Below are 72,089 nucleotides of genomic sequence, written 5' to 3'. Positions count from 1 at the left end.
GACCATGTCTGGGTTCATTATGCTCCCATTATGCCAAGATGTGCGAACTTGTATTTGTATCGCTTCTGCTACACCTCTGACTCGATGAACTTAGCAAGTGGCAATCTACAAACTTGGGCAAAATTTTGCCACAAAACGATGTTCTCAATCGTGGCCCCCTAAAGTAGCTTCTTGATTAGCCACCACTACCGTAGTAATGCCTTGAAATACTTGAGCAAAGTGGATGCCGTAGGACGGGGTAACTCTTGTATGCTCTGCAAAATCACCTGCTTCTCAATCTTGTTATTGCCTCACTAGATAGCTACCTTATCTTTTACTTGTTGCTGCTGATTGAACTCATGCATAGATTGGTCATAAAAAGATACTTCTGGTGGTAAATACTTTGGAGAGTGACCCGGGATGGTAGCTAATGCAAAACATGGGCTTGGGGGGGGAGGCTAGCAACTACCTCCATCGTACGGTATGTGACCCCAAAATCTTCCTTTTGCATCCACTCGAACAAAAAAGACCACTTCAAATGTCTTGAAGCAATTCTAATCAAATGTAGAGAGTATCGACCGGTGGGATAGAGCTGAAGCAATGACCAACGAGATAGAACTAAGGCAACAACCGATGGGATAGAGCTAAGGCACCAACTCGATGGGATAGAAGTGGTGAGATAGAGTTATATGGCACTGACGGCAAGATAGAGCTAAAGCAACGATCATTGAGATAGAGCTAAGGCAATGACCATCGGGATAGGGCTAAGGCACCAACCAAAGCACCGACCCAGCGGGATAGAGTTATGGCACCGATTCAACTTCTATTTGACCAGCAAGAGAGTTGCTTGATAGTAATTACTTAAGATGGCAAGTTAAGTACTGGCATGTGTTAGCAGAGACATAACTCATCCAGGTGGCCTTTTTATTTTTAAAAAAATGCGGGATTATACTATCAAGTAAAAATATAGACAATCATTTTTACATCAAAAGTTCTCTTCTCCATAACTGCGGGGAGTAGTACTGTGAACAGGAGCATCTATCAAAAGTGGTCATGCTGATCTAGGCCAAGTGACAGGTATATCAGTTCTCTTCCTTCAAAATGCCATGGGTAACAACCCTGATAACGACAGTGCCCAGGATATGCATGTAGGGGCACGAGCATCTGTGCTTCTATGCCTTCCCAATGAGTTCTCTAGGTTGTTGCTTGAAAGGACTATAGGAACTTTTCTCTTGACATGATCTCATTGCGCACTATAGCAGAGGCACTTGCAGGGTCAACATATGAGATTGGTCTCTTAAGGGGGGTGGGCATAGAGGGTATCTCTACGCTCGACGGTTCTAGGGGGGGTAGCAAACTTCTAGGCATCGAGGGGATCTTCGTGGTTCTGGGAGGGGTCGCAAACTTATGGGCATGTGTGGGTGGCACACATTGCATCGCATTACTCTCATTAGGAGAAGGAGAAGTAAAAATAGGTATAGTTGCAACATTGGAATAGAAAGGGGAAGGGGCACCATCCTAGGTGTGGGCGATAGTTTGCGTTCCTTGGGATTCCACATTGCTCTGCTCTTGGCACCGGCTCTACTCTCTTTCTTTCACCTCTCTCTCTATAAGCTTATGTAGTTGCTCCAGGAGTGTGCTCTCTTCTTTTGCCAAGCTATCCTCTTTCTAGACGAACACTTGTAGCTGTGTCTTGGTTTGAAGAATTTCCTATAGATTATCATTTTGTTCCTGGTTGCAAGCATAGATTTAGAAAAAAATTAGTAGCATCAACAATGGTATCGTTAAAAACTTTTGCACTCGAATAAACCAAATTGACCAAAGCACAAAAGCACGGATAGTATTCTAGTTGGGGGGAGCACTACTAGGAGTGTTGCCCAATAGTAGGTCGGCAAAGCTGAATGTGAGCCTAGCATTTGTAGCTGTGCATAAGACCACAGATCTGGAAAGTCTAAAGTTGAGGAAGAGGTGTGGAAAGTCTATAGTTTAGGAAGAGGTGTGGAATGTACTCCTCTGCACATCTACATCTCTTGCATATTCCATCGCCATGACCTATCCTCCATGCTCGTTTGGCTGTCCAAACTCCTATATGTAAGATTAACCAAAGAAGGCAAGATTGTTTCTCTGAGATGTTCTTATCCCACAGCTTTTCAAATCTCTTCTTCCAGATTCTGCTAGAGTCTCTTCTGTGCCATTTCAAGTTGAGGAGCCTTATTACCTCTTCCTGTCCTTCTAGCCAGATGGGGATAGGAGTCATTTGAGTTTGACCTGCCCATCTGAACTCCTTTAGGGATGGTTTAAGGCAGCCTCCCATCCATGGTAGGTTGTCTCTCGACGACAGTAGTTGTATCTCGTGTATCAGAACCTATTGATTCAAAACCTAGCTATCAGGATTTCATCATCCATCCACTTTATTTGCTCTCAGTTCCAGAGATCACCCCAAACTCTTACTCCCTTCTTGTTAAGTCTTAGAGATCCTTTCAGTTCTTCATCGCTCACCTGTGCATTCGGCCAGATTAGGGGAAACATATTGAGTCTTGGCTACAACAGGTGCTTGTCTTTCTTGAAAAGCTTTTTCAAGTCATGTATGTGTGCATTGATTCCATGCTTGCCACATTCCCTTCCATAGTTCTGACCCTTTTGCGATGCAAGGTTCTTTACCTAGAACTGCCACCTCAAGTAGAATTTGCTTCCAGTGTTTGCATCTTTTGAGTCTGACTTTTTTAAGTTACAAAGAATTAGAGTAGCCCAAGTTGAGTCAGGATCTAGAATGGATTTGATTATCAATTGGTTCATGAATCTTGCCACAGACTTCTTAATATCCACAATCCCCAATCCTCTTGGGTCTTTGGGCATCGTGTAGATTTTCCATTTTACTTTGGCCATTTTGTGGTGGTCTATGTCCCCACCCCACCAGAATGACCAAAAAAGGCTGTTAATTTTTCCCATACTCTTTTTGGTTGGTGTTGAACAGAAAGCGAAGTACATAAATTGAAGGATAGATGTAGTGATTTAGTACAAACTTTCTCCTTACTAGATTTGGTTGGAGGCCCTATTGATTTTATTCTTGATTTTGTTGTTTATCCGGTCCCAGCGATCGTTTAACAAGCATCTAAAGCCCATAAGGATACCTAGTAATATGAAAACCTCTCTTTCTCTTATGACTTTGCATCCTTTGTCTAATAGGAGCTGGGGAGGCAGACTCCTGGTACCGTATATGCCTGTTTTTTCGTGATTGATTCTAGAGCTTGAAGCTAGACAAAATACATTCAAGCAATCCAAAATGTCAACTACTGATTGCTCGTCATTGTTGTTAAGATATGGTGCCATGAGCACATGAATTAGAGGCAAAGGTATGTGCTAAGGAATGTATTAAAAAAGCCCCCTAGGATGTGGACTACATGATGTGGAGATGTGGATTGAGGATATCCACAAGGAGAGATGTGGATCAGAGGATCCCACAAGTGTTGACTATTCAAAGGGCACTCTCTATATAAGAGGCCTATCATGTATTGTTGTGATAAGAAGTGAGAAATGCACATACACTCAAGATTCTGTTTATGAGTCCAAGCTAATCTATCTTGGAACCTAATTGACTTGAGGTACATGTCATGAGAACTCTCTTCATTATGTTTTCACATAGGTTCCATCCACCTTAGAGCACTCCATAGATCCTAAGGCACTATAGTTTTAACATGGTATCAGAGCATGGTTTTTCCTTCTACTGAGGCACCATCCTTGTGAAAGAGATTGTGAGTGATGCTTTGAGAAGAAATATAGGGAGAATTTGAGAGTTATTCCCAGAGAATTCTAAGAATTCCTTCTTCTCCAATTGAGAAAGAGAGCCTGAGAATGTTTGAGAAAAGGGGAGACAGAGCTTGTTACTTCATCTACTCCAACTATGACTCTGAGCAACTACTATAGCTGCGACCTGGCCAACTATAATGACACTTGACTTCTACATGCAAGCAGGCTGTAGGAAGCACACACAACAACAAGGGCTGACCTCTCGGACTTCATCCTAGCACTCGAGCTACAAAAGCCAAAGAATGGAGGCTCTCTCTACCTGTGTGCTCCATCTCTTGGAGACCCGGCTCACCAACAACCCTAGTGCCTCCATATGCATCTCCTACATCAAACAATGCACAAAGCTAGCGACATAGCAACAATAGGCGCTACCTTCATCAACGACTAGCAGTGCCAAAGTGGCTCTCCAGACAGCTTGATGCATGCAATACCCACAACTTCCTAGCTCCATCGCCTCCTACGCTCAGTCGCCGTGACACAGAAGTCCTCGGTTGCTGATTTTGTGGGAAGACTTGATGCAAACATTCTAAGGTCAAGCTAGAGCACGGGAAGAAGGGATTAGGCCAGAGCAAGAGAGGGAGAACAGGCCATGGCTACTAGCAACGCGCTCCTCCCGTCGTCATCTCGTCATCAGATCTGCTGATCCACGTCGTCTCGCTGTCGTTCATCAACGCTTACAAAGCTTGCTTTCTTTCTTTCTTCTCCTAAGGTTAGACCTTATAAAATTGCCACATGGCAGATAATAACTAACCAGGGTTAGTTAGAAGCACCCTTGGTTGAGTTTGGAGTCACTAGGGTTAGTTCAACCTTGGTAAAGATTGACCATGGTTAGAGTTAGGGTTAGTTATGCCACATAAGCATGCACAGTTAGTAGTGCCACCTAAGCACAGAGGCCCTTGTTTAGCATGGTTTGAATTCTGCATGTGAATCCTTGTGCCACATCATCAAAAGCCCTCTTCTTCACAGAAACTTCAACAAGCCGTAACTTGCAATCTAGGAAGAATTTGGACATGCTCCAAAAAGAAAAAGTGATTGCCTTTTTGAGCTCTATGTCCTTGTTAGTTTAGAATCATTGTTAGCAATTAGAGACTGCCAATATTGAAAGAAATCAATTGGTAAGACCTTTGCAACAAATGACAAATCAAAGCATGAATGCACACATCGTTGTCATAAGCATGCCAAAAGCTCAAGTGCATGAGATGACCATAGTATAGAACATGGCATCCACACATAAAGCATTAAGACACAAGGAAGAAGATTGTAGATTGAAGAACTAGTAGGTCAACTACGTGGAGTCATCATCAAGCCATGAGCAGAATGACAAGAACAACATGTATTGAGAAGCAACATCCTTGCCACCTTCAGCCCATATATTTGTAAATCAAACTTGACCACCTAAGAATAGCCATGTAAGCATCCAAGGGAGGATTTGATCTTGTAATACCCACACTTGACCACCTTAAGTAGTAATGCATGCACTAAGGGGAGGTGATGGAATGTAACTGACATTTGACCACCTAGCAATAGCCAAAGGATCATGGCACCAAGGGGAGGCAAAGGTATGTGCTAAGGAATGTATTAAAGTAGCCACCCTAGGATGTGGACTACATGATGTGGAGATGTGGATTGAGGATATCCACAAGAAGAGATGTGGATCATAGGATCCCACAAGTGTTGACTATTCAAAGGGCACTCTCTATATAAGAGGCCTATCATGTATTGTTGTGATAAGAAGTGAGAAATGCACATACACTCAAGATTATGCTTATGAGTCCAAGCTAATCTATCTTGGAACCTAATTGACTTGAGGTACATGTCATGAGCACTCTCTTCATTATGTTTCCACATAGGTTCCATCCACCTTAGATCACTCCATAGATCCTGAGGCACTTTAGTTTTAGCAATTGTGTAGGGTCAGATTGGTATCATCAGCAAATTGTTAACGGATGATCTGTCTTCCTTCTTCAACTTGAATGCGTTTCAAAATTCCGATGTCAGCTTTGTCCTTGAATGCATCTATTGCTATTGCAAAAAGTAGGGGTGCTAGAGGGCATCCTTGTGTGATGGATCTCTTTAAAGCAAAGCAAGGTGAAGCCTTACCGTTAATCTCTATCTTTCCTCTGGCCTGGTAGAGAAGGATGTTCACGTGAGAGATGAAGTTGGGATTCCCCCAAGTTCTATAAAGAGGATAGGGTAAACACCCCATTCCATCCTATCGTAAGCCTTGTCAAAGTCTACTTTGAGGAAGCAAATATCTTGTTGGATTTCCTTTGCTAGCTCGAGACCTTCCCAAAGTGTAAGGATTGCCTCAAGGATGTGCCTCCCTTGAATAAAACCTTTTTTTCTCTTCCCTCATCCACTTTTGCATCTTAATCCTTAGCTTGATGGCTAGTGCTTTGGCAAAAATCTTATAGCTAGTGTTCAGCATGGTTAGAGGTCTCTAGCTTTTAATCTCCTCTTTAGGGCCTCCTTTCGGGATTAACTTTATCATTCCTGTGTTCATTCTTGGATCCAAGAATCTTTTTCTTTTGATTCTTGCCAAAGCTTCATTAAACAAGGGCCCGCCGTGTCCCAAAAAACTTGGTAAAATTCCATTGGGAGCCCATCCTCTCACTAGGTGTCTTATCTTTTGCCATAGCATCAACTTCTCCTTTTAATTCTTCAAGTATGAGGTCTCTGTCTAGGTATTGGCAACCAAAGGGGGATACTTGCTTGATTCTAGTCTATCGGCAACATTCTCTAGCTCTCATCTTTTCAGTCAAGAGTGTCTCAGCCTATCCAAGAATATTCTAGAAGTGGGACAAGACTAAATCCATGATCTCGTTCTCCTCCCTTCACCCTTTTCTAGGGAGATTAGAACTAGTTTTGTGGTCAGATAAGGGGAGTAACATAGGAGCATTGGCCCTATGGCAAAGAGCATCATTCAAGATTCTCCTAGATAGGTAAGCTCTGTCTAGCCGAGCTTTTCTGATCTGTCCTATCCGACTGTTTGGCTAGGTGAAAGAAGTGTCTTCTAAGGCGTCAATCAAAAAGGCTTGGTCCTTTAGGTTATTCCAAGTTGTCATCTCACTCCCTCTTAGTACATTACCTAACCTATTCCATCTATCTCTTCTGCTTTTGACCATGTTGAAGTCCACCAAGGGGATAGTGGTGTCTTGTAAAATTTTGCCATCCCACAGGAGTACTCTCTCTCTAATAGAATTAGGGGCATAGCCTGGGCATAGATTGAGAATATCTGGCAAGCTAGGTCGGTTGGGGTGATTGAAATCAACCCCTATTCCATTTCAACCAAAGGTAATTAGGACCCTTCCTATAGCTTGAGACAAGTGCTTGGCAACACCCAAAACTGCCCCTCCTCTACCCTCTTTGTGATCAGTATAGAACCACAATCTTTTGTAATCAATCTAGCTCAGTTGCCATCTTAACTTAGGTCCCTCGATTTTGTCTTTCTAGAGAGCTAAGAAGTCAGGGTTGAGCCCTCTAGCATGGATGCCATCTTTTGAGGATAACTGGTCTGAGGTCATTTGACATTCCTTGTAATTGAAACTTAGCAAAGAGAACTTTTCTTGTTTCTGCATCATTGGGTATTACTTTTGTTTCTTTTCTTCTTGAAATTAACCTACGGCAAGAGAGAAAAGCCTCTTGACAGCCTTCTCTTTTCTCTCTCTCTAGAGCTTGGGTCTTTGGACTTCTCACTCGAGGGACCCGATTGCATACTTTGTTTTTCTACATGTATAGTTTTTCTACCTGTATACTTCAAGGGTCATCCTTCTCCAAGGCTTCGTGTTCAGCTCATTCTAATTGAGCTTCAAAATCCTGAGTGTTCTCTACAAACTCTTCTTCCTCTGAACTTTCTGTTAACTTTTCTTCAAGGGACGCACTCATGTCTACTTAGTTTTCTTTTCTGACTTCTCTCCATTGGACATTCTCCTTTTCGTGAGTCTTGGTTTTGGGTTCTTCTGATGGAGCTTCTTCTTCTACAGCTTGCACATTCTGTGGGGGGTACTTGGTACCTCTGTATTTTCTTTTATATGGTTGTTCTGGCCGGACAGTATTTGATGAAGTGTCCAACCATGCCACATAGAAAGTAGGATTTGGGAATGTTCTTGTAAAAGACTTTTGAATCATTTTCACTCCATCTCACCATCTAAGACTTGAATGGCATTAGGTGGGTCTATCGCTAGATCTATCAAGAAACAAGCTTGAGGGTTACCTCTCAGTTTTATGAATCTCTCCATTTCTAGAGACAAGAACTGTCCTAGCAGGGTGCAGAGGGCCTCTACTTGTAGGAAGACAGAAAGAGGTAGGTCAAGGAACTCTACCCAAATTGGGGCCTTTGAGGGCAGTTGGCGAATTGGAATTAAAGGAAGGATCCCACATCTGAATAGACAGGGGTTGGCTTCTAATCGTCCATGAACCCTTCTGAACTACCTCTAAAGCCATTTCAGGATTTTCAAATAGGTAACCAATATATCCATTCTTGAGGAAGCGAACGCTAGTAACATTCAGACCTTTACGATACCAAAAATTTCTAATCCATGCTTTGAGGAGCGCGTAGGTGGTCAAGGGCCTTGAAGGTATTCTACCACCGCACACTAACACAACCATTTTGTGGTTTCATTTAGAATACCATTATGTACCTTTACTATAGGGATTTTACCTGCAGTGGCAAAGGCCATTTTGTGTCTATCCCCTAGGTCTATTTGGGCATGGTTATAGCTTGAGAGACTATATAGGAAGATTCAACATTCCTTTCTAGTCCATGCTCTAAAGGGTAGAGAGAATTAATATCTCTTAGTGATCTCTTATCCTTTACCCTTATTGTAAAGGGTAGAGGGTACTAACTCCCTTCCAGGCTAAGTTGACTTTTTTTAGATTTACACAATTTGGACTTCTTGAGTACCACAAGTATAGGTAATACCTAGTCTATACACTCAATCTCATATGTGAAGTCTAACTTTATAAGCTTTTGAAGTTCTTCCTTTACTAAGTTAGCATCCTATCCTTGAGTAGAGCTCTAATAAATTGGGCTATCTCTTCTAGGAGATCTTCTCCCACATACATGCTCAAGGGGGATGAGCTTTATCAATCTTTGTATCCATGAGTAAAGCACTAATCTTTTGGACTCTCTCCTCTAGTAGGGGATCTTCTCCCACATACATGAACAACCACCTCAAGGGGGACACCCTTTATCAATCCTTGTATCCATGAGTAGAGCTCTAATGTCTTAAACTCTCTTCTTTGAAAGACCTTCTTCCACATATTTGACTTACTGGTTTCACTAGGTAGAGGAAGATGAATCGTTATACCTTTGTCTAGTCCATGATAGATGCCATATTCTCCTTTTGGGTTTCTTCTAACTCATGGGAAATCAATATCAAATCTTTCTATTTCATATTTCTTGAAGTGCTTAAGAAGGAGGTCCAAGTGAGATATCTTGGCCTCTATGTTATTCAAATCTTTTGTAGACTCTTTGGATTCCTTTAAAGTTTTACACTCCCTTCAAGACTCCTCTTATTGCATGGGGTCAAGCTAAAGTTTGATATTCATCTAGGGTGTTACACTTCTAGATATAGCACTCCATGCTAGCTCATCTTCCTATATAGGAAACATCCACAAAAGGATTTCTATATCATTTTCAAGCTCTATGATATGAGGCTAAGATTGTTAAGAAAGATCATCACCATTATCCACTTGGTTGAGAAAGGTCATCACCATTATCCTCCTGGTTTCTCATCCTCTCTAGACTTATCTTTAAAATGGTGCTTAGGGGCATGAGAGGTTTGCATTGAGAGCCACCAATCCTTAATACAACTATTCCAATTGGCTGGATAGGCTTTTCACTAAATGGCCTTTTCATAAAAAGGGATTACCACATTGATCATGAGTTCCTCGGCCCTAGGGATCTATTGTGGCCTCTTCAATTAATACAATGGCACATTGGTGTTACTCTAAGAGTGGTAGAATCTCAAGTTCTTTTGGAGAAGAGTCCTATCAACTTCCAATGCATTTAACATTTGTACATGAAGAGAGGTCGTTTGATTTATTAGTTAGTCCAAGGTCATGGGATGGGAATTCAAAATCTTGACATTTCTCACAAATAGGGGATCGATGCATATTTGTTCTTCTATTCCCATTTTATCGATAAGGAAACCAAGAGCCTAATATTCAATGCTCCCAAAATCTTGACTCCAAGGGTGTACTAGGGGTAACTCTTCAAGATGAAAAGAGCCATGTACAATGCCTCCTTTTGTGCCTGGTCTTGCGAAGTTTCTTTTGTCAGGTGCCACCATTGTGAGCCATCTTGACTTCTTGAAGAGACATGTTTTGATGGCTACATTTGGATGCTTTGGGGTTGTCTTGCAAAGAGAAAGAACTAAGAAGATCTTGCAACCTTCGCAATTCTACTCCTTTATAAATGTACCATACCCATGCTTAAGTGGTGGAGGATCCATCACTTTTAGAAAACATGATCCAATTCGTCATTCCTCGTGGGACTGTCCACCTTGTCCCTCTGGTGATTTGCAGTGGGAACGACCATGGAAGGTTTACTTGACATCTCTTCAATTATCCCTCCCCCTCCAATTTATCGATGAGGAGCTTGGATAGTACACCTAGTTAAAGGAACAAGCTAGAGTTCTAGTGGATTTCAAATCCACTACTCCTATCCCCTTAACCAGTAGCCTCCCCTCTATCATTGTGATTTGGTTCTATTGTTAGGCAAGAACTACCCCTCTTCTTGGAGTTGCTTCCCAATCACATCGGCACTTTGTGACTCCTCCCTTTGGAATTCAAGCTTCTCCAAGCCTCTCAAGAAGGACTTGTAGTTTGTTACTTCCAGGTTTCCTCTCCTCCTCCCAAGCAAAGAGTCCTTTGTTGTTATTTTCTTCTTGGTTTTGTTTCTTCTTCTTTCTCTTTGAATTTCTTATTGGTTTTGTTTTTTGCTCTTTCATTTTTTCTTGGTTTTGTTTATTCTTTATTTTTCACTCTTTCTTTCATTTTAGTTTTTGTTATGCTTTTATTCAATCTCAACACTCCAAAGTTATAAGCAGCAAATCGATACCAGAACTCAGTAAAAGAATAGCCATCATTCCTTGACTATGGTGACAAAAGAGTCACTTACATAGTCAACGAGCCATTGTTATTGTTTTGCAAGAGTATTTTGACCAATGACATAAACTCTTCAATTGAATCTCTCTTCTCAATATCTTATAGCTCTCTCTAGTGTTGTCACCACTCAAAAGAGTCGCTTACATAGTCAATGAGCCTTTGTTATTGTTTTGCAGGAGTATTTTGACCAATGAGATAAACTCTTCTATTCAATCTCTCTTCTCAATTTCTTCTCTCTCTCTAGTGTTGTCACCACCCAAGGTAGTGTCATGGTAGATTCACACCACTCAACTTCCATGAGATTACAAAGTGGCATCTCAATTTTCACTCCCAATTCAAAGAGAAGGCACTCTTCTCATGATTTAGGGCCATCCTTATCACATGCATTTAGGGCCATCCTTATCACAAGCATTTTTCCACCACTCAAGCTTCTCTCACATACATTGAGGTTCCACTCTCACTTGAATACCTCACACAACTTCCAAACAAGGCTAATAGCAAAGAGGAAGGCACAAGAGCCATTCCTCAACCATATCCCTTTAACCTAGCTATAACTAGACCTTTGCCTAGTGAATTGGTGGTTATAGTAGCTACATCTAGTATTTCTCTATGTGTGTGATGTGACAAGCTACATAAGTAATGTGTAGTCCAAATGCTCCCCTGCATAAAAAGGATGCAAGTGGTAGGGGCAAAAATAATGTAGTTCTGTATATATGTTAGGGTTCACTCACAAACTTGACCCTTGGGGCCAAAAAGAATATAGTTCTATATACATATTAGGGTTCACTCACAACCCTATCCCTAACCCTTCACACACAAACCCTAACCCTTGAGTCCTTTTACACCCCTTTATCCATTTACAAAAGCAATTCAAATATCATTAGTTGATCCTAGGCATACCTCAAAGCCTTGCAACCCTTGCACTTAATTTCATGAAAAGAGTTGGGACTCAAACATCTAACATTTGTTGGCATGGATGATCGAATGTCCATTATGTGTTAACAAATAACAAATTATTAAAGTTATGACTTTATCTTTCAAAGAGCACATTGGCAACATATGTTGCTAATGATTTGAAATGCCTTTTCCTTCTAAGAGTCTAGGCCAAGATGGACAGGTTGGTAAAGGAGATTGATGCCTTTGAGGAGCTACCTATTAGGCTCTAAAATAGTAAAGATAAACATTTTCCCACAGAACTTTTCAAAGGATAGAGAGATCCCTAGACCAATAATGTGGATTCTAGTGAATTGAGCATGGCAAAGTGTGGGGTGTATGTCAACAGAAACATCAATTTGAGAGATTTTTTAGTAAGAAAGTCCTCAAGCTAAGGCGGTGACAACAAAAAACCTTTAGCTAGCAATCCAAACCTTATGTTGGGAGAGTTCAAAATGTCAAACAAATCCATTAGAATATGCTTGAGAATTATGTATGTCTTCTGCTAAAGGATGAATAAGATGCATAGTGTATCATAGGAAGAGTGAGGGAGCACTTGGCATGCCACAATGTAAAACTAAATGGCTACCACAATTGGGAGCGAACTCGGCCCTTGTGCCCATATTACACCATAGGTCATTGTCAATACCCTTGGAAGCCATGTTAGGAAACAAATGGAACTTAGCTAGCAGGACAAGGTAAACTTTGAACGTTTGAAATTCTGATATGTGCTAAAAGAAGGCCTTAACTTCCTTTGTTTGGATAGGATAAGATGGATTGTGTGGGGATGAGAAGCCTTGAAGTAGTCCATTTGGTGGGGTTGTGCCACTAGGAACCCTTGCTAGATTGGAGATGTTTCGCCAGGTGACCCAAACAAGACTTGTGAGTCTATTGTTAGATGTAACTACACGATGGTGGCCCACCAATACATAGACAACCGATAGAATGAGAGAGTGTCTTTGGATAAGACCTCCTCTAGGTTGATGTACTCATCATCGACCCCCACCAAGAGTCATGCTCTCTGCACACTAAATGATGTGTAGCAAAAGAGGGACTCTATGGGTTTTGGAGGAAAAGAGAGCTATTGATGTGGTAGGGAAGTTCCCACTAGGGATGTGGTAGGCAACCTATTCCTAGAGGAAGATTCTTCACTCAATGCATAAATATCAACTATGTTGTGTATTAACACTTGTTATGAGAATGCCAATTGGCTTGTTAGATGTAGGTACAAACTCGAAAATGGCTAGACCATGATATGTTCCAACTGGTTGACAATATGGTCATCTCATGGACTTGACATTTCTTGGGTTTATCATCCTTTATGTAGGTTGCATGAAGTTACATTAGGTGTGCTTCTCTAATGGTTATATGGAGCAAGTAGTTAATAGTCATCATATAGTGGACAACTAAGGTGGAAACTAAGCCCCTAAGGGAAGTGTAGGGACATGCTGACCCCCTACAGGTACTCTTAACATAGCTATATGTTATAATTATTCCAATATGTAGCTAAAAAAGTGGCACATGTACTAGTATGGACTCAACCATCTATAAACGTAATCAATTACAAAAACCCACTAATTCTTTGACTATGAAGGAATTGGAAAACATGACTCCATTTTGGAGCAACATTAGTATGGCCTTGCGATGTGATCACGGAGGCAAGTTCCCACTTAGCCCTTAGCTTAATTGCATACTAATTAATTAAATGTTTGGCAATCCATACTAGTAGCAATTGTTTAAGGTTAACATCCTTTTTTTTTAAAAGGAACTAATTGACTTGTATTAAAGATTGTGAGACCCACAGAAAAGACCAAACACACAAAATCATCAAAAAATTAAAAGGGGCCAAAACATAAAGAAATAATGCCCAAGGCCAACACTCCAAAGCAACCCATTACAAGCATCTTGTAAACAAAAACCAATATCGAGTAGCACTCTTCCTTCCACCGACTTCTTCCTCTAAATGATCCATATCAACAAACGACTACTCAAGGTGAGGGTCTCTTGCTTCTGTAAGCGGCAATGTCATCCTCGCAAGAGCTAATTGCCCTTAGCTTAATTGCACAAATACGTCTCTTCCTTTTTGCACAAATACATCTCTTCCATTTTTATCCTATTCACTCTCGGAATATAAATCTCTATTAAGTTGTTGTCGAGGCACTTTGATCGCTACCTAAGATAGGCGAATCAAGGCGAGGGCCCCTCTCTCCTCGCTCAGCCTCTCTCGCTCCCTCTCCTCTCCCTACACTCAGCCCTCTCCCTCTCCCTCCCCCTCCACTCCTCCCTCTCCTCTGCCTCTCCCTCCACCCGGCGCTTCACTTCTAGATCCTTCCATCTCGCGAGGCTTCTGCGCATAAATCTTAGGCTTAATATTTACCCGGGGGGGGGGATCTAGTGGGGGACCTATTTGAGCGCCCCCAACTAATGAATTAAATGTGTGGTAATCCACGTTAGGAATGATTAAGTCGAGATTAGGGCCCGTGCTACTGTAAGGGGGTCTTTCATGGTGGCAGGACATTCACATCGTCAACGGTCAACCGTCTTCGTCCCCCTCTCCCTACGCTGTTTCCCCCATCTACACAGTACTCTTCATCCCGCTCGCTATTCTGTTGTCGTCCGAGAGAGCATCCCATTGAGATGTTCTGCATTTGCAGACAGAGAAAACAAATTCAACTACAGAACGAACGAGTGTCTCGCTTCAAATCCAAGACCGCTGCAGTCTACACAGACCACCCATCAGTAACACCCGAGAAAACACCATCGGAATCATCAGCCTTCTCTTCTGTTTGTTCCCTCTGCTTTTGTTTCTGAGGAAAGCCTCGAGTGAGGATGCGCCGAAAGATAAAGGGATGTGAGGTCTATGGGCAGTGGCGAAATGTCCATTACGACCGCTGTGCTATTGGAGCCCATTCCGTTGTACGGGCATCCTACTTGCCACACCCCAACACAAGATGCACAGTAAGTCGTTAGACGCAGTACGCGTTTTGGTGCTTTCGCATGATTGATTTTTGCTTGGGTGACTCCTATCGCGCAATACTTGCGGAGAGATACGATTAGTGGGAAATGCAGTTCCGGTTTTCACTAAAGCAATTTATTACTAATCGTCATTGGGGTTTTGAACTGCATTTTTTCCTGAAAGCTGATTAAACACTTTGTCTGTCGAGATACGCTTGCGCCACACTATTCTGGGAAAGCACGACTCTTTTCATTCATTGGGTGCGGCGTTTTATAATGGAATTGCTCAAAAGTGTGCATCTCTGCATGCACACCGCAGAACTAAACTTCGATGTGCACAAAAGTCTTCCATACAGCTTTTTGCTCTCTATTTAATTGTTCGCCTGAAATCATTACACAACAATACAGTCTTCTCAGTTGTAGCATGCAATTCCAATGTCGTCTTTATACAGAATATTGCTTGTGCAAATGAGAGAGGAAGCAAAGCACCTGTAGCGCCTTTATGGCAATGCTGGAAACTCAATTAACCAAAAAGATTGTACGACCGAGTGGCACCTCTCCAGCCCTCACTCAACCCCTGAATTGCATCTTGCAGCGAACAATGACCCACCTTGCGTGTCCTCAAACAGGCAGCAATTATACCTTGGAAAGTATATGGGCGGACATGGTACATACCTTGATGGCCGTCTGGCTGAGTATGCTGGGATCTTCTAGGGCTGCTACTGCTAGCGAATGGGAGACTGGCCTTTCTTCTCTGAGGTCCCTAGAGTTTTGAGGTGCCACTTTCAGCCTCAATCCCAGCTTGACCCTCTCAGGCTTTCTTATGCAGTGCATGGTGTATTGGATGCCTTGAGCTCTTTGCTCTCTTTGGGTGTTTTTCATACTTTCCAGCTATTAAGTCTTTTTCATGGGGGGGAGAAAAAGAGGCAGCAACGCCTTTTTCTCTGCAGGCAACTTGGGACTTATGTCCTTAAAGTGAATAGTTCACTCTACTAAATGAGACTTGTTGCCCTAGTATAAAATTGCAATCACATCATACAAGGACACTGTATTCAGTAGAGTGTGGATAATGGTGCCCCTCGTCTGTCTGCAAAAGCGTGCATAACTTCTGTCTTCTTCCTTCGTCAAAATTTTCCTGTTCTTTATCACCAGTAGTCATTTCTCATCACAACCACTCTTTCATCCACATGCTTTGATATTGTATCACATGTCTTCTTTGGAAGATCTATTCCAACTTGTGCGTATCATTGCCCATGTCATGTACAATTAATTTGCTACCTTGTCCTCTGACCCTTTTGATCCTTCAATTGCAGAAACTGACTCTCTCCGGCCTTTGCCTGCCCATATCAAGTATTTCCTGTAATTTTTCTATCCTTACAGGCTTCTGTTGATTTATTTCAAGCATGAGTTGCGTTCTTTCCTAACCTTGGACTCATGGATGCACTTATGAAAGGCTATGCCCTTTCGATGGGACTCTTCTCAATATCGAGAGGACCACTTGAAGGCTATAATAGGGCTTTGGCATATTCAAAGTTTGCACCTCGAAGAAAGTTGGAATTGCATTCACTGATTTCAAAATAATTCCCTACAGTATGGTTTGTTGTTGGGACAGATGGGTCAACTCCCCACCTGTGAGCCCCCAACGAGGAGGACATGGGGCAGTGACACCTGCATATTACAAGGGAAAGGGAGGACTACCATATGGGTAAAGAAATTTGCATGGGCTCCTGTGTGGGAAGCAGACTGATTGCCATGGTGTTAATTGGACCCACCACGTGATGTAGATCAGTCCTCAGCAGACTGCCATGGAGCTTGCCTTGGGGCTGTCCATGGGACACAACTCAGGGACTTAGGGCAGGAAGGTCCAGAAGGTAGGCTGATCTGGGGGCAGCAGAGTCCCAGAAAATGGCTGAGGTATGGGGGTTTTATAGGACCCCAAACTAGGGCTGGTCAGCCAGCAGCCTGGTTGGTCCTCAGCAGAGCCTCAGTTAGCCCTCTTGAAGGGCCCAATTGGTCCAGTCAGCAAAGGGGGAGGGCATTTAGCACTTATATAAAGGCCCTATTAGGGCATAGATCACAAACAATTCACCAGTCTTGCAGAAGCCACCAAGGCCCTATCGGGGCCCCGCAAGAGGAGACAGTAGTAGCACAGATCTGTCTCTCAGATCTGGTGGAAGGTAGAGCAGCAGTGGGCTATCCGCATGGTACTTTTTGGATGTGATTTTGTACTTGATCAGGTCCGTTTTTTGAAATAAATAAATAATTTGTGTGTGTGTGTGTGTGTGTGTGTGTGGGGAGACTTGCATGGGACTGTTCTAAGTAATATAATGCCAAATGGATTTCACTATTTAAAACAAGTGTGTGGTATGGAGAGAGAGAGAGAGAGAGGAGGCATAGCGAGCTCTGCCACCAGCCTGTCTAGCGTGGTGTCCCCAGCCTGTGCTCCTCTCTGCTCTCTGCCCTCTGCCCTCCACCTACCTTTTTGTCTCCCCCTGTCAGAGTCATGCTTATTCGGAAGCATGATTTCCAGTCGAATAACTTAATAAACTTAGAATTTTTAAAACTTTCTTAATACCACAACTTAAAATGCATTCACACCATATTCATCCACATATCAACAGAAAACAAGAGATGGAGACAAGTGCACCGACACCCGACTAGGTGAGAATGACGCTTCTCCCCCAACTGGGTAAACCCATTTGTATTTTATATTTCAATGATGCTTAGCCTCACTACGATGGTAATACGGATCTTTAGGCAAAACCCACTCCGGTAATCCTAGAGTTCCAGACCAAGCCTCAAGTATAAGACTTCTACAAAGATGCTTCTGCCAAAGATCGAGCCAAATATACATATGACCCCGACTAATCCAAGAAAGCAACCACTGGCAGTCCCTGGAAAGTTCCAGGTGAAGATAGCCACATGAACAGCTTCAGCCTTCTCCTTTATCCCTGGAACACAAGAAAAACAGATGTTACCCATTAGGGTTAGCACGAATAAGTCAAATAAGGTAAGCTGAGTTAACTGGCAGCCCTCTAAAACAGCTAGGCGGTCAGAAAACGAGATTCATATAGCAGGCTGATTGTACAAACAGTCAAGACGATATGAGAGAGAAAACTGCTCGATTCCTCATCCTCAACCTGGAAGATGTAAAGAACAACGATATCGCCTAGAAGGGATGTAGAGCAGCAAGAAGATAGGCTGGAGCAGCACCAGGCTAGGTGGATAAAGAGTAGAAAGGCTAGGAGTTAGGCGTGCGAGAGAGCAAACAATAGAAAAGCCAGAAGGGTAGACAGGGTAGCGAAGGTAGAGCGCTAGGGCAGCACTTTCAGCAGCGCAGCAACCTAGAAGAGCCCTGGCGGCAGGCTGAGTAAAGGTGCGCAGCAAGAGAAAAGGCCATGGAAGCTGTTGCGCAACAAGAGGAAGAGGAGATGGCTGAGCTGGGGAGGATTCACTGAATGAATCTGAGTGGACAAGCTAGGCCACTATTTTATAGGAGAGCTAGGGCTTAAAATAGAGTAGCTTTTCCAAAAATAAGAAAGCTAAAAGCAGAAAAGCTAAAACTAGAAAAACTAAACTAGCTTTTTGGAAAAGCAAATAGCACAAAAGCTAAACTAGCTTTTTAGAAAAGCATCAACTTTTAATAATTTAATGCTTCAATAACTTTATGAATATGGTTATTATCATTATTTTACCCATTCACCAAGGTTAATTAATCTAGAGGCTAACCCTAGAACCTAGACAACTTGTATCTAACTCTAGACAACTCAGAATTTTACCAAACTGAGACCATCTTAAAGGCTCTCGAAACTAGATACTCAAGGACTGGGTTTTGAGATTGCTCCCAACTCACTAAGCTATGCAATCTAGATCCGTCCTCATTGACCTTATAAGCATCATAGCCTAACACACCAAGGCCCACCCCCAAGGCCGTTGAAGGTGTTAGGGAGAAATGGTTGGGTATGGAGAACCCTTGTGGATGTGCGAAGAGTCATCAGTCTCATACAGCATGTTGGTAATCTAATACCAGGAGGGTGATCCGGTAAGGTAGTCAATCGACTCGTAACTTCACTGGTGTGAAGTCCACCCCATGCACTGTCACTGAACGTGACTGATGGATACTAAAGATCCATGGCCATGCGAAAGGAGCAAAGAAAGACCATACTGAAGATGGTGCATCACACTGAAGGTGATGGAATCACATTGAAGGTGATTGGTCGCGCTGAAGGCAACAGATCGCACTAAAGGCAATAAGAGCTCTAAAGTCCGAAAAAAGTCACATTGAAGGTGACAAGTGCTATACAGAAGATAGCATACATGGTGATCAGCCATGAAAAGAGAGTACTCTAAGCAAGACATGTGCACATGGTAGCAGAAGATGCCCGGCTGGGATGTGAATCCTACAATCAGAACTCACATAGAAGAATACACACCTGTGATTAGTAATATGAGCTCTCAATAAATAAAAATGTGGCCAGAAGAAAGAACCATAGTTACACCCCCTACTCCCCCCATTGCCATACGGAACTGTATGGCAGGCTGTACTATCCCATCTCCCCCCTCCTGCTCCTTGGTCCCCTTCATACAGCCCCTTGCTTCCCTCTGTACAGCCCCTCACACCACCGGATTTTATGAAAGGTTATGATAGGGTAGATTGCGGTTTTCAGTACTTTGTCTAGGATTCTCATATTCTTCAAAAGGGGTTTAATCAATTTACAGATCAGCCCACAGTCCCAACGTAGAAGAGTTTGGCGATCAAATAGCTTCTTTGGTTAGAAAGGAGGAGTGGTTCAAGTGGTTACACCAAATAGCCCTGAGATTGGATCAATTGATCCAGTCATGACAGAAGATCCTAATCCTTTTGTGAAGGTGAATGACGGCAAAGGTTGATCAGATCATGCAGAAAACAAGGCTGTCTTCATCAAGGAAGAGAATGAGAAAGGACAGCTTAAAATGGAATATGAGGTAGCTTAAGATACTCATGGATACGAGGATCCAAAGGCTCAACAAGAGGCTGTTTTGGTAGGTACTTCAGCGAGGTACATGGCTTGCTACAATGGCAAGAAAAATGAAGGACCAAGGCATCTTTTCCCCTGCATTAATATCAATTTCAGTTGTATGCTCTGGTCACAGTTTTTGCTCACATCCACGGTGAAAGCCTTCCAAACAGAGGGGGAATTCTCAATGCAGAAGCATTTGGAGCTGTCTGCTTGTCCGCTTCAGATGGTGGTGTCCTGGACTCTACCGAGGTGGTGACCTTGATTGATGCAGATGACAAGGAGGATTTTCCAAGGGGGATCAGGGGCATGAAGCTGAACTAGTATATTAGTGACCGGATTGAAGCTTTTGTGTCAGAGATCAATAATAAGAGGGATTAAAGATGATTTTGTTGGGCTCATGATTCCGACTTGAGTGAAGCTCGACGTGAGCTTGGTTTCGGAGGCATCCAGGAGCAGTTGTAGAGCTTTTGGAAGGAATCAAATTGGTGAGAGTCTATGTGGAGCAGCCATAGGGATTTCACTGTACAATGTGGAGATGCAGCTAGATGGATTGAAACAAATTCATGATGCTTGGTGTCTGGCAAGATCCAATTTGTTCCCAGTTTTCAAGGGGGACAGCTGGGTGGACCTGTTGGTACCTTGGTATATTGAAGACTTGGAATACTTGACTTGGGTTGGCACTGCCATTGGTGTGTGGTACTGTGACTATACTTGTGTTCCAAGTTGGTTCTAGTTGTTCATGTATGCTGCAGAGCTTGGAGGTACAAGAGGTGCGGGATCTTGGCTTGATTTCAACGATGTTTTTGAGAGATTCTGAATGAGAGGTGATGGATCATCTCTTTGACAAAGAGGGTATTTGGACCATAATGCGTTGCTGAGAGGGGGTGTTGGAATAATAGGATCAATGCCCCACTTGTGAGGGTTCATATGAGAAGGCCACAGGGGCTTGACATCTATAGGGGTATGGGTGTGAGAGAAGCCTCGTGGAAAGATTAAGACTGCCATATGGGCTGACAATAAAGAAGAGAAGGCCGCTACATGTGCAGCAAAAAGGTTGCCACGTGGACAGCAAGGACAGCTTGTAGGGGTGGTCGAAGGCCATGTGTGCTGCTGCAATGGCCAGCATGCAGCGCTGGCAAAAGCCATGGGAATAGGGCAGATCTGTTGCCAAGAGCAAACCCTGGAATGGGCAGCGAAAGGCAAGAAAAGGGCCTATTATAGGCCATGTAGAGCTACTGATCGGCCTGGACAGGTCATCCAGAAGGACGGATCAGCAGAACAATCGGCTGGCAGTCCACCAACTCAGCTTTAGTCAGCTGATTTAGGGCTGGTTGGCCAGTATTGGGTTGGCCTAGTTAGGATAACAGCCCCCTCGGGCACTTGGATATTCAGTCAGGACATTCCAATGTGCAGACCAAGAAAAGGTTGGAGAGCAATGAGGAGAGTGTAAGATGGTTAGTTCGGCTCTTCATTGAGCAACTAGTGAAATCTTCAGAGGTACACGGCAGTTAGGGAGAGTTATACCATAGAAGGTGCAGCATAGGGAGCCCGTATTGGTGCCATACCTGGATGATGTTTACAGCAGGTGGTGCTACACTTGAGGCTACTTGATCTACATATCTATACATGTGGCTGTGTATTCTTCATCTATGTGTATGCATGCTCACATATGAAGCGAGATAGGTGGTGTGTAAGATCTTGGATATGGTCAAAGAGTTCTGTTTGATGGAAGATCATCACCCTAGCATGGTACCTCACCTTGGTTTGTAAACTAGAGATACATGATTATATCCTCCAACACATTACCCTTTCTTACCTTTAGGCCACTCTCTTGGCGACTACTACTAGCTTAGTTGCTTGGCATGCCTAGAAGGCACAATGCTTGTAGGCCCAAAAAATCATGTAACAACGATTGGAACTTTTGCCCCTTCTAAGCTTAAAATTTAGAATTTAGGAGCAGCCTGCATCTTGCCCAACAAGTGATTGACATACTTGAGAGGGATCAGATTGTGCCACCTCAAATGAGATGGTGTTGTTAGTCCTTGCTGCAAATTGTTTGTCTGAAGATATTGTCAATAAGTATCTATGATCAACACCATGGGCATTGGTTTTGCAGGCATGCAATGGAAAGAAGTAAACAAGCTGGTCTCCAAACAAGAGCTTTTGGCAATCTGGCCCTAAGAGGCCGATGAAGAGGCAGCCAGGCGAGGAGACGCAGAAGAACAACAGAGGGAGATGGAAGCACCCCAACCCAAGCTTTGGACTAGCACGGGAGATGGAAGATAGCCAATTGCCAAGACGAACAGATTCGGCAGACCTTTCCATAAATTGATCCATGCTTTCAGCATACAAAGTCCTTCTGAAAAAACCATTAGCAGAATGTTGCCGCAGACTAGCCAATAGACACTTTGTTATTTAAGTGGGACTTCCACAGGGCCTCAAGGGCCAATTTTAATTTAATGATGATTGTCTCACGCTATCTTGAGATCTATTTTAAATTGAAAATGCGGAGCTTTAGACCCACCCAAATGGGTGCTGACATGCTTCCAAGAAGGCAAGGATCAATTTGTGCCACCCCAAATCAGCTGCGTGTTAGTCCTTGCTGCAGATTGCAAGCAGGTGGCCTGTTTCATTACGTGACCCATGCATTTAGCGTAAGAAATATTTTTGAAACATCCATTGGCCAGATGTTGCTACAGACTGGCCAATCAGGATGTCTTTTGACATGGTCTGCACAGACACCTATGTAACTTTTGTTTTAAGTGGGATTTCTGTCGGTTTTAAAGTGCCAATTATTGATGTAATGATGATATTTCTCATACTATCTGATCTCCAAAATTAAAGGGGTGAAGCAGTTGGTGGCATGAAAACGCTTTTGCTCATCCCTCTACTCTGGGTGCTAGATACTTATTCTTTGAACGAGTGCACTAGTCTTTTGTAGTTCGAGTATAAAATCTTCTATACCCAAAAAGATTAGCACTGTGCCACAAAGGATAACTTCGGTAATCTTGTTGTTGGAATTTTCATGCAGAATATCGGATGATTGCAAAAAAAGGGGAAGGCACCTTCTCAGAGGTGCTAAAAGCTCAATGTCTCAAGACCAGCAAATATGTTGCCATCAAATGCATGAAGAACACCTTCGACAGCGTGGATCAGGTTTATTTAAACTTTAAGATTGGGACATACTGTATCTTCCAGATGAGTAGTCCATTTATTTCCTGGAAAGGTAGATTTCCACATTGCATGGGTATTGTTTGTGATGATGCTAACTATTTAATGAATATTTGTGATTATTAGTCTCAAGATTTGTTACAAATGTTTTTCTTTTGGGTCTTGCAATAAAAGCAGGTGACCAACCTTCGAGAGATCCAGGCTCTACAGAGACTTTCACCCCATGCCAATATCATCAAACTTTTGGAAGTCCTATAGTGAGTATCTGATATTCTCCCCATCGTGTACAAACTCATCATCTTGCATTGTACGTCATCTTTCTGCTTTGTATACTACATTTTAACCCTTTTTTATATATTGTTGGTAACCTTTGAGTTTGTTCGCTTTTGACAATTAGTGTGCTCATGCGAAATATATAATGACATATTTACTTTTCCATATCTGGTAATGTACGAAATTTTCTGGGCTGTAGCGACCAGCCTACAGGGAGGCTGGCTTTGGTGTTCGAGCTGATGGATATGAATATATACGAACTTATTCGGGGACGGCGGACCTATGTTTCAGAGGAGCGTGTGAAATGCTACATGTACCAGCTTATGAAAGGTTTTCAATCAGGAAGCTCAGTATTTTTGTGCAATAAAGTAACTCTTTGCTTAATTCATCATTTTCATAAGCATGCATGTGCAGCATTTTCATCATTTTGTAACCATGCACATGTATCACGTGAAACCTGGGGATATCTTGACCTTGATAGTTTTTATATGCAATGTAGCCATGGACCATATGCACCGAAATGGCATCTTCCATCGAGACATAAAACCAGAGAATATCCTTATCATGGACGAAGTACTGAAGGTAGAGAAAATGTCTAGCTTTAGACTCGACCAGAACACCTATTCAAGTTTCTTTTGTATCTTCAAAGTTCCCCTGAGGTCTATCGTCCTGTCTGTTATCAGCTGGCAGACTTTGGGAGTTGTCGAGGGGTATACTCCAAGCAACCATACACAGAATATATCTCAACAAGATGGTAAATCTTTTCTAGTAGTTAGAGAATTTTATTATACACGCTACTATAAAATAGAATACCCTGGCAAAGAGTATGTAAAAGTTAGGATATTTACCCCTATTAAGATTCTGACAGAAATCTTCAGCTTGCAGGTATCGGGCTCCAGAATGTCTGTTGACAGATGGCTACTACAACTATAAAATGGACATGTGGGGAGTGGGATGTGTTTTTTTTGAAATAGTTAGCTTGTTTCCACTTTTCCCAGGTTCCTACAATTATCCATTTTCCAAGACAAGAGGGTTTTAATGTCCCAAGCTATTGATGTATCTAGCCAAGCTTTATTTATGTCAATGGGGATCTTATAAACTGTATCAGTTTTTATTCAAATAAAGGGTGTTGTCTTATGTGCAAGATTGGAATTTATTGATTTGGATTCATACTTAGACATCGAAAGACAAAAGGAACAAGATGGGGTCTGTCAGCACATGATGATAACAGAGAAAGGCAACTTACCTTTTTTTACTTATAAAATAAGTGTACCTATTCATTCTCACTAGTTGAATTTTAAAAACATCTTCTAGGGCACAGGGTTCCACTCTTTCCACCAGTAAATTCTTAAAACTTTCAGAGAACCATGTACCACAGGTTCTGTAAGCAAGCATATCTTTGCCATTATGTATGCGAACAAGTGTCAAGGAGTAGCATTTATTCATGTAGTGTTTCCTAGCCACAAGTTGCTAGTTCAGGGCTGAACACCAGGTTTTAAACACAAAGTCACTATCAAGGTTAACCCTTAGGTGTAAAGTGGGAGAGGTTACGATTTGTACCACTGTTATGTTGTGAGATTCTTTCAGGAAAAAATACCTTTTATTGAGCTTGAAAACAATACTAAGAGTCAGCTATTTTTCATGAGCCATTGAGAAAACTGTATATCTTGCAGCTTGCTTTTCCGGGTCCCAGCTCACTGCATAGAGTACCATGGAAGCACAAGCCAACAACTACTGTGCAGAACTATACAGCCAGCTGATTCCTTAATCTATGAAAATATAAAATATGCCTACAAGCCATGCCTTGCAAAAACGATCGTGCTGTTAAGAAGTCTTCTTGGATTCATCTATACCTTCCCCCATCATGAGGCTGGACTGTGCGCCCCAAATGTTTCAAACAATAATGCTGGCTACTATCTCCCAAACACTGTCCTCCAGAGAAAACTCAAGGTGTTGTCAGGAGGGTGGTGTGGAATCGGATCTCTTGGCTTATTGCCATCTTCCTATCCACCATCGAGCAATCAGGGATGACCATCTCAATAGAGAAATCATGTCGCCCCTTTGTCAGCTAGGCTACTGTACCCCATGTGAATATTTTGTCAAATGCATTGCATCCTGACAACATTAGTGAACGAGCAATGCCATAACATCTATGCTGAAGGGCAAGTTCATAATGAGTCAGCAATTTTCTCCAAGGCCCCTGTTGTGTACAACAGTAGCATATTTTATCCTTGCCCAACTACTCCATTCATGGAATTATCGGGAAGCCACCATGAGCCAATAGCCAAGAGAAATAGGAGATCTTTCATGATGGGTTGGTTTACAATCGAAAAGAAACCTGGTAAGTACCTCATGCAGAGCCTGCTTCTCCAAGCAGTGTCTCTTCCGTAGCTAGCTGCAGACCCCTGTCAATGTAGGTGATGTACGAGAAGAAATGCATCTACAATTTGCTCTTCCATTGCCCTATCAAAGCCAGTGCCTCAAGCGCTTCATCTCTATAAAGGGGGCCTCCAATTGACCCATCATTGGCTCGTTAAACCGGGGACTACTGCCTTCTATAGCCAGTTCTTTCAAGCCAAGTGGCCCATGCCTAAGGTCAAAGGTCCTAAGGATCTGAGTATATTTGGCCTATCTCATCCCAAGCGCTGGAGTTGTGCCCCTATTGATCTAGGCCTAGTACCCTAGTATTTGAGTATATTTGGCCTATCTCATCCCAAGTGCTGGAGTTGTGTCCCTATTGATCTTGTCCTAGTACCTAGAAAAATTGGTTTGTTTCCTTGTCCTCCTACTTGACCTACCTGGCCCTAGCTAAATGGAAGGACTACCCTGTACACCTTGCCTTTGCCGCATGTACCTCCAACGTCCGGCAAAGCACACTCATACTGATCAATTAGCCACATTGAATCTGGTCGTTGCTCCCTTAGCCTCTCAATGGATTTGATATCTATGCAGGCCACTAAGAGTCTTGGTGTCTTTGGAACATTTGATGTTCTATCCTCCTACTCCACTCGAAGGACAAACCTGTGGACTTTGCAAGGTATCACGGCATTGTGATACTGCAATGAGGGTGTCTGAAATGGGACGAGAACCCGCTCATATGTCTATGCTGGTTTGGCCTCTCAAGACTCATGCTGGTTTGACCCCTCTAGACAGGAGGTTTGGGGTTGTGGGTTCTATGATCTCCAAATAGTGTGAGCTCCTCTCCTGTGAATACGTCAATGAGGGTGTCTGAAATGGGATGAGAACCCGCTCATGTGTCTAGTCTCATGCTGGTTTGGCCTCTCAAGACTCATGCTGGTTTGACCCCTCTAGAGAGGAGGTTCAGGGTCGTGGGTTCTATGATCTCCAAATAGTGTGAGCTCCTCTCCTGTGAATACGTCTGCGATCTCTTGTTGTCAGAGAACATGTCTAATTATAGGCCTCATGAGTCTATATCGGATTGTAGTAACTTAAAATACAAAGAGAGCACTTTAGATTCTAGAGCCCCAAGATGCTTCAGAGCCTTAGAGTCAGTTCAGCATTGCATTTGGGGTTGCAAAGGGGCCCACACGGTTTGGCAAGGTTGGGTCCCCAAATCCTCCACGAGGAAGAAATTTCAGATAGAGCCATCCTCAATTTGTAGGGGAAATCATCAGCTCACTACTCTCTGCAGTGCCTATTTCTTTGCACAAGCCACTATCTCCCTCTATAGACTCATCTTGGTAGATCATCATGAGAACTACTACATGGAAGATGAATGCTAGACAAATGGAGTTGGGGTTCCTCTGTAGATAGGAAACTATTGCAAGAAGCTCCCAAGCTAGCCTACGAAAAGGGACCATTTCTCAAACTCGTCTCAAATAGAACCCCTTTCATGCACCAAATATAGATATGTTCGTGAGTATATTCTACAATCCATGTGCCATCAAAATTAAAGTGTTGTCTCTCCTACCAAAGCATACATAGCAATGCTCCAAAGGATCTACATGTGATCATAAGTACATCTCCATGTATGATCCAATGCCATCAACTAAACCATAGTCTCTTGTGTCAATACACATATAGCAATGGGCTGTTCCAAAGAATCGAGGCCACCATTTGCATACAGCCAATAGATAACATGCTGTTTTTTTGATCCAAATCCGAGAGGTTTATGAAACCGGCCTCTAATCACTCAGAGGGCAGTGGAACTAAACCTTTAATCACTTCAGCACTTATTTACAGCTCACAAAGCATATATCACAACCATTAACCATTGCATGATCACCATTTGGCATTTACCCATTTGTTCACAAACAAAACCACTGAAAAAGGGATGGAGACTAGAATGCCCCTGCTCAACGAACACCGTGGAGCCCCTTTCGGTATTTCTTTATATTTCATAGTGAAATGATTACAAGTTGCCTCTGGGAGGCCTTCCCTGCAACTGAGCACGCAGCCCCAATTCACTGAGCCTTCACAAGGCTTTCAAGCATAGAACACCATCACATAAGTGCACTTAACCCATAGGCTCAATCCAAAGGCATTCTCTTTCCCGAGTACACTTCCATTGGCTATCCAGATACAATCACACTGCACCCCAGCGGCACTCTCTTTGAGTGGTTTCCAGATGGCATTCACAAAGCTTTTCAAAGCTCCAAAATAAAATCAACAAAGTACCCAACCAAAGAATGACTCATGTAGCACTGCCTAGGCACCTGTGAACCAAGAAAGAGGCGGCACACGAAGCCAACCAATAGCTTATGGCAAAAAGAAATTGCAGCAGTAAAATCACAACTCACCAAGCCCTGAAAACTTGAACCAAGTCCTCAATCGCCAAGAGGACATAGTAGCCAATGCCCAATTGCATTCTCAGCCAAAGAGGAGTGCAAAGACATGAAGAAAGAGCATTTACAAGAGCCAACCAGCAAGAATTCCACTGAAAAATGCGAAAAGAAGCACTTCTGTCACGAAGAAGTGGGAGTTCTTGGGCTCAAAAGAAGCGTGCTTCAGAAAGGAATGCATTGAGAAGGTTTTGGAGAAGTTTCATCGCCGGAAAGTCCTCCAAAACTGAGAAAAACCAGTCAACCAGCACGTGGGACCACTCGAAATTCAACAAAAAGCTGTAGCTTTGCAAGAGGTGAGGCCCAGGAGGCTGTAGAAGCAAAAAGGTCCAGATAGAGCCACTTTTGCAAATTCGACCAGCAAAAGAAGTGCTCAGCTCTGCCTGTTCTACCAAACGCACGGAGGGAAAAGCATATCACTACGAAGGGGAGGCAGAGGGGAAGCCATCGGGCCAAATGGAAGTCGAGGAATCCAAACGGGTGAGGAGTTATGAAGAAAAACGAAATTCAGCTAAAGGAGGCTGAAAAACCAGTCCAAAATCTCAACAAAGGGAGAAGATGAGAGAGAAAACCACACATGTGAAGTTTAGAAGGCCCGGGAAGGTCCAAGAATGGCAAAGGAGCATGTAGAAGGCACTAGAGCCACCTGGAACTCTAAGGGGGCCCACTGAAGGTACATGGCCCTCTAGGGGGCCCATTAAAAATGCCACGAAATCATTTTCCAACAACCACTCTTTTAATTCCTTGCAACGCCTTTGGGCCTAGGGATTAATTACGCTTATGTGCTAGGCACCATGCCGCGTTAAATTACACATTATTAAGCCCACGCTTGGACTTTTAAACCCAAAGTTGTCACAATCTTGTAGTACATTAAAGTACTTAGAATTTCATGCCCCCGTGACATACCCCTCTCTTGAAATGGCAAACCACAGTTTGCTGCCCCAAAACACAGGAGCGAGCATGAAATATACCATGAAAGAGTATACAAGAAAGCCGCAGCTATAGTATACAGAGACAGTGAAAATATGGCTAGGAGAGGCATGCATCCATCCATATACACTGCTCAAAATCTATGTGATCCTCAGCGATCAATAGTCAAGATGCATCAATATCATGAAGTCTCACAGCAGAAATACTGTCAGCTCAGTATCTCGGATGAAACATACAGTGTCATCAAGCAACCTCATGAAATCACGGTGAGCCCGTCTGTACTAAGGGAGTGGAGGTGCTACCCCCCTCTCGAACACTAGGTAATGCTCGCTCGCTCTGTTGAACTACCTATAGGAGCCCGGACCGCAGTCGGCTCTAATTGAAAAGCATCAAGGTAAAGCTGCAATATCCCAAGTGTTCCTCCATCCATTTCGCATCGAGTGATGGGTAATTTTGAAATTTTACCAAGTAGCGACGGGTAACTTTACCCTTGAGCTTTCTATCTCCGTGTGCCAGAATCTGCTCTGGGACCAGAAGTTCATCATGTTCTTCCACTTCAAGCTGTACCTCATCAGGTAAATCCTCGGGAACATCTCCATGATATTGCTTTAACAAGCTCACATGAAAGGCATTATGTATCTTCCAATGCGGAGGCAACTTCAACCTGTAAGCTACCTCGTTTATCTTTTCAGAAACCTGGAAAGGACCATAGTAACGCATGTTCAGCTTTGTGTACAACCTTTCCTTGCCTTTCTTATTTTTCAGCCTTGCCTTCTGAAAACTCAGCAAAACCCAATCACCTTCTGTGAATACCAATTCCCTGTGGTGCTTATCTGCTGCTCTTTTCTGCTTGTCCTGACTTCTTTGCAAGGCATATTTGATCTTCTTGTAAGCCTCTTCAAGGCTTTCCACAAAACGATCAGCTTCAAAGATTTTCTCTTTTGTATGCAAAATGGGAGGTATCTTCCTGGCACCTTCCACTATTTCAAAAGGTGCTTTACCTATGGATGTGTGCACCGTATTATTGTAAGCATATTCCAGCAAAGGCAAATAATGCTCCCATTTGCTTTTGTGGTCTGAGACATAGCATTTAAACATATCCAGGATGGTAGAGTTTTCCTGCTCTGATTGTCCATCAGACTGAGGGTGAAAAGATGACGAAAAATTCAGCGTAGTGCCCATATTTTCAAATAGTCCTATCCAAAAGAGGCTGGTCATCCTCAGATCTCTATCACTGATTATGGATTCACGCATCCCATGATACTTGAAGACATGCTGCAAAAACAATTTGGCCATTTAATCTGTTGTAATTTTCTTTCTTACTGGCACAAAGTGGGCTTGTTTGCTAAACTTGCAAATTATTGTCCACAATCCATCATGTCCAGTAGGAGTACGTGGAAGATCAAACACAAAATCCATAGCTATGCTTTGCCATGGTCTATTCAGAATTGGCAAAGGGTGTAACAACCCAAGTGCCTTCTACCTATCAAACTTTGCTTTCTGACAAACCATGCATGTTCTCACATATTCTTCCACATCTTTCCTCAAAGATGGCCAATAAAAGTATTGCTCCATTGCTGTAATTGTTGCTGTAATTCCCCTGTCCTGCATATGGAGAAGCATGACTTTCCATTATGACTTTCTGTCGCATCTGATCAGTGACACAAAGTCGTCCATGCATCAAAATGAAACCCTCTTTCAACATATAGTGATCATGCCTTTGACCATCAGAAAGCTGATCATAAATAGTTGAAAAATCAGCATCATTAACATACTGATCTTTCATCACATCTAACACATTGTTATAAGCAATGCTCACTGCTGAAACACTGCTGAAAAAAGTATAAACCGAAATCAAAGCCATGTCTCCTTAGAGATCAACAAGACCAAACGGGAAGAGTAATTGAGCCCATTGCACTCTCTCAGAGGCAAGCATATGCGTATGACAAGATGTGTTGTCTCTTGGTTGCAACGCATTATTTCATGGGAAGGCATTCTGTCTCCAAGGATATTGCAACATATCTCGCCAGATCAAGGCTCTAGAAATGTGATGATTGTGGAGCATAAACCAAAGCAAACTCAAAGATATCTCCCTAGACAAGGCATTGTATAATTAGCCAACGACCATTCCGGTCATTAAGAGCCACACCTAGCTGAAGATCATGTTTGATGAGAAGAACGACTCCAAAAAGGACTTCTCATCAGCATAGAAAATATTATGTTCTGCGAAATGCCGAGTTTGGCTTGCATAACCATGCTGATTATGCTCCTGCAGAGCCACTATATCAGGCTGCAATCTCTTGACATAAGCCCAAACGATCTTCCATTTTCGCAAATCACATAATCCCTCTACATTATATGTCAAACACTATATTTTTGGAAACATATTTATAGATATGTACAGACTATCACACACCAAAGAATATTCAAGATTGCATATCCACCTCAGGATCCAATGCATGATCGTGAGGGCCAGGCGATAAAAGAGCAAGCTCATCTTCTGGGAACAGAGTGCAGCTCGCAGTCATGGCAGCCCAAGTAATGCCCATACCAGAATTCTCTGCTGGGGAGTTCCCCTTAGAGGATTGACCCATCCAAGTGCGAGGAGAAGGGGTCCTCTTGGCTGAGACAATTTTCCTCGAGGTTTGCAAACCGTCATTCAAGATCTGTCTTTTCTTTTACTTGAGCTGCAGGAGGCATTTGAGAATGACCACTGCTAGCAAGAGCAACCTTAACCTTTCCTTTATCTTGAAGAACAGTAGTAGGCTTATTGATTTTATTTTTAACAGATGGCCCAAGCACATCCTTATTTTGCACGGAAGCAAGCATTACTGCTCGAGGCATCTTATGCAAGCCAATGGACATTGTGAAGCCATATGACCAAATTTTCTGCATTCAAGACAAGCTCCTTCAAAAAGGCCTCATTTGAGCTTGTAAAATGTATCACCTATTGCTACACTATTTAATGTAATAGAGTACGATTTTGGCATGGGGACCACGGTGTCCCATAGTATGCAAAACCTATTTGAATTTCCGTTCTGTTTGGGTGGACACACCACCTTGCCAAAAGAGGTTGCAATTTTTGGCAAGAACTTTTCCTAATACTGAGGAAAATCAACAACCTCAACCCAAACCAGCCAGCGATGTCTAATCAAAGATGCATAGTCGCGTGTGGAAGACCATGGCAATACATGCACCATCTACATGCCAGTAATGCCAGAAATGACCAATTATTTGATCATGATTAAATGTTCTCAATATATTTAATTGTCTTCAAAGAGAAAATTTTATTGGTCAAAGAATTGACTTCGGTCAAAGAACCTAACTTCGGTTAGGAAGACTTGGTTTAATTCAAAGAGCACTTCATTAGAGAAAGAGTGTTATTTGGTGACATCACACTGTAGCATTGTGATAGCTAAGATGTGCCAACTTCGGTTGGAGAGACTCAACATTAATTAAAGTGCTTTGATGAATAATCAAGCCTTTAATTATTTATTGAGAGGAGTTAATCCCGATTAACCCAAGAATCTGTTTATATATTTGTTATGTGTGCACATGTGTTCAATGGGGACGCCCACAGTGACTAGAATTAGTCTAGAGATTATTTGCATGCAAAAGCGCTAACCATTAATGGGTACCATGGTTGTGCGCTTTAGTTATTTATTGCAGGTATCAAGTGGGGTTGAAGGCCCAAGCGCTATGGAGCCTGACAAGCATCTAGGAGGACGTTTGTGTAACCAAGTGCTTCGAGGACTCCAAAAGTTGCGCTTTAGTGGCATGTACCTAGATTTTAATTAGTTGAATTGACAAGTGGCATGTTGCCAAATGAATGAGCCTTGAGCTCTTTGTAAAAACAATTCACGTTTTGAATTTTGGAACACACAGCTCTACGTTGAACTCTCTGTACTCATAATTTTTCAATTAATAAAGACCTTCAGGGGAGTCCAGTCCGACTATTTACCTGGGTCCTAGGGTGTTGTGTGAGAGAGAGTGAAGAGCGAGAGATAGAGAGCTGTTTTAGCAGTAAATGAAGGTTGCAGTAATGAGAAAGGTTGCAATTGGTATCAGAGCATAAGCTCTTAGTCTTTCTAGGCTACGACGATCCAGCAACAAGAAACCTCATGGATTGGCGTAGGCATAGGAGACACGATGTCAGCCAAGCAAGGAATTACTTTATGCATGAGTGCAGAAGGGGCGAGCGCCTTATGTTAACGCCTATATGCGATCCTTCTAGCAATCAGCGTGAACTCAGGTGATGCGTCCATGATGCTATGAACAGCGGAGGGCAACTATGATCGAATGTCTATGTACAATCACAGTCAGAGCAGAGGAGAGAGAGTTACAGTGGTTGAGTGACGCCCGTAATTTTTTTCCTTCGTGCACAAAATTCTCCAAATCGGAGATGCATACGTCTAAAGGATTGCATAGACCACCTGACTAGAAGTTTTAACGGAGAGTCCCGACGATGACTTCGATTGGTTGCCATTCATTTTGCGTGTGTAGCCTGCATGGCGTAACATAAGGCGCTGAGTGAACGGACGTGAACGAAGAAGTATTCATGGACGGAGATCACTAGTGTGAGAATGAGCCATTTCTAAGACCTTATGGAAAAGTTTCAAGTTTGGGCACCATGAGCTGACGGGGTACACGTGTGATGATTGACAGAATTTTTCGACGAATTCCACAGAGACGGCTTGACAGACACTGAGGTGACGCTACCAGCTCAGCTGACGACGTGGTGCTATCAAGGCAGCGCAACCAGGTGACATGGCATAGGGACTAATGAGGATGCTAATATGGCATGGCATGTGCAGTGACGTGGGCACACGTGCTTGATGGTCACATGTGGTAAGGTGACATGGCAGTACACGTGTGAAGTCTAATGTGGCATGCTGACATGGCACAACCATGTGCAGAGATGACGTGGTAGACACTTGGTAGCCAACCTAGTAGTGTTGTGGTTAAGTTAGATTGACCACGGTTAGGGACTTTGGTTAGAGTCTTAGTCACAGACTAACTAGACCCTCCATCTAACCAGATTGTCTGACTAACTAGACTAGATTGGCCCAGTGAACCAATTTGGTTTAGTTAGTGATCTAGTTACAGACCAACTAGTATGTCCATCCAACCAAACCAGAACAACACCAGTCTCGTTAGTGTAACCAGTCGGTTACTCATCTAGTTACTGTTTCCAAAAAAAAAAGAGGAAAATTTTCTATAAGATTTCCTTGTCTGTCAGAGACAGTCTATACTGTCAGGAAATCAGCAGAAACACAGAAAAAATCAAAGATTTGCTAAAAAAGAATATGCATGCCCTTGAGCAGTGAAAAAGGGGGGGGAAAACAGATGCATTTTGAATGTCATTTGCAGTTGCCAGAAAAGGGACACAAAGCTTTGAGTTCATGCCTTGAGTTGATAGCCTATACTGACACAAGTTGTGGGTGCAATACACCTCTTGTTGAGGTAGTATACTGTTTGTAAGAGTCATTAAATCCTAGACTGAGTTTTTATCTCAATAATTCTACTAGTAAATTGTAGAAAGATGGCTCAATCACCTATCCAATGGGATTCACAAAATAGGGATGCACATCCAAGACAGAATTGTGCAACAAACTCAGCAAGAGTTTGAGCAGATGGTACGCATTCGTATGCAGGGGATGGAAAAACTCAGAAAAGATCCAAGAGTTCAGCATCTGTTTCAAGCGGAAACTATGCCAGGTGCAGTTTATGATGTGCCAATGCCAAAGGCACACTCTCATGCTCAGCTTGAGAGAGAGGGATCTCACAGGGGACGCTCTCATAGCAGGAAGAGATCGAGGCATCATCACCGATCTCCAAGCCCTTCACCATCTACTTCAAGCTCAACTTCTGTATCTTCTTCTTCATCAAATAAACCATCCACGAAAAGAAGGAAACACAAGAGGTCTAGGAAGAGCAAGTCTTCCAAGATCAAGGAGTTCAAAGATGGAGGTAAATCTATCACGTTTATTACCTTTAATAGTCAATATGGTCATACAGAGAAGGCAATGCAGTAAGAGATCAACAAGCATTAATCCTATTTGTTCCAGGGTCTACAAACAACAACATATCTGAGGACTTAGCCCTGAGATTAGGGATTAAAACTGAAGAGCTAGGCAGAGCTCTTGATGCTGATCAGATGTTCCATGGGGATCCAGTGCAAGTCACTCCTTTGATTGGAAAGTTGATTACCGCTCATTAAATAAGATGGCCATCAAGAATAGATTTCCGATACCACACATAAATGATGTGCTTGTGACCAGCTCAGAGGAGCAATAGTTTTCAGCACGATAGACTTGAAGAGTGGTTATCATCAAGTCAGAATACAACCACAAGATGTGCATAAGACAGCTTTTCGCACTACATTTGGGTTGCATGAATACTTAGTGATGCCTTTTGGGTTAACAAATGCTCCAGCCACATTCAATAGAATGATTGATCGCATCTTCCGAAAGTACAGGCACTTCACAGGTACTTTCTTTGATGATATCTTAGTCTTCTCAAAGACAGAAGAAGAGCACAAAGAACATCTTGCTTTGGTGTTTCAAGGACTTCGAAATCATCAGCTTTTTGCCAATAGCAAGAAAAGTGAATTCTTTTTAGAAGAGATCCATTATCTGGGGCACATAATATCTAAGAATGGGATACAGATGGATCCTGCAAAGATCCGAGCCATCCAAGAATGGCCAAAGCTGAAAATTGTGCATGAAGTCCATAGTTTATTGATGCCTCTTCCCGTGCCTCAAGCACCATGGGAAAGTATTGCAATGGATTTTATCTTTGACTTGCCAAGGTCAAAGTCTGGAAATGATGGAATATGGACTATTATTTATAGATTCAGTAAGCAAGCCTATTTTATTCCAGTGTGCAAAACCATAAAGGCTGATCACATGACCAAGCTCTTTTTGGCACAGATTTTCAAGCATCATGGTATGCCTAAATCCATTGTCAGTGATCGAGACCCCCAGGATGACTAGTTTATTCTAGAGAGCTTTATTTCATAATCTGGGGACAAAACTGAATGTTTCCTCTTCGTTTCATCCCCAAACAGATGGTCAGAGTGAAGTGGCAAATTCAACAGTTTTGGATCTGCTGAAATGCTACGTGGCTGAGCAGAAATCAGATTGGGAAAAATATCTCCCACTAGTGAAGTTTGCTTATAATAATATAGTTCACAGCTCCATTTGAGGTCATTTATGGGAAGGTGGTTCTTCCACCCATACTCACGACCAAAGACGAGATATTTGCAGCTGATGAGTACGTAAGAGACCTTGAAACAACTTTCAGCCAGGTTCAGACAGCCATTAAAAGATCTCAGGAAAAGCACAAGAAGGCTGCAGATAAGCACAGAAGGCAGATGGATCTCAAAGAAGGAGACTTGGCACTCCTAAAGTTTCAGAAAGCAAAGCTCAAGAAGCTCAAGGGTAAAGAAAAAGTTTATGTTAAGCTATCTTCTAGGTACTATGGACCTTTTCAGGTTACAAAAGAGATAAATGAGGTGGCTTTCAGATTGGACTTACTAGAGCATTGGAAAATTCACAATGCTTTTCATATAAGTCTTCTCAAAAAATTCCAGGGACCCGAGCCTTCAAAACCAATAATGGAAGATCCACCAGAGGTGGAAGAGCTGGAGGAAATCCTTCAGCCAGAATAGATTGTGTATCATATGAAACTCTCCTTGAATTACATTGTGATTTTCCATTATCATTCACACATAGTCATGGGTATGTCCACTCATGAGATAGTGCCATAGCCACCTCTGTCATTGAGAGCATAGGTTGATGGATTAATATATGCTCATTTTGATGGAGACCCTTCACTATTAAAAGCACAAAGGAGATATGTTTGCATCATAGCAGGATTATGGGCTGATTTTGTTGGCAGTAGAAAGGTGGTTTTAGGCAGCGACGATGATTGGCACAACTTTGAAGGTGGTAGCTGACAGTTTTGAAGGTAGTGGCTGACATAGGATTGATGGACTATGCAGTCCTGCCATGAGTGGCTAGATTTATATGCAAAGGGCCTCATGGCAAGGAATTTTACAGATTTCTTCTAAAATTCAAGAACTATTCGACATTGAACGCCAAGTGGATGGATGAGGATATGCTATCAAATCATTCACGGCTCTTGGGTATTTACAAAGAGGCTTTTCAATTGAGGTCAACTAAATAGAAGCCGAGGGAATGTCACCAAGATGTAAATACTCCAAAGAAAAAGATTCAAATGACCAATTATTTGATCATGATTAAATGTTCTCAATATATTTAATTGTGTTCAAAGAGAAAATTTTATTGATCAAAGAATTGACTTTGGTCAAAGAACCTAACTTTGGTTAGAAAGACTTGGTTTAATTAACCAAGATGTGCCAACTTCGGTTGGAGAGACTCGACATTAATTAAAGTGCTTTGATGAATAATCAAGCCTTTAATTATTTATTGAGAGGGGTTAATCTCAATTAACCCAAGAATCTATTTATATATTTGTTATGTGCACACATGTGTTCAATGGGGACGCCCACAGTGACTAGAATTAGTCTAGAGATTATTTGCATGCAAAAGCGCTAATCTTTAATGGGTACCATGATTGTGCGCTTTAGTTATATATTGCAGGTATCGAGTGGGGTTGAAGGCCCAAGCGCTATGGAGCCTGACAAGCATCTAGGAGGACGTTCGCATGACCAAGTGCTACAAGAGAGGGGTAAATTGCCCTATTTTTAAGGGGCTAAGGCTGCCTATCAAGAGGAGATTACAACAGCATATGACCCAAGGCTTAGACACCTCTACAACTGCCAATTAGTTTTGGCACGTAATTAGTAATGGATAGGCAAATGACACATGGCACTTGCCATGAGAGGGAGCTGATCTCCCTTGTGATTTGAAATTTCTCACGTTTTGTAATCAGCCTGCGAGCTGCAGATTTGGGAACTCTGTAAACTCTCTTTTTACCTGTGAAATAAAAGACCTTTCGGAGGGGGGTCCAGCCTATTTGTTCTGGGCCATAATGTGTGCAAAGAGAGAGAAAGAAAGAAAGAAAGAAAGAAAGAAAGTTTATTAAAGTCTTCAGGAGACCGTGAAGGTCTATGAGACTAAAGATAACTGATACAATGAGCATAACGGTGGTGGTCTCAAAACGGGCCAACCAACCGTTTCTACAAAAAAAGAGGTTATGAAGGACTATGTGTCTAGTCCTGATACAAAAAATATGTGTCTACCTCCAGATGATACAAAGAAGAAGAAGGGGGGGGCACAAAAAAGTGGGGGAGATACAGTATACATGTGCAGGTGGTGATCGTCAGAGACCAATCATAGAGGGGCCATCAAATGGGAAGTCGGAAAAAACCCTGCGATAGATGATTGGCCTCTGACGTCACGCGGCCTAGTCGAGCTCGGTCGTCGAGGGCGGCGGGTGGCCCTATGGATGAGGGCAACGGTAACCCCAGTGGGGCGGGCCGAGAGCAGAGACGAGATGTCATGGACCTGGATGTGTGAATCTGTCCGCTGACGCAACTGTCGTGACTTTGGCTCTCGCTCACGTCCGCGTCGTCGGCTAGACTGAGAAGAGGTATCCTGTGGCTGAAAGAAGTCAGTGATAGGCCGTTGGATATCCTCACGCTGTGTGTGCTGCTCGTGTCGCCATACTCGGAGAGAAGTATCTCGGTGGCGGGTCATCTCATGTAAGAAAGCGGCAAGGCACCGCTGATCCGGGAATTGTAGCATGTGTGAGAGGGAGCCGAATCCGTTGCGGAAGAGGCAGTGGTATCGGCCTCGAATGGCATAATAGATAGGACATCTGAAAGCAAAATGCTCCTCCGACTCGATCTCCTGTAAGTCGCAAAGTGGGCAAAGGCGATCCTCTCGTGGGATACCCTCTGCGTGTCCACTCTCGATCCGTAATCGGTGTGACGAGACCCTAAACTGACCGAGGGAGATCCGGAGCGCATGTGGTAGATGAAGTTGTGTGTAACCCGGAGGTGTGATGAAGCCCTCCTGTGAGATTTGGAGGCAGTGTCGGCGGTAAAAGTCGAGCTTCACAGGAAGCTCAGAGTGAAGAAACCATGTCCGCCAGGTGTGGAGCTGGAGCAGATCCCCCCGAATGAGCCGGTTGACCTCCTGGTCAGTGGGGGAGAGAGGAGATGGTGGAGCGTCGAGGCTGTACTGAAAAGGAGGCAACCAGTCTAAGTCGAGGCCCAGTCGGGTGAACCAACTGGAAAGACGACTATACCAGCATCGCTGGTCCCCATCAACGGATAAGGCCATAGAGGAGGATAGGACTAACCAAGGTAGGCGGAGGCGATCGTCAGCGGAGGAGCCAAAATCCCTGACTCTGTGGAGATAGGTGATAGCCTGAAAAGCCGCATCAAGCTGTAGGGGTGAGGCACCGAACTCTGCTAGAATGATCTGGTGTGGTACCGATGGTTTGCTACGGATCATCCGAGCAAACATCAGTATCTGCAGGCGCTCAACTCGAGCCCACTCTGTGTCTGAAAGGTCGACTCCCCACCAAGGGCTACCATACATGCCTGCTGGGCGGACCAAAGAATCAAAAAGGAGAGACTTGGTCCACGGGTCCTGGAAGTGGGAGTGGTAGCACTGTCGCTCCAGCCTAGCAAGAGCGGCGTATCCCCGGCTGATCCTGGCCTGCATGACCGGGCGCATCGTGAAGATCGGGCCTGAGAAGACAACGCCCAAGTATGTGTAGGAGTCAACTATCTCAACAGGGTCGCCGGCGAAGAGGAACTGCTCTCGGTGCATAGCGGGTCTGGAAGTGTTGAAGATCATCACCTTGGTTTTCCCAAGGTTGACCTTCAAGTCATGTGTATCACAGAAGGCCTGAAGTCCATCCAAGTGTCACTGAAGACCAGTAGCAGAAGAGGATAGTAGTACTACATCGTCTGCGTATAGGAGAATCTGGATGGCAGTCCCCGCAAGAGAGCAGCCTGCACCTCCGAGTGTCCTGATGGTGGTCTCGAGCTCGTCGATGTAGAGGCCAAATAGAGTCGGTGACAAGGGACATCCTTGTTTGACTCCGATAGTGCTCGTGATCTCTGGGGTCCAGCTGGTGCCAATCCTGACCTGCCCCGTCACCTGCTCATAGAGAGCTACTACTGCCCAGATAATCGCCGAGTCGTAGCCTAACTCCTGCAGACGTCTGATGAGTCGGGCGCGGGGAACGGTGTCGAATGCCTTGCGAAAATCCACAAAGCAACAATATACTCTCTGTCTCCTGTGTCTGGCCTCCTCAATAATCCCTCTCAGTGTAAAAATGTGATCGTAAGTCGAGTGATCCATCCTGAAGCCGGCCTGTCCGGATGCCCTGAGCCCCTGTATCTCTGCGCGAGCACTGACCTCGCCATCTAACACTGATGCATAGATCTTGGACATAACATGTCCAACCATGATGGTCCTGTAATTTCCTGGATCCATGGGATCTCCTGCTTTGTGGATGGGTGTGATAGTGTTCAGGGTCCAGGCTCTGGGGAACCCGTGACAGACAGCTTCATTGAACAGCGTTGCCAGGATGGGGGCTAGAGTTTTGATGCCGTAGGCAACAAACTCTGTGCATAGGCCCTCATGATCCTTAGCTCGACCATTATGAAGCTTATGTGCTGCGTGGGTGACTCCCTGGGTTGTGAAGAGGATGCAAGAAGCGGGGCGGGGGGTGGCTGAGAGGTCGGGGGGGGCTGATCAGGGATATCATAGAGAGTGCGTGCGTAGGTGTGCCAGAGGGAAGCGTCCGTGAGGGGGGAGGGGGATCGGCGTTCTAGGAATTTCCTCCAGAAATCCTTGGAGTTGCTACTAAACAGAATGTTCAGTAGCGTATCCTCATTCTGGCGCAGGAAGGCTAGCTTCTTGCGACGGACTACTCCCTGGTGAGACGTGGGTTGGCCCTAGCGTTTCGCTGGGTTGTGAGTCGGAGTGTGCGGCGTAATGCTTTGCACTCGTCATCATACCATCTGTTGCAAGGGGTAGAGCCAGCGGGTGGAGGGCAGGTGGACCGAGCAATGGAAGGAAAGATGTGGCGGGCTGCATTGTGAAGGGAGTGGGTGATAAGGGTGGCTCGGTGATCTAGAGAGGGTATGGTGCCTATGTGTCTGAGGAGGGAGGCTAGGTGGGCTGAGTAATCAGGTGAGAGGTTATGATCGAAGTGTATATCATGATAGGTAGTATAGTGCGGGGTGTGGCTGGGAGGGGCTCGGGACGCAAGTATATGAAAGAAAAGGTAAGTGTGATCGGCTCCTGGGGGTAAGGGTGCAGTGCGGAAGTCAGTGATCCGTGGGGCTAAAGCAGGAGATCCCAGAATATAGTCGACAACACTAGCTCCGCCATGTGGGAAACATGTGAAACCAGAGGAGGCAGGCCACTGATCTAGTCCATTGTAGATGACCAGATCATGTATACGTCCAAGGTCCAAAAGAGCCTGCCCATACCAAGTAACGGGAGTGCGACTGTCGGCCGAGGAGCGAGGGAAGCCCGAGTCCTCTGTGTCCATCTCAGGTAATAGGACCGGATCTGAGTGGAAATCCAGGAGTGATGTCTGACGTGCACCTGTCCTTGCGTTGAAATCCCCAACTAGGAGGACCTCTCCGCGTCTGGAGAACTCCACAATGTCTGAGTAGAGATCTAGATAGGGGGATACCCCCGTGTCCTCGCGAAGCATCCATGCGAAATGTGACGTCTCTGGAGGAAAATAGCAGACTGCAATAAAGAGGTCGCGTGTGGAGGGGCGTCGGAATCGGAGCCATAGGTAACGGGCATGGGCATCCCGTCTAACCACGGATGTCAAGCTCGTGAGCGCTGAGCGAAGGAGTACTGCAACTCCGCCTAACCCTCGGACCCCCCCAGTATATCTCTCCATCCTTTCTCGCAGCCCTGACTTTAGCTAATTCAGTTGCCTTATTCTTGAGTTGAGCTTGTGTAAGCTCCTCTGCTATCCATACTTTGGTACCCTTCAACTTGTAAGATTGTCGAAGAAGCTTGATCCGCATATCTTTTAACTTCAGTGTAAGGATTGCACGACCTTTATAGTCCATAATAGAAGCTGGCCTGGAGTCGTCATTATCGTGCTCATCATCATCCACCCATTCAATGTTGGGCAAGCTTGCTTGGATCTTTGTCAATATTTCATTATATGTGTCCTCCTCTTTGTACCAATCTTTTGGGAGTCCCCCTATTCTAATCTTCAGTGCATTATCACATCTAGCTTCATGTTCTTTAATCTCTGCTTGAATATCAAACTTACTTGCTTTGATGTCCACTTCCATAGTCAGTTCCTTCTTAGCAGTTTGTACTTCAATGTGAACAAGATCTTTGACTCTAGAGACTAGTTGCGGAGTAGGGGGGGAAATCCTTACAAGATTTTACCTCCTCATCAATTACTGCCTGCTTACGAAGCCCTTCCAGAATGTGAAGCCGAGCCTTTACTTCTGCCAGTTCCAATCATAGCTCTCTCACTGCCTGCTACAAATAAAAAATCTGATCTTGTTGCCCAAAGATGGGTCGTTTTGAACCTTCTTGTTGGTAATTCCGTGCATATGGAGAGGGTGTCATGGCTGCAACTGTAGAGTACCGAGTCCTGATGGAGGTCGAAGGAGTTGAGGGGGACTTGGAGGAGAGGGTAGGCCAATCCATAATTGGCTGTCTATTGAACCCCCTAGCTTAACCTAACCCCCGGGTTGGCTTGGGGGTTTAGCCCAACTCAGGATTAGGGTTAGTGTGTTGCTGCTAGCCGAGGTAACTGCTGGCTAAGGCAAAGGGCTGACGGGTGGAGGGCTGCTAACGGGCTGACAGACTACTGACAGCTGCTGCTGATAGGTTGACGGACTGCTGACGGGTTGTATGGACGGAGGGGTATGGGCTGTTGAAGGAGAGGTACGGACTACTGACGGAGAGGTACGGTATGGACTGCTGGCGGACTATACGAAGAGTTACGTACACACACACACACAGAGTGCATGAGGGAGAGAGGCTGAAGAAGAGTCGATGTCTGATTTTCCCACGGATGAATTGAATTAATCATCAAAACTGGCTCTTCCATTTTAGGATCTCACATATTGCTTACTCCCACCACACAATCATGACCACTATGGAGAGATGGTTATCCTCATCATCATAATGCTGGATAGATACCTAGCTCAACCCGATGCCGAAGTGTCCTAGATGGAAAATTCATTCACTCTCCCTTCTTTGTTTTAACCTTCCTCCTTGTAACCTTCTCAATCTCTCTAGCTCGTCCATAGCTGACGGAGACCCTTCCTTGCCTTTGTGCTGGAAATCAATAACCGTAGCTGTACTGGCTGATTCCCCCCCCTTTCGCCCAAATTGTGGGTTTGAGTCACCTTTTGTTCAATCTCATTGAGAGCCAGGCATTTCAAAGTGCCACCACTCACTATTTTCTCAGGTGAATATCATCTTTCTATCAGCTTCAAGCTTTGAGTCAATTGGTCAATTGCTTTGACAATTGTTCCACCATACTTCTTCAACCTTCCTTCCACCTTTTTTCTTTCTCAATGTGATGAAATTGTCAGGAGCAACGCGATAACGGAGCAACAATGCGAGAAGCAGAATGTGTACAGAATGGAAGAGAAAGAGAGACACTTATATACGTGGTTCACCTAGTGTGGGCCACATCCACGGAGAAATAGCCACTCCTCCGTTTTTCTTATCTAGCCAACGAGAAAATACAAGATACAAGTAGTATATCCATTGCTCTAATGCTATGTGAGCCACACCCTTATTTTACAATTATGACCACAACTCTACCAATTTATATGTATTTTTGGCTTCAGGTGCGCTGCCCCCGAATCCCTGCCAAGGGGGGGTCTAGATAACTGCGTCGGCCCCCCTTGGAACCCCCTGGCAATAGTAGTACGGGGGCATTGCCCCCCCTTCATGGAGTAGGTATGAACATGTCTGGATCCAAAGCACGGCTAACAAACCACCTCTGAAAAATGGATAATGCTCCACATACAACAAAAAAGTCCTTTGACAACTACTTGGGTTCACTGCAGCAATAGCTTCTTTGCTTGGGTTGCTATCTAGCTGCAAGGGAAGGGCAGCAAGTTTTCATGTGACTGCAAGTCCTTGGTTCCTTGGGACAAAGTATGGCGAAATGCCCAACTTGAGCCACATGCAAAGCAGACACAAGGGAAGGAGCCACGATAATAGGGACATCAAAACCTCTGTACCTTCAACATTTACTTCCTTTATGATGATATCTCTCTTGCTAGGTCCCACTAAATACGCACCTAAGGTAGAAAACTGAGGCCTGACACACCTAACTGAAGCGGATGAAGAAGCCTCCCCAAAGATGACACTATCTGCCTTATGTGCTGACAAGAAAATGGGTAACGTGGGCAGAGATACCCAAACCCTCTCTGCAGTGCAGAATCTGTGAAGTCAGGAGTATATGAGGTGGCCAGAACATACTGACAATGAAACATGCTTGAAGCATATCTGACCATCCCTTCCATTATTGACCAGCTTATGATCTCCTGCATGGACAGTGGAGTGTGCTGGAAGAAGAAAATGATGCCCATGTCTGCGTTTTGGGACAGGACTCCAGGACTGGCTTGGCATGCAAATCTGGAAGAAAATATAAAGTTATTATCATCTTCACATTGATTTTTCTCTACATATAGGCTTTAGATGATTTTTCTCTAAATGTGAAAAAGATAAAATTTTAAAAAATTTAAGTACGTGTCAAAGTGAGGCAGGGAAGCATGAACAGGAGTCATCTTAGTCAGTCTAGAGTGATCCAAGCTCTTTGTGAAACCGCACAAATGTGCTGCAACGCACCAGAGCATATCCAAGTGTGCATTACAACTATCGTATATGCTACATATAAGTCACTCACATGGACTCATATTAGTCACTCACATGGACTCCTATTTTGCTCAGTTAAATTGACTTCTCCTTTAACTGGAATTTATATGCTCTAGATGCCAGGCCAAGTCGAACCAGCAATACTCTGAAATATGTATACTCTTTTGCCCCTCATTCTGACCCATGCGCTATGTGGTGGTCAATCACCTGCACTATAATTATATTCATGCTACCCATTTGCAGTGCTAGGGTAGCGAATCCCATCTTTGACATAAATTAACGTTCTATTTCTGTCATTTATAAACATTCATTTCTGCTACTATCCTTGGGTAAAGACATCACCACAAAGATACAGACAAGGGAAGTTACTGGATTGTATGAAATGAAAATATGAATCTCCCATGAGCCGAGATCAAGAGAGTCAAATGTCTATTGAAGGATTATGCTTTCTGACTATTATCGAAGTATGTTGAGCTGCCTTGCCAAAAGGCAAACCTCAATGACCGGCTAGGTGTTTCTTTAATTTGCTAGTTCAGATTGTCATTCTCAATCGTGTGGAACTGAAAAAGTGCATGATTTGTCTCTTTTAAAGTTCAAAGTTTAGATGAAACAGTGAGTTCACAGACACATTCAGATTTCTCAGACACACTGCAGGTAACAATGAGCTTGACCAGATCCAGAAAATTCATAAAGTTCTAGGGACTCCACCCCAACCAGTATTAGAGAGGATGAAGAGGTATCTTTTCTTGGTCTGGAGTGTGAGATTTGTAACTTGTATGAGTACCCTTTTTTCTGTATCTCTTACGGGCTTAAACACATCTACTTTGTGAATTCATTTCCAACCTTATGAATGAGAAAATAAATTTACGAGTTTGAAATTAAGAATCAATTAAGTACTCAAAACTATTGTCCTTGTCTTATGAGATCAGGAGATCGCAACATGCAGATTTCAATTTTCCACAGCAGGATGGCACTGGAATTGCTCGCTTAATACCTCATGCATCACCAGCTTGTGTGGAACTTCTCAACAAACTGCTTGCATATAACCCAGATGACAGGTACTGTTTTATTTATTGTGCTGAATGTGTTTATCAACACACAATCTTTTGTAGTTTACCTCCTCCAATAAGTTTTTGGTAGAATATTTTCCTCTGGAGATGAGAGATCAACCTGTTGTTGGAGTCTTGTGGTCTGTGGGGACTGCCTGTCAGGCAAAAGTGCAAGAAACAAACTCGGAAAAGTATGCAAAGTCAGTTAGGACAGTAAAAGCATTATGCCACAGAACGTGAAATGGAGAGTCCATCCTCTGAGTCAAAGGTATAACATGGGAGGTTGTGGACATCATGTAAAGGAGAAGAATGCACTCACCTAGGTACTTCCAAGGGGGTGGTTAGGAAAGGACTTCCATTAGGAGGGAGAAACTGATGAAGAGATGGAGACAGAGAGAGAGAGAGGCTAAGAGGGCTGATCCTGATCTAAAGGAAGAGGCACTTGAACCTTTGGCTCTGGGTCTGGTGCTGGTACTCTGCCATCTGGAACTACTACTCACCTCTGACGAAGAGTGTTGGGTAGCAGTAGCATCCTACTGAATTGTAGAAGAGGGGGGTTGTGACTTCTTTTCCTTTTGGAGCACTTTTTTTATTTGGGTAGTCCCTAGCCAAATGCCCAAAAAGTCTGTAAATACGACATTGATCCACCTGCACTGAAAAGGTAACCATCTGGGCGATGGAGAATGATATGGTCATCCATAACGTAGGGTGAGAGACAATGACCCTAACACGAGGCACCCCATTCATCCTGATGCCTCTGCTGAAAAAGGAAGGAGTGATAACCTCCCAATGGTAGAAACAACCTTTTTGTCTTCTCCCACAGGGTCAAAACCGCAAAGAAAATGGAAAAGAAAAAATCTCTTTAGGGCTAGAGGGCAGCCCCTAACACTACTGAGGTGGCCTCGGGAGGATCAAAAACCACCTGGAAAAAGCCTCTTCTAAGAGTCGAACATCTCCCAAATGCACTAAAAGGTCTGGAGGGAGGGCTGCTAGGAACCAATCTCTAGCCTGAGTCCTGGAAGAATGGGAACAATGAATGCATGCAAAGAGAGTGGTTACACTCTCTACATACAACATCAATCTTGAGCTACTTCAACTCATCTTCAGAGAAAATACATGTTCTTGTGGCCGGTGGACGGATGGGAGGATGATTGGTTGTGAAGCCATCAATTGCCAACCCACGGTGGAAGGCTGACTTGAAACCTGTTAGAAACTACAAAAGCTCGAAGGTAAGCTCAACACTAGAGCAGAACACCTACAGCAGAAGGGTAGCTAAGAAGCAATTTTAGGGCTTCTCCCTAAGCCACTGAAGACCTCTCTTGGAGGCACGTAGCAGCAGGAGAAAGCAGGAGTATTGGGAACACTTAAGGTTCAGATCTAGTACTAGAGGAGCACAATCCACTGTCCACATGGTGTAGGGTGCGACTCTATCTTTGTGCTTATTCTTTGTCCATCTGTGACATGCCTATTGAAGTTCTGGTTGTTATATATCGAGTCTACCTCCAGATCTGAGCTTTGAGCTTTTCATACATGCTTGTGCACATACACGTAGTAGGATCCATATCAGTAAGTGATCTTGTGCACATACACGTAGTAGGATCCATATCAGTAAGTGATCTTGTGGGCTAACCATAATTCTATATTTTCCACTTCACTTAGTGTTTGGGATTGGCCTAGCACTCAAAGCCAATTTGCTGTTGATCTCTAACAATTTAACTTGAGCCAAAATTGGGTGGGTGGTCTGTTATCCATTTGGCAGGAGGGGGGCGTTGACAAGGTGTTTGAGATATCGCACCACAAAGCTCTTCTAGTATCATGGAAACTGGACTGGTTTCCCATATGGTTCATTTAACGTGATAAGAAATTCACTGTTCTGTGATATTGGGCAGGTCTATTCTGCAGTGTTAAATCTTGTTAGGTAAACATTATAAAGGACTTTGATTGAGGATCATGTTCAGCTTATTTGAATTGACTGTCGTATTGAAGAAAGAAATATAGTATGTTATTCATTTCAAAAGTATTTCTAGAATCCAAGTTTCCATAGAAAATGGGGAACTAAACGTTTTAACATTAATATGGATGAAGATGATGTTGCTTTGAAGGCCATTGAAGGCCAACCATGCTCAAGTATTAAGAACAAATTTGACAACATTTCATGTTCCTTTCCTTGTGGCATACATTATTTAAAGAAGAAATGAAAGCTTTGTGCTGCCACAGATGGTCAGCTCGCCAGGCACTTCGACACATCTATTTTAAGGAGCTTCGTGACAGAGACAAGCTTCAGCAAGCATTCCTCAATGCTGCTACTAGAAGTTTGCGCCCTTCACCAAGGCATGCATTTTGGAATTCATTTTTGTTTCATGACATCGTCCATAATAAGAACTGGGAAGTTAATTGTTTTTTTATAGTATTCAATTAGAACAATAACGGGGAATAGGGAATCCATTTAGCATTGATTTTCACATTTGATTCATTTACGAACAAAACAGCATTCTAGATTCCTTGTCTGCATTTTAATATTAATCAGACTATATCCAGGTGTGTACAAAGCAACAGCAGCATTGGTGCATGTCAAGAATGATGTCTTAAAATTAAGGAAATCCGTTATATTTAACCAGTAGACACTATTTGTTTTTGTTGTGTGTTCCCTACAAGTTCATTAGAATCATGCTGGCAACCTCCTGGGTTGAAACCTATGGTGATTTTGTTTTTACAACATCATACATGAGTTGGCTTAATGGATCTACAAGTTGATCCATGTACTAACATCTGAGTATCTTTACAGATTGGGGTTACAAGATGTGATTACTAGGTCCCGTGCAAGTGATATTGTGAAGATGTCCCTTGCGGATAGAATCAGTGGCTATGGGGATCCCAGTGCAGCAAGTTCTCCACAATCCCTGGCTGGCGGTGTATCCCATTTTCCTGTCTTGAGCAGCTGTATCAAGTTCAAAGAGGTAAATTTTCTCAATAATTAGTCTATACCTAGAGATGCTTGTATTTGCATAGAAGTGGTCTGTAGAAGCATGGCTATTGACTCACAATTTTGCAAATTACTCAGACTGGAGGAGGCAAGTCCTTGGAACTTCAAGGTCCCAGACCCCATAAGAGAAAACTTGATACAAAGTGCAGTAAAAACTAGTATTTAATCTTTAAGGATTAAGAAGAGGGGGAGGGGCAAACTGGCTCAGTTTCTGGGGGAAGTTTTTGCATAGTTTACTGTAATCAGAACTGACTAGTATATGCAATATATGTCCATGGTTGCAGGCTGAAAAGAGCACCTCCGGTTCTACTCCTGTATCACACTTTGGTGATATATTAAGCCCTGTAACATTGCCTTCTGTAGCATCTACTATCTCAATGTATGCAGGTCCAGCAGAAAATGGAAATACTTACAGAGACCTGGATGATGGGAATACTGACGTTTCACATGGACTCCCCCCAATTAAGGGAAGCTACAATCACTCAATGATTTCTCCCAAGATAACTTTAAGCCATATTCCCAATTTTCAGAGGCCCCAGCGGTTGAGCACACCAAAGGTACATGCTCTTTAAGTGACAATAACTATCATATTTGATGTCATGCAAAAGTGGTTAATGAATTTACCTCACAGCTCTGGAGTAAACGTATTGACCTCCTACTCAAGGTCTTTTTGCATGCTGGAAAAAACGTGGTGGTTCTTGTTTCTAATTGAAGTAAAGCAACAAGAACTAACTACTGGCAGCATTCATCTTCAGCACATATGTGAAGATAGATTCGCTGAATAGTGGTCAAGCTTGACAAAAAAACAAGTTTGATGGTAGGATAATATTAATTTGGTTTCTAGGTTTGATATTACTTAATCTCTTTGTCTATTTCTTCTTCCTACACCTCACTGAAACTTTCGTACCACAATAATCCATCTGAGGTTAACTTTGACTGCCCTAGAGGGAAAAAAGTGTGGTAGAAAACTGCTTTATAAAAGAAAACCATTCCATACCAAGATCCTTTTTTCTCTAATTGAAAAAACATTATAGCATCCCTGCAAACATCGGTAGAAAGATCAACTATCCACAAAGGCACTGGCAAACAGGGAGAGACGGTTGATTGCAGCCTACTACTCGTGATTCCAGTCATTGCCTAAGTAACCCTACAGTAGGTGCTGACACTCATGTAAGAAATCCTAGATTTACTATATTTAGAAATGTGCTAAGGAACAGAAAAGAGACTGCAATAGCAAAGAACAAGGAATATTTGTATTGCTTGAGTGTCTGTAGTGTGTCATCCATACAGTTGGGCCTCTCTTATATAGAGAGTGAAGAGTCACATATGAAAAGGTGTGTACTCCAAAGTGTATGTGCATGAAGAGGTGTGTACCCCTTGTGAAGGGTGTGACCCTTGATGAGAGGGTACATTACAATGGTAGTGTCTCTTCAATAGAGAATGTGTCTCTTGTGAAGGGTTGTGCCTCATAGGAAGTGTCCTGTCGAAAGGGCATACCCTTCCACAAGTGTCCATTCATCAAACCATCCATAAGTCTAAGGTATAGAGAAAGGAATACGTCACAGATTGTGACAACTCATTGTGGTGGAAAATATAACCAACGTGTTCAAAGGTGCCTGCAGCCCAGGCCTTACAAAAACATTCAGAACACTCAAATGTTTTTAGGGACCTTGCACTCATATCAAGCACATGGTATATACAACGTCTAGGCAGACGGTGGCGACAAATTGGATCCACTGCTCTGTCATAACGAAAATATACCTTACGATTGAGGTATGCCAAGTTGTACCATCTCCAGGACCTCATTCTCAGGTATGCAGGATGGGCACTGCCTGGGTTGGAGTGACCTAGGTGATCTTCTATTGCACCACCAAGTCCACACTCGCTGAAAAATCTTGGGAACCTCCCTCCACCTCAAACGGGAAAGCCTGCACTCCCTGAGAGAATGAGGCTACCAGACCCTAGGTGAACACTTGACATTGCGTTTAAGTTGAGAAATGATCCTAAATGTACCTCCAGGTGTCGTCGGCTGCCGGGCATCACCATAGGAAATGTTCTATCAACGCCTGGTGGGGCCTGACAGAATGCTGTTGTAGCCAATGTCACTCGTGCAATGAGTACCACTAAAGCATTCAACTAATGCAGGTGATATAGGAGAAGGGCACCAGCTCTGGCTACAACTGCTCGGGCCCAAACCACTCTTCGAGGTTCCATTATACTCTCTGAAGAAGACTGTCTTCCTGCAATTAAAGTTCCACTGCAAATGAAACTGTAGGCTGGCTGGGTATGGGTCAATGACCCGTAACTTCCCTTGCTGAGCATCAACTCTGGCCCTTGCCATGTTAATGTCTTGAGCATAGGATCCTCTACGCGTATCTTTGTTGAAGAGGTGCTGTGGCTGTAGTACACCTCCATTCCCCCATCATAAAGAACAAGGGGGGATGGTTGCAAATGTTGCATCTCACTCTCAGAGGGACCCCAATCCATCAGGAGAACTATACCTGCCGACAGGGTCCTCATCTCTGTGGCCAAGTCCCTCCCTCCAAGCCTTCAGAATCAACTTGATCCTCTGAGTCCTCTCAACTGTGCCAGGCTGCAGAGTCTCTATAGCCAGTCTTGCTGTGGTCTTGCTGTGGTGTTCCAAGACCCGGACCTAGCTCTCTAGGCAAATGATCATCCCCTTCAGAAAAAGTGCAATGTCATCCACAAACCGAGCATCCAAAGGGTCCTGATCCTGATGGATAAACGGCACCCCAGCTAGAAGCTTGTCACGTAAGCCCAATGCATCAACCTCGAAACCCAGCTATAAGCCCAAAACATCAACCTTGAAAAGGTGACTCCCAAGTTTGTGGGCTACACATGATCATTGCAATTGGTCAACACCAGCTCATAATGGACAGTGTTACAAAGTTGAGTCCACTCCTCCCCAAATGCAAAGAACACGAGCTCCCAAATCAGGTGGGCTATGTTCCCACCTACCCCAATGATCCAGCTTTCTTTTGCATAGAAGCGTGGGGATAAGTGACATGTAGTTCCAGGGTCCTGGATACCATAAGTTTGCTGGAGGGCACTGGTCTGGGCAAGACGTGGGGCACCCTCTCCAGTTTATGAGGTTGTTGCAGAAGAAGCGGCACAACAGGCAAACGGCCGGGATGGGGCTGTGGGAAAGTACTGACAGCGATGAAGAGAGCAAGCTTCCAGCAGGGCTATGGATGGAGGTGAGGCTGCAAGGATGGTGTGAGAGGCAAGTAGACAAGCAGGAAGAAAGCTAAGCAGGTCAACACTAATGCGGGAGGAACAGGGAGCTCAGGTCAAGCAGCAGCTTTAAAATTGCTACAAATGTAGCCCACAATACCAAAACATGCTATTTCAAAAGTGAGCAAACATCTGTAAAATATTGGTATATTCTTAGCAATAACTTTTCAGAAAGCTACATTTTGAGTTCGTCTTCTGCAGGTTCCCATAGCAAAGAGCATGAAGGCAGTTAAAGGCACTAAAAATCACAGGGCTGCATTCCCAGAACTTTCACCAAAGAGCTCCCTGGGAGTATATAAACCAGGCGAACCACCTCCCTATAAAAAGAGAGCTAATAATAAGTAAGAATATTTAAAACCCTGAATCAAGTTATGATACTATTTTCCCATGAGTTTCTTACTCAGTGAACTTTTGTCACTAAATCGAGAGACAATGTCCTAATCATTTCCTTGTAAGCACAAGACAATATATGTACCTCAAGATAAAGGATTTCATTATTGAATCTAATTTCTTTATCGATCCATTGGTTGTAGGTATGTAAGCCCCTATTCTCAAAGGTACCTTGGCCAGTCACCCTCTATATGCTGAATGGGGATGCCCGCCTTCTATCTGGAGGAAGGTCACAAATAGATGCAAAAAGAACAAATTGAACAAAATTTGGGTCTACACAGAGATTGATCTCAGCTTTTCACACTAACTCATCTTTGAAACCACACATGTTTGTAGAAATTCGGCAAGTAGATGCAAGCAGTTCTTAGGAAGTCTGGGTAGATTATTTTGAAGATTTGGATATATAGCGGAACTTTAGATTGGAGGGAAGAGAAACTAGAATCTTGATGCAAAGTTGTTGAAGGCAGGATTGTGCAGAGGTGAGCAAAAGTTCCAAAATATGTGCACCTCCATTCTTTCTCCAGCAAATAAGACACAATTTGGTTCTCAGTTTCTGCCAAACAATGAAAATATCTCTTTTAGTATTCTAGAGGCTCACTTAGCAATCCACCTTTCAAGGTCAATGCTCCCATATAAAAAATATGTTTTGCCAAGATATGGGTAACAGCCCCCAAAGGAAAAGCAAGAAAATAAATATTTGTGAAGGAACAGACGATGTAAGTCTTTGCATTAAATCGCTGTAGTGGATAAACAAAATGTTAATATTCCTTACCTACAGTTTGAAGTTCACGCCCTCTTATCTCTTCTAGGAAGAGACAAACAATACTTCTGAAAGCAATCCACATAATGTCCTTTCATGCAGCTGAAAATTCTAGTGAAGAATCATAGCAAGCCATATGCATGGAGTGCACAGAGTAGATCAGAACACCTAAACGAATTTGTCTTTTTCAAAGTTACGCCATGAATCGTCCAATAATGTGTTATGTATCGCTTTATATGAGTCCAGTGAAAATACATCACCATGCGGTTTGGCTGTCTAATGCTTGAAGCATCATTATAACCAATTTGACTTGAATTGATTCATCAAACAAGGTCAACAATACTGATCTAACGAGTATGCTTCACATTTTGGTCATGCAAACAAACTTTACTACGAGTAAGATACTATGACCTTACCTTTAAATCGGGATGTGGTAGATACACACGTGGTATTCAGCTCTACGAATTAAAGACACCCAAGCATGTAATCTCTCACTCACGGAGTGGAACCTCCCCTCCTCCTCGTCTGCTTATCCTCTCGTTTCCTCGACTCTTTATCCCTTAATCTTTCCTTCGTGCTGCCTCTAGGTTGCTTGATTTCCTTAGTTCCCTCATGTCTTTCCTAGTAATTTCATCCCGTAAGAGCTTTTTCTGGTGACATTGTCTTCATCCAATAATCAACCTCCACATGTCCGAAATGGGTAAGAGAACTAAAAAGTCTTCTTTCCAAGACAGTGATCCACACACACAGACCTATGTTACGTAGCTTGGAAGAAATCTTTCGATGACTTGCAAGGGATATTTCAAGGGTTATTCAAGCTTTGAGGGAAATCCCAGAGGAGGCAATTTTCCCCCAAAATCAAAATGGCGAGCGGCGGAAGCCATCATTTTGATTTTTGGGAAATGCCTCTGTTGGGCATTTCCCGAGAGTGGAGGGCTGAAGAGAGATAAGTGACAAGTAGGCGATCTTCCAAGTGACAGTTTTGATTTTCCCACTAATTATTTTTTTTGGCCCTGCAAGGGTCTTAGGAAAGGGTGGTATTTTTGGGCTTGGGTTGGCAAAATGGGTATTTCTTTGGTATTGGTCAAAGTTTGAGTAGTTAGTCGAATCCCTAGGGTTGGTCGAGGGTTAGTTGGGTGGTTAGTGGTGTTTTCAATATGGGAGCTTTTCCTATATAGCAACTTTCCTATCCAAAAACTTTCCTATAGGAGTTTTTCCTATACAACAACTTTCCTCTAGAAGAACTTTCTAGTAGTAAGTTTCCTACATAACCTTTCTTGCATTTAACGAAAGCAGTAGTGACTCGTGATGCAACAGTAGCTCAAATCAAAGATCAAAAGCAGAGGAAGCTTGATCGAGGGAACTGAGGTGCAAATTTGAAAGTTGCTTCTTCAATCTTGAGAGAAAGAAGGGCAAGAGAGACGAAGGGAAAGCCAGAAATCAAACAGCTAGTTCCAAAAGAGACTTGCAGTCAAGATATTCCTTTTGAACACTCGTCTATCTAAATCTCCTCGATTCGGGTTAGCGGTAAATGAAGGCGATGAGAAAGGAAGAATGCCCATGCACCTATGTGCATGGAGAGGAATGACATGGACTCTAGACTTTTTGCCATTCCCTCGCTTTGAATTTGGTGTTCAAAATACAAACGACATTCTCCACATTAAAGCTAAGGCTACGATTGAATCATAGGTCTCTACAGTAATAATCTTTTGATTGTGTAAAATGCATACTCAGCAAAGTCTTACTAATTCTTTCACACCAAGGTCTAGGAGCTTGCTTTAGCCCATATAGTGCCTTCCTCAATTTACACACATGCATTGGGTAGTTAGGGTGCACATACCCCTCCGGTTGTCGATATAAACTTCCACATGTAAGGTTCCATTTAGAAACGTGTTTTGACATCCATTTGCCAAAGATTCCATCCATGTATGCTTGCCAATGCAATTACTAGTCTTATGATTGTCATTTTGACAACGGGGTTGAAGGTCTCATCATAGTCAAGCCCATGCCTTTGTGCATACGCTTTTGCAACTTATCTTGCTTTATCCTCTCCATGGTGCCATCCGACTTACACTTCACTTTATACACCCATTTGCAACAAATAGAATTCTTACCTTTAGGTAGTTTCTCAAGCCTCAAAGTATCATTCTTGACTATGGCATCCATCTCCTCATTCATAGCTTCTCTCGGATTTGAATTTTTTATTGCTTCTTCAAAATAAGTGGGCTCCACATGTTGTACTCTTGCAGTCATATAAGCATAATGCATCCTCATGTATATCAATCTATCCATGAGGTGCTTAACCCTTTTCGATCTCCTCAATGGTTGTGCACTTGACACTTGTTTTTTAGCATGTGGTGGTGACACATATTTTGTTGCATTCTTGATATCCTAAGATTAAACAAGCTGTAAATAACTTTCTTCATCTCCATGTTCTTCTTTTATCGTTTCATCAACCTCAATCTTTTCCTTCCCTTTATTTGCATGATTATTCACCCTAAGTCTTCCACTCCAAGGGTTAACACTATCCACACTTTCCTCATGCTATGATGAGCCTAATTTAACCTTACTTGAAGGACCTACTTGATGTAATTCAGCTTTATCATCCTTTGGCATGTATGTATCTTCAACCACAATTGCGTTGGGCTGATACCATGACTCAAACTAACTATACTTGACATCCTTGCTCTCATACACATGCCTTGTGCTTGGATCATAGCGCTTATACACTTTCCTTTCTGTGGGATATCCAAAAAAACATACACTTCACTGCTCTTCGTTCAAAATTTCTTCCTTACCTCACTAGGCACATGGACATAACAAACACATCCAAATACTTTCAAGTATGCCAAAGTTGGCTTGTGTCCATGAGCTTCTCATATGGAGTCATACCATGGATAGCATCTATAGGAGATTTATTCATTATGTGTACATCTGTGTGGATTGCTTCAGGCCAATATGTCAAAGGCATATGCATCTCATCCATCCTAGCCCTAGCCATATCTCCAAACACTCCATTTTTTCTTTCTACAATTGCATTTTGTTGTGGAGTATACCTATAAGTGATCCACCTTTTAATGCCTTGATCATACAAGTAATCAGCAAACTCATAAGACATATTTCACCACCATTATCTGTGTGAAGGCATTTAATGCATCAATCAAGCTCTTTCTCAACCATCTTCTTGTATTGGCAAAATACGTTGAATGCATCTCTTTTCCTTCAAAAAATATACCCACGTAATACAACTAAAATCATCTATATTGAAAATAGTTACATACTAATGCGACATTGGTAGTATTAGAAAATTGGTATTATAGTGTGGCTTTGTAATAGTCCACTAATGTACTAGAGTAAGCAATGAGTGTTATGGAGGAAAATAATTTTCTAGTAGTACTAGTAGGATACTTGTGTAGTAGAATGGGGTCTATTTATTACTCATAGGTGGTAGTTGTAACTTCTTTGGTAGAAAACCGGTTCTATTTTAAGGTTACAATGGTACAATTGTAAACTTAAAGTTGTGTGCTAAAATGCAAATGTACTTTAATAATATAATGTACTTGTATGGAAATATGGGAATATTTTGGTATTATTCTAGTTGGATACTTGAGTGGTAGGATGCCACATATAACATTGGTATTATATCGGTAGCATGCAAGTAGTTATTTCTTGTGGCAATGACTTTATGCAATTTTTTAGTAGGAACCAGTTTGTTACTAAGGTTAGAATAGTAGCACAAGAATACCGATATGATAGTAAGATTATGTGCTAGCATGAAAATGAATTTTGATAATCTTAAGGCCTTCCAATGGAAATATGGCTATGAGCATCCTCCTCTCTCGTATCACGGTCATCATCCTCCATAAGCTCCATATTAGTAAATGTACAATACATCACTTTGGAACGTGGTGTAATAGGTATGACATGCCACCATCTATTATTATCCACCATTGGTTGATAGATAACCTAATTTAAACACAAATACAATCATGTTATTTTCCTCATTGAAGGTATCAAATATTTAAAAGTGAGTATTTTTATATGTGAGTACAATACATGTTCACATTGTTGTGGTAGTACTAGTGTGTCCTTCTTACTTTGCTAAAACTTTGTGGAGTCAATAGTTACAAAGCCACTTGCATGGCGTTTGATTGTTGCATTAGGGCCTCTTTCCACCACATCCTTAAACCACTTTACATCCAAAACATACACAAAGAAGTGTCGAAAATCAAGCTTAATAATATCTTGGATTATGCCACCATAATCATCCATGGCTTCATTGGCTCCCTCAAAGCTAGCAATGATGCCGCAATCTTGTGTGTTTCTCTTATCATCAATCCGTTGTGTTCAAAAATGCTTGCCCTCACACCATATAGCATTGAACATAGTACACTACACCAAGACAAAATCAATTAAATAAGCAATCTAAATTATTGAAAGCTCCTAAATTATGCATAACATTCTATATACCGACCTTGCTCATGCATCCCCTAGCATACTCCCATTATTCCATTGTGATATGCATCCCCTCGTCTCTCTCTGCTCTCTCCATTTCGTCAAGTAGCCAATCCACATGAATATCCTTTGGAAGTGCTCTTAGATACTGAGGGTATGGCACACAAGATCCGTGGTGTGTACGAAATAGGGCCCTTTCTTCTTGTCTTTGCATCCTCATATCTTGTCACCCATCTTTGCATCACATCACTATTAAGCATGCAATAGAGGTTGATATTATTAAGCAACTTCATGTCTATTACTTTACTGCGTCCTTTCCCTTGAGACACAATAGAGGTCATCCTTAGGTCTTCATCATCTCTCCATAGTCGTGGGAGAGAGCTATCCACATCAACAAGAAACTCAGAAATATATACAAGGGATTCTTGTACCAACCAACCCTCAGCCATGCTACCTTCGGGCCTCGCATTTTGTCTCACGAAACCCTTCAAGGTCTTCATGAAGCGCTCGAGGAAGAACAACCATCATGCATGTACAATACCGCATATAGCAATCTCATCCACCAAATGCACTATGAGATGTAGTTGGCTTGTGAGAATAGAACGTGGAAATGTCTCTTCCACTAAACAAGCCACCTCCACTAACATAACTCGAGCATTCTCAAGCGTGGTAAGATCTATTTCCTTTGAGCTCACATACCTAGAAAGGAAAAAGTACGCAATATTAGCAATATGAACACCTTGCATCCTGTAAAGTACCTCACAAGCTCGCCCATCTTGTAAATACAATATTCACATTTTGTATCCTGTAAAGTACCTCACAAGCTTGCCCATCTTGTAAATACAATCCTTCATGTCCTTTGATGCACTAGTGGGTAGTATGAACTAAACACATGAGGAATGGTTGATTAGTTGCTTCTAATTCACTCACAAATTTGGAAGGAAAATTATATTGTGCAGATAAAATACTTACTTGGAGCATCTTGTGCCAATCATGAGATTTCAAGCCATATAATTGCTCTACACCTCTTTTCTTGCTCTTTGTGAAGGCCCCCTTCAAACACCTCATGCATCCAGTGGGAGTACGAATGGTAGTGATAGCGTGCTTCACCGCCACCATCTCTAGCTTTGATAACCTCCACGGTTATGAGGTAAAAAAACAAGCCCATTTGGTCTCTCTTGTGGCCAAACTTCATGCATCCTCCCTGTGGTGCGTGGATCCTTTCTTATGCCTATGGAATCTTGTGTCCCATTCAAATGTTCCCAAATGGTAGATGCCACATTCTTGAAGATATGCATGGGATCAAGCAAGTGATTGATCTTGAGGTGGGATCAATATGGTAAACGATAAAAGATGGAGTATCTAAACAAAAGAAAAGAGAAAAATATCAGAGAGGCGATGGGGCCTTAAACTTTGTAGAGTGGCAGAGGATTAGAGTTGTTGGTTGTTTGGGGCGGACTTGGACCAACAACTCCAAGCTTCTCTGTATGGACAAGATCACTCTAGGTGGCATCTCTGTTTATGGGAGGGCAGACCCATCCGCAAGGTGCAGTGGGTTCTGGGAGTGAGGTTCTAGCCATCCAGGGTAGGGCACACGGAGCAGGTGGCGGAGACGCCCTTCTTGTCCTACACCACTTGTAGTGGTAGATGGCTTCAGATAGATGAGGCAGAATAGGCTCCTTCACATGAGAGGCACTTGCTAAAGCAACATATGTCACTTGAGGTCCTTCCCAAGCTTTGGGCCCGCCTTTGGACTAGTCTCCGCCCAAGGAAGATATCCTATTTCTTCTTGGCTAGTAGCTGATGGAGGGCTTCCAATAGGACCATAGCTAGAGCAGATGAGAGATGGGGCCTGTCATTGTCGTGATGCCGGGGACCTCGAGATTATAGCTCACTACCTAGGGAGTTGTCCAAAGTCTCAAAGGATCTGGCAGTGCTCCCTCAAGAGGATGGTTGCCAAGATGCGGTGTACCCGCCAAGACTTCACTTGGGACGTGGCAGCTTGGTTGACAAAGGGAAGACATGCTTTCCGCATTGAGATGGTGTTGGAAGGGTCACGTCCCCATCTGTAAGCCCCCAAATGAGGAGAGCATGGGGGAAGGAGACCTAGGGCAGGACATGCCCAAAGGAGAGAGAGTGGGGGCTGCCACATGGGCAGCACCCACAAGAGCACAATGATGTTGAGGTATCCCGGAGGTAGATGTGCAGCATATGGCAGGCTCATCATGCCAAGTGGTGGAGGAGTCATGGAACCGTCCCAAAATCTCATCCAATCTCCCGCAGTGGGTGATTGTGGGGGGACTTCATTCCAAGAGCGACATATCTAGGATGATCAGGCGGGAGAAATCGATGGTGATTCTCATAGATGACCGTTTGCCCATGAGGCACTCTGCCCATGAGGCAACTAGCGAAGGACCACAAACAGGACATGCATGGTAACCCAATGTAGTGAGACCTAAACAATAGATGCAATTAAGAGTTGAAGGTGGGTTTAGGATGCCACATCGGTTGCCTACTCATAATTAAAAGTGCAATGCTTACTTGAACACTCGCCATAGCCTAGGAAGTCATGCATTGTCCACATCAAGACTGCTTTGTAGTTGAAGTCTCATGATGAGGGAGGCCTGCTCACATCATGCACCTCGATACCTCTCCAAAGTATCTCTAGCTCGTCAATCAAAGGCTCCAAATAAACATCAGGATTTTTGACTTTATGTTTCCCTAGAATTAGAAGGGATAACATAACATGTCCTTTCTTAATAGCTATAGAGGGTGGAAGATTATAATTCACCAATACCACTGGCCATACACTATAAGAGGTGCTTTTGAGACCAAATGGGTTCACACCGTCCATACCCATTCCAAGTCTCAAGCTCCTAGGTTCTTCCTTGAAGCTTGGCCATGTGTCTTCAATATGCTTCCACGCAGAAGCGTCTGCGGGAGTTCTCCACTTGCCATCGGTTGATCGATGGGAGGAATGCCATGATATGAGCTCTGCAATGGATTTGCACTTGAACGTATGTTGGATGCGAGGGATTATGGGAAAATGTCGCAGAACCTCGAGGCACATCCAAAGTTTTGAGATCTGCTCTATATCTTGCCTCTCTACAAGTAGGACACTCTCTTGCATCCTTATGTGGTCCACGAAACAGAACGCAATCATTGACGCATGCATGGATGCGCTTGTAATCTAATCCTCCAAGAGAGGTCACATGTTGCCTTGCCATATCTCTTGAGGTCGGTAATTTATTCTCCCTTGGAAACATTTTACATAATAGCCTGCACATGAAGACCATAAATGAGGAAAAGCATTCGAGTAATTGACCCACTAGCATAATTCACCATGTTTGCAAAATAGACTCTAAAGCTTACTTGAGCAATGCATTCAAACTTGCATTGCTCCATCCATAGATGGTCTGCAAGTTTAGTAACTCAAGGGAGGCACGTAGAATAGAGAATGTGCACCCCTCAAACAGTGGAGTCAATGCTGCGGTAAAAAGATCATCTTGCTCCATGCTATCATCCCTCCCTTCAGATTAATGGACATATAAATCCCGCACCATATCATCAAACACCTCCTCCTCCATGGCCTCATGAGGTAATGGCGGAGGGCTACTATCACCATCACTCCATGCATCCGTAACAGTCCCTCCTGAAGATCCCACCTCATATCACCGACGCTTCACCTCCTCACGATGAGCATAGGACAACATATGCGAGTGTGACACTGCATCCTGTATCAAATTAAAACGAGATCATAACTCAAACACATGAACACCATAAGTATCTCAATCAACCTTAACTCTTTAACACTTACCATATTTACGGTTGCATCCCATTCTCCATACTTTGAGACGTGATTGAGTGTAATTCTGCATGCACGATACATGTTTCCTCGATCGACCACACATACATTTGACTTTTTGCTCCAATCATATTTTGTGATGGTGGATACGGAGGGATTCATCCTCACTGGAGCTACTTGTTGAAGATGAAGACATCCTACAAATAAACAACCCAAACATTTTGCTCTTGCATGAGTTGTAAATGTTAAAAAACTCTGTGGCACGTCTGTACTGTGGTGCGTGTCTATAGGCATGTCTAAAATGTACTGTAGATGCATTGATAGACATGCATTTAGATGCATGTTTAGATGCACTTTTAGACGTGCATATAGACACGTAGATTGCGAGCTGAGAACCTAATTTCAGTGCGCTTGCTTTTCTTCACATACTTTTAATGTCGCGTGGCTTGCTTTGCTATTCACAAACACAGCTTCAGGCATCCACACTTATCTCCAAGCACCCACACTCATCTACAAGCTTACACAATCATCCCCAAGCACACAAGAGAAGAGGGTGAATAAGGAAGAGAAGAAAGAGAAGCAAAGGGTGAAGAAAGAAGAGAGGAAAGAGAAGTAGCTTTGAAGAAGGACAAGAAGCTTCCATACCTCTATCCAAGATAAGTCTCTTGACGGTTGATCTTCTTTGAAAGTGCTCTCTTTGGATTCGTCCTTTGTCGTATGCAGGAACGAATGTTTTTGGTACTAGTGTTGTTTTTTTGTGTCGGGCGCATGTCCTTTTCAGGTTCTAAAAAAAGTGTTTTTGTTAGAGCGTGTCTAATAGTGCGTCTAACAGCGCATCTATATTTGAAAACAGACAACTGCGCCTATAGATGAGTTATTAGACGTGGATATAAACGCTTTGCATCGATAGTCTTAGATTTCTTCGTTTTCCTTCCCTTCCCCTTCTCCTTCCACTTCCAAGAAAAAGATTTTATATTGAATGATGGAAATAAATGATTGCATGAATGAAGAAAAGTGATTCTCTCTTATCTCCTCTCTTTCCTTCTCTTTTCGTCTCTTTTCTCATCTCTTTCCTTCTCTCTTTTTCTCTCTTTCCCTCGTCTCTTTTCTCCTCTCTTTCCTTCTCTCTTTTTCTCTCTTTTTCCTTCTCTCTTTTATCCTCTCTTTCCTTCTCTTTCCGTGATAATTTCCTCTCTTATCTCCTTTCTTTTTCTCTCTTTTTTTCCTCTCTTTTCCTCTCCTTTCTCCTCTCTTTCTTTCTCTCTTTTTCTCTTTTTTATCCTCACCTTTTTTCTCTTTTTCCTTTTCTCTTTCCTTCTCTTTTCGTGGTAATTTTCCTCTCTTATCTCCTCTCTTTTTCTCTCTTTTTTTCTCCTCTATTTTCCTTTCTTTTCTCCTCTCTTTCCTTCTCTCTTTTTCTCTCTTTTATCCCCACTTTTTCTCTCTTTTTTTCCTCTCTTTTCCTCTCCTTTCTCCTCTCTTTTACCCCCACTTTTTCTCTCTTTTTTTCTCCTCTCTTTTCCTCTCTTTTTTTCCTCTCTTTTCTTCTCCTTTCTCCTCTCTTTCCTTCTCTCTTTTTCTCTCTTTTATCCTCACCTTTTCTCTCTTTTTCTTTCTCTCTTTGTTTCTTTGTACTAACCCCTCCACAAATTGTGTCATCTTGCAGCTTAATATCGTGGGCAGGTACCCTACTTCTGTCGAGACAGCCTACCACTACCACCATCGTAGAGGAGATACATGGAGGCACTTCTATGATGACGGGTTGATTACTAAGGAGCAGTATATCCGAGCTACTAGAGCGCCCCCCCAAATATTTGAAAGTAATTAAATAATGTCAATATTGTAAGTAAAGATTTGATTTTTCATACATTGATACATGTCCCTCGTTTACAGGGCCCTGTAGAAGAAGATGAGGAAGAAGATGAGGAAGAAGGAGGCGCAGAAAGGGGAAAGAAGGGAGCGAGGATGTGGAGAACTTAGATTAGTCGTAGAAGTAGTGTTAGCTACTCTTTTTTGTACTTAAAGCCACTAGCTTGGCTTCGTGTCTCTCTTGTATATACACTCCTCTTATTTTTTATACTTGAAGCCACAGGATGTGGCTTGGCTTCATGCTATATGTACATACAAGCACTTTTTGAGCTATGAATTAATATACACTCTTTTTATTTTTTGGCTTTCAATTTTGTTGTGCAACATTCTATCAATTAATGCCTTGTGAACTAAACATTTTAGGTTGTAATGTTTTATTCGGAATTGTAATCGTTGGCTATCAACATGCTTGCAAGAGTGCTAATTAAAATGCAGTTGGTTATAAGAATTGAATTGCACAATGTGGAAATGGGATTCTTGTAACCACATATCTTACACAACATACACAGCATTCTATTCAAGCACACAAAATTCTGCTTTTATTAACAAAAAATATTATGTAGAGCATCTATCAGAGCGTCTATAAACATGTCTATTTACACATCTCTTTGTTTAAGAGGGCGTCTATTTGCATGTCTATAGATGCATCTACAAATGTGTCTATATACACGTCTCTCTGTTTTTTTTTTTAATTTCTAGCGGAGCATCTATTTGTGCATCTATAGGCATGTCTGTCTGTTATATAGATGCACCTTTAGATGCGGGCCTGCAGACATGCAAATAGATGCGTAAATAGATGCACCCATAAGTTTTTTTTTAAGTTATGAAAATGCGTCTGTGTGTGCATCTATAGGTGCTTTGTCTTGTTGTGATGTGGAACATGTTTGGCTTTGATCACGGGAAGTGTGAGCAGGATGGTGCAAGAGCTATCATTAAAAGAGCATTGACTCAAGAGAAACTCAAGGAGGATGGTATAAAGTTGCAATATGCCACAATGTTGTGAGGTTTTTGAAGGCGAGGTTGTGCTATGGAGCTAAAGAATCATATGCTTCCACGGCTCATGAAGTAACCAAAGTATTTTGAGAAATAAAAGTGGGTGATGAGAGAAAAGAGAAAATCTAGGATTACAAGGTTTGAGGATGAGAGTCACGTTCATTGTATTTGGTTTCTAGGGTTTGGTATCATCATGAAATGACTCTAACAACCAAGAGATTATCATGCTTTTGTAGGCTTACATGCAACAACTTTGGAGGAGATGTACCAATCAATCACATGTAGCCAGTTGGAATTACGTCAAGATCAACCATTGGTAGAGGGTAGTCTTGCTAATAATTTTGATGAGGACATCATTGATGATGTGACATATGAGATCATCATGAACAATTAGTGACTCCTTGTTGGTTGGTCATAATTTTCAGTGAGTGCAAAAAAGGACAATGCAGGGAAGGTTAACTTTTGCATCATTAAGTGCATAAAAGAGAAGAAAATTGCCAAGGGAGTTGCACAAGATGTCTAGGAGACATCATTGCTTGAGGCTCCTTCATAGTAAAAGGTCTTGTTTATGCAAGATGGGATGACTATACCTATGAATTATTGCATACCAACGAGATTTGTTTATATACTTACATCTAGTTCAAGCCATCAAGTTCCCAATAGTCCAACATAAAATTAACAACAAGTGATTGTTTAACTATCACCCGAGGTCTATGAATGCATGCATAATAGGATGTTATAAACTTTAGAGGAATCCCAACACTTGTCTCCATACCATGTAAATCTATTGTGTTTGTCATTTTTTGTCAATGTCTTTAAGTGAATAAAAGTCTCATTGGTACTGTCTTGGTAGCATTGATAAGAAACTCAAACTTTTCTTACACCTTTTTTTTGTGTGTGAAACCAGTGCTCCATTAAGGAATGTATTGTTTCTTTCTCTATCCATATGTTTTCTCATGAAAATACCTCATTAAAGAATGTGGTGCCATAGAATATGGGATGGGAACCTGCTACTTCATTAAGTAATGTATTGTTGATAAAGTAGGGCTAAGTTTTAGCTATCTGTGCTAGTATTGGAACAATCTATATACATTTCCCCCCTTTTTCAACCCTTTCTATAGTTTCACGAGGAATAAGTTTTCTAACCTACCTATCAAAATTGATGAGGAAAGGGCACCAGATAGAGGATGGCTGAGGTACAAGAAGATATAGAGTGCATGCTTCATGTGCTAGATAGGTACACTTTTTATAGTACTTTAAGGAGCAAAAATCTAGCAACCAGATAGTCTGAGAGGTTTGTCAGGAAACAGAGCTGATAGCATTCTTCCTAAGGATCTAAATGAAGATGTAACAATTTTTGCAATGCACTTTTCATGTTGATCTCATTGCATAGGTTGTAACCATCATGATGGATGGAATGAGATCAACATGAAAAGGGGATCATGAACAATGTTTATGTCCACAAAAGTGTCTTGGAATGTCAATTTGAGTAGTACTACTATGTAGGTAGTAGGAGAATAGTTTTCCCCAAGTTGGACCAAATCTTTCCTAGAGAAAGAAGGAGAATTGTCTTCTCATAAGATAAATAGTAAATCAAAGTAAGATATCCTCTTTCCCCCTATAATCATAGCTGTTTGAGATAAAAATGAACCTCCAAGCAAGCATTCGCATGAAGATGCATACCTCTAAAATCAAAACACGAAATTGAAACATTTGGCAACTACAATAAGATTAATATTTTAAGAGTATGTATCCTTTTGTTATTTTTGGATGGCTAATATAGTCGATAGGTTTAAGAGTTAAAAGAAACTCCATCATAAGTACGAATAATAGAGCACTTAAAGGAATGAAAGCTAGGTATCCAACCAGTAGAAACTAGTGAAATTGGCACCAACCAGAGGAGATAGTCACTGTTGCCATGACAAAAACCAGAAGCACTTTGATCTGCACGAGAGCCCCCCCCCTGGCCAAAGATAAACACTTACAAGCTCATACACAGAGGAACTATTCCTGCAACCAGAAACCAATCTCTAAACCTCACGAGTCATCAGCACAAATCCAAAAAAGGATGTAGAAACTACGAGTCATTAGTGATTAAGAAGGAGAATTTACTGCTTAGGACACCCTTAAACTCAAGGCAAAAAAAATGTTGACACTTTCATCTAACATTACTAAGGATGAGCTACCAAAATAACAAGAGCACCACATGAAGCTAAAAAAGTCAAAACAAGAGAAGCTACCAACCTTGGAATTAAGTCAACATTAACCTACCCTCATATAAATCTATATATGTATATATATATATATATATATATATGCATATAAATTTATCTAAGAATATATAAGTATACATAAATACATAGCTATATATATGCCAATATAACCACCACATCTTAAGAAAGCCCCAAAAAAATGTAGCAGTACTCAGTAGAGTCCACCAGAGATGATGAGCCTAAAGGATCTCCCACCATTGAAACAATCTGTCTTAGGCAAGCCTCAACTGATGGTTGAACGGATGCAGACTCAAAAGAAGGTGATGTTAAGATAAATCACACCAAAACATCATCATGCTTCATGCACGATCATTAGGGGAGGGAGAGAATGGTGGGTAGCTACCTATTAAACATTGGTCAAAAACTTTAAAGAAGTCTTAACTAAAATATCAAACTTAAAACATAAAAATCCTTCTAACCTCGATTGAAAATGGTAACCCACTACAACATCAAGCCATTGAAAACGTGGCATTAGCCTTCTATTCTAATTTTTTAATACACAAATTAACTCGACATGCAAAAATGCAAATCTAGGTATTAGTGCAATATCCATCTATTGAATCGACACTATCACTTAACAAAATATTCATCATCTCCAACTCTTATGGCATCATATTTGAAAGATTAACTAAAGACTTACACTATCATGAAATACTCATAAGAACTATTGAGATCCCAATGCTATGACCTAATTATCATTAGCCTCTCAATGAAACATGAAGCCGACAAAAAACACGGACGAAGAACTCCTCGACAAATTCTTTGACTCAAAACTTATGTAATATTCTATATATATATAATAATAATATATATATATAATAACAACAATTAATATTCTATTCACTCCTAAACACAAACATCATCTATGTGTGTAAATAATATATGTATATATTGAAAAAATACACTTAAATCGAGAGGTCGAAAAAGTCTGAACTGAAGGAATTATAGTACTGAAAATAAAAGTAAAGAGAATCAAACAAATTAAGAGGAACAAGAACTCCAAACATAAGTATAGTGAGGAAATCGTAACCATATCCAAACCACATAATGTGCATTAGTAATGTGGATAAGGATTATGTTTTGTAGATGTATGTTCATCAAAATTGTATTTGATATGTGATCTACATTAATTGTTTTAGGGAATAAACAAAAAGAAATTGTTCACAATGGATGTCATGAGAAATTAATCCATCATCGATTTGATAAGCACGAAATTTTGTAGAGCTTTGCAAAAATCCATAGGGTGGAGTTCGATCCCTCATATGCTATGACACACACTTGGTCATGGTCTTTTGTATTTGTATTGAAGGACCCACGTTTTTTCTACATACCATCTTGAAGTTAGTAGTATCCTGTTATGTCTTTTCAATTTTGATCTTGGCATGTGTGTGTGTGTGTGGATTAAAAAGTCCCATAAATAATTGAGCCATACAATTAATTCCATCCATTGGATAAAAAGTTAAAAAAGGGAAACATATAAGGAAAAAATGTTTGAGAAATCTAAGTTGGAAAATGCAACTACAGTTTGTAAAAATTTCAATCAAAATTAAGAATTTTTAATAATATTGAGTTTGACAAACATAATATTGAAAAAAGATGTCGAATCCTCAGGCAATCCAGGTTCCGAGGTCGGGGTCCACTTACGTGCCACCATCCAAACAAACTAGGTTTTAGAACATCATAGTTATGTTTGGGTAGACAGGTAATGCATGTTTTCCTCCGCTTGTTATCGCTTTACCTAGTAATATAGACAATCGTGGGTGGCAAAGTAGAGAAGGAGCACCCCTAAATTTGTGGAAGCCTCCTTTGCATGCCACGTGGCAACCTCCCAGCTCCCTCTCCACTCAATCTCCTCTTGCCACATTGTTTTCACAGACAACTAAATTCAATCCACCTATGGTACTAGTATAAAGTGGTGGATGATTATTCAAGATCTCATAAAATAAGCTTTCACTCTGACTTCTCCTTGTCAGAGTCTTCCTCATTGCTTGGCACAAACCCTTCTTCAAAAATAAAATAGATAGATAGAAGATAGAAGACAACTAAGAACGTGCCCTAAAACTATGAATGTTCAATGGCATGACCAATCTATGACGGATTAGGGACCTAGGTCTCAAGGTTAGGATTGTGGGTTGCTTTTATTTCGAGGAACACAATTTTAGGTTTTATATACAAATCTAACTATTTAAATACTTTGAAGGTATGTTTTGAATTGGTTCTCATTGAAGCGTTAGCATTGTTGTTGAGAAGAACATTTTACGTAGAATTGCATGCATGTTTATGTGTACTACATTTATGTATGTATCTTTTAAATATGACAATGAAAATGGACTAATTGCATTAACGGGAAAGTTTGTACAAGTCGGTGAATCCCTGTTTATAAAGGAAACCAACAGTGGGCACTTTTGTAGAAATGACTTTGTGGAAACTTTATGGAAGTTGATAAGTCTTGGTGGCAAGCATCACTTTTATTGAAGAGGGGAGTCTGCCTACCTGCCACCATCCAATAAGAAAACATAGTGAGAACCAACTTAACTTTGATTGGGAAGTCAGGTGTCATAAACGCCCCTCCCTTGTTATCGGGGTCACAATAAAATAGAAGCTTAACCACCACAAACTTAAACAACTTGATGTGGAATTATAATTGAAAAAAAGTTATGGAGTGGGGTGAAACCTCTTGAGGGAGAGGGGCGTTGTGATAATATTATTTAACAAAAGTAATAAGACCATTGAGGGTGGAATATTGTATGAGGGAGATTATGAAGGGAAATATTTAAAGGGAGTTGTTAAAGAGAAGATATAAAGGAGGTAAATTCTTAGTAGATAGAGAAGGGAGAGAGTAAAAAAAGGTTTATAGATTATGGAGAGGGGTGAGCCTTTTGAAGTAAACATGGTGAGTTTTATAAAAGGGAAATTTGATTGAAAAGATTAAGGGGGTATTTTGTATTTATATTTTATAAAAAAGGAAAGAATAGAAGAAAATCTAAAAGGGCGAATAAATAGAAAGACAAAGGGAGGAAGAAGGGGGGGGGGGGGAGAGTATGTATATATAGAGGGGGGAAAAAGGGGGGGAAGTTTAGATAAAATTTATGAGGAAGATGAAAACAAATAAGAGGGGGGGGGGGGGGAAGGGGGGGAGTTAGATAAAATTATTAAGGAAGATATAAACAAATAAGAGGGAGGGGGGGGACTCGAAAGAGAAATTAAAGAGAGGTAGATATATATAAAGAGAGTTCCATTTTGACGAAGAGGTTGAGAGGGGTCTGAGGCTCAAGCCTCAAGGTTCGAATTGAAAAAGCAAAGGAGCTCAATTAAGCAACCAAGATGGGGGGAGGCACGAAAGGCAAGGAGCTACAAGAGGCTTTGGATTTATGGAGAAGAGGTTAGCGCTCAAGACCTGGCAAGAGAGTGAAGGAGCCGGCAGAGAAGTACACAGAACACAGATCGAGCAAACTCGGCGTTGATGCATGGAACCGCACGATGGGTGGGATATATGCCAGTATGAGTGGATAGAGGCAAGTAGGGGCTGTGAGGGAGTGAACAAGGGAGGCAATAGGCTACAAAGGAGCATGGAGGTTAAGCAATTAATGGCATGAGGTCACCTTGAGGCACAACCGGGTGAAGGGCCAACAACAGTTGAGTACTAAAGAGGCTGCTTAAGGACACACGGGTGGGTGAGGGGCTAGCTTAGCTAAACGCTACAAAGTGCAGAGGTTGCAGTAGGTGGAGCAAAGAGGAGTGAAGGAGTGCAGAGGCGGGCAATAGGAATAGACATGGGTGGAGGGTAGTACCTCCTTAAATAAGTGTGAGGATTAGGGAGTCACGAAAATTTGAAGGGCTAGGGAGTCAGGCGTGGGTGCCTCAGAGCAGTAGGTGGGTAGCAAGGGGTCACAATAATGGTGGGGTTTAATGAGAGGGAGTAGGCGGGGAGGTCGAAGGGGCATGGAAACCAAAGGTCGAGGGGGTCAAAGAAGTAAGTGTGGAAGAAATTGAGTGCAGTAGAGCCCAAGGGGGGTTAATTAAAAGGTTAAGGGGGGGATTAAACTAAAAAAGGGTTAAGTTGGTAGGATAGGAATTAGTTTGGGGTAGTTAGGGAAGGTTAGAGTGCGAGTTGGTTAGGGAGAGAAGGGGGGTTTAGTTAATGAGAGCAAAGTTAGGAAAAATTTAAGAGAAAATGAAAAATGAAAAATTAAGGAAGTATTAGTAAGATAGATAATGAGGTTTGGGAGGGAAATAAAGAAATATGAGGTTTGAGAGAGAAATGAAGAGACAATAGAGAGAGAGAGAGAGAGAGAAATGAGGTTAGGGAGAGAAATGAAGAGACAATAGAGAGAGAGAGAGAGAAATGAAGAGACAATGAAGGGACAATAGAGAGAGAGAGAGAGAGAGAGAGAGAGAGAGAGAGAGAGAAACGGTAGAGAGAGGCAGGGAGAGGGTAGAGAGAGAGAGAGAGAGAGAGAGAGAGAGATTAGGAAAAACAAGGGAGATTGAGAAAAAAATACGGAGAAAATTAGAGACAAATTAAGGGGAGAATAAGGGAGTTTGAGGAAAAAGAAATTAGGGAAATTAAGGGGGGGGTTGTCGAGGGGAGATCTATGAGTAAGTGGAGAAACCAATGGAGGAAGGGATAGTAAGTGTGTGTGTGTGTGTGTCCATACATATATACATGTATAGTTTTAGAAGATTGCAAAAGTATGCCAAAATATTTGAATGCAGTTATACCAAAAGTTGTGAGGACCGCATGCCATTGTTCAATCTTCTTGTAGTGGGTGTATCCCACAATTAATGCATTCCATGGTACAATTTCTCTTATGGGGGATGCATCAAAGAATTTTTGGGACTCAACTATGCTCCCACATTTTTCATACATGCCAATGAGACTACTTGCTACTATGATAGCATTGGTCTTAAAAGCAACCTTACTAAGTTGAGAATGGACCTCATTTTTTACATCTAGAGCTACTATGTTGCAACAACTTTCAAAATGGTAACAAATGTAAAGCTACTTGGTGATAGGCCTTGTTCTTGCATTTGCACATAAAGGCTAAAAGCATACCTGCTTGCTTCATACCCCAAGATCAATGTACTCCATGCACATTTATAAAGATTCTTGTCCTTTATACCCCAAGATAAATGTACTCCATGTAATCACATGGCAATGAGGCAATTAATTAAAGACACATTGGCATACATGTCTACTAAAGTGGTTCCCACAAATAAAGCAAACTCCAAGCCAATCTAATTGGAGTTGAGTTCTCTACCTTTCACTAAATATCTTGTTTTTCAAACTTCTTATCAAAACTCGCTTCCACTCTTCCAATACTGAGGCTATTGCGAGCCTTCAACGCACTAATGAATGTTTGAGCATTCTATTGGATGCCTTCTCATTGCATTTGAGCATACAAAATCCAAAGCTAGTACACCTTCAATGCACTAACAAATGTTTAGTTATTCGGAT

General features: G+C 42.4%; 1 protein-coding gene across 1 annotated transcript; it reads left to right on the top strand.

Annotated features, from left to right (window-relative positions):
- The first annotated feature begins 14,497 nt into the window (after positions 1-14,497).
- On the top strand, positions 14,498-53,006 carry LOC147895883 (uncharacterized). The gene is given in 14 exon segments (XM_087383020.1): positions 14,498-14,787; positions 22,816-22,940; positions 23,133-23,212; positions 23,428-23,558; positions 23,728-23,810; positions 23,912-23,982; positions 24,114-24,226; positions 45,454-45,535; positions 45,729-45,857; positions 48,066-48,179; positions 48,634-48,805; positions 49,116-49,403; positions 52,303-52,427; positions 52,620-53,006. Coding segments are annotated over 14 exon segments (1,575 nt in total). The 5' UTR covers positions 14,498-14,780; the 3' UTR covers positions 52,675-53,006.
- Positions 53,007-72,089: the final 19,083 nt, after the last annotated feature.

Source organism: Dipteris shenzhenensis, chromosome 12, assembly GCF_047967505.1.
Source record: "Dipteris shenzhenensis isolate YYH24624 ecotype China chromosome 12, Dip_SZ_1.0, whole genome shotgun sequence".
Classification (NCBI taxonomy): Eukaryota; Viridiplantae; Streptophyta; class Polypodiopsida; order Gleicheniales; family Dipteridaceae; genus Dipteris; species Dipteris shenzhenensis.
The sequence above is the reverse complement of the archived record's forward strand: the minus strand, read 5'-3'. Positions and strand labels throughout refer to the sequence as shown.